The sequence below is a fragment of the Typha latifolia genome, chromosome 10, assembly GCF_019914945.1.
Source record: "Typha latifolia isolate L0001 chromosome 10, TyphaL0001v2, whole genome shotgun sequence".
In the NCBI taxonomy this organism is placed as follows: Eukaryota; Viridiplantae; Streptophyta; class Magnoliopsida; order Poales; family Typhaceae; genus Typha; species Typha latifolia.
The window spans coordinates 9,494,762-9,566,850 of record NC_133095.1 but is presented as its reverse complement, the minus strand read 5'-3'; the positions used below and the strand labels follow the sequence as shown (position 1 = coordinate 9,566,850).

The window sequence follows — 72,089 nt, the reverse complement described above, 5'->3', positions numbered from 1 at the left end:
ATATTTAGACTCTTAAATCATCTTCATCAATGGCTGCATGTAATTTCTCCTGTTTTGTTCTGTTATATTACTGTTTGATATGCCTTATGAGAGTGTGGACTGAAAATTGATTCAAGAGTTCTCATCACAGATTCCATAACCAACTGTATCATCAGATAGGATGTAGTTGTCTATATCATCAGATAGGAAATTGTTGAGGTATGCTATTCTTGATATAACAACAATATTGTGTAATCTGAGCTCATTTTGTTGATTGCTTGGGAGTCTCTTAATATGAAAAGATTCTTAATATATTTTTGTCCTATCATCCAGTATGCCTTCTGTTCAAGTAGTATGAGTCTGAGATATGGTCTTCCCCTTCTGAAATGTTTGCTTGACTGATCTTATTTTATATTTTGACTTGATCCTTCTTCAAACTTCTAAGTGATCGGTGTTGGCTTGTTTAGTTCTTTTATGGTAGTTGGACTTTTGGAGCATGGAGAGAAATGTGACATATTTCTTCACACTATGTTATTCTGGCCTTGAGTATATTTCAAATTTTAACAAACTTGATCTGGAATATATAGCATAATCAGCCCATCATGGATCTTGAGTTCATGACAATTCCTTCATGGTTTGGCCAAAGCTGAATTGATAATTTGGTGGAAGCTAACCTTGTTTTCTTTAGCTTGGTAGTCATAACATGAGGACTCATTGATCTCCATCCCAAGTGGGCCATGATAGCAATGCTACAAGAATATAAAGATGACATTCTAAGGTACTGAATTAACATTTAGCATGTGAAGTGAAATGCTATGGCACCTGAAGTTTAAATAGATCCACCTCAATTAGGTGATATTTCATATATCAGTTCATCATGCAAACTCGGGATATTGTAGAAACTCATCTCAGCCCCTTCGATGTTCATTGGCTATATTTGCTTGTCTATCTTGCAAGTCTGTATAACATTAGCGTTTAGTAGAATTCACATAGAATTGCAGAATTAACCCTAGTCCCGTTGATGTTCAATGATTATGTTTTGCTTTACTACAATAGCTTTTATTAGTAGCACTCACATAAGATTCTGCAAATCTATATTTTTTTATTAATATTTTGTTTGATTTTAATGTTGCAGGATAATTTCTTTGCAAGTTTCTTGCTAGGATGGGGAATTACAATTGGTGCTGGTCTTGCCTCTTACCCCTTAGACACTGTCCGAAGGAGGATGATGATGACATCAGGAGAGGCTGTCAAGTACCGTAATTCACTGGATGCATTCCAACAAATCTTGAAGAAGGAGGGTGCCAAGTCCCTCTATAAGGGTGCTGGTGCGAATATCCTGCGTGCGGTCGCAGGTGCTGGTGTCTTGGCTGGGTATGACAAGCTCCAAGTTATCGTCTTTGGAAAGAAGTATGGATCAGGTGGTGGTGGCGGCTAATGGTACCTATTTTGCTTCATTGAAACATAAGTAGATGATGATGAACAAGGAGTTAGGTGCTTGCATTAGTTTCTGCTTTCAAATAATGTATGAACACCGGGTTTGTTATATTTTAGGTCTTGCAGGGGCTTATGAGTGACTATGATATAATTCTCATGGAGATTGTAAAGAATAGTATTTGAAATATTTTGGTTTGATTAACTTACAATTTAAGTAATACTCTTGATATCTTTTTCTCTAAGTTAAGTTTTTGATACATGTCTCCTATTTCTAGCATGTTACCACGTTCCTCAGTATACTTACTAATAGGGAAATTTGCTGCTAGTTCATTAGTTGAGAGTGATCAATGTTGCTGGGGGAGAATTTTCCCATCATATCTTTCTATATTCTTCAAAATATTTAACTTTATTATCTTTCTATATTTCTTCCTCTATAAATGTCATTCTGTCAGTTAAATTTAACTAATTATGATTAGAAAGGTTTGTTATGACACATGAGCATGGCTGTTAAGGCATAATCATGAAGGTCAAAGTGCTGTCACTAGTTCTTTTCCTTGTCTATTTCTAATCATATTATTCAAGGTTCGGTTACGATAATAGCGGATAAATTTTGCAATATGCTGATAATACTTTTATCTTTACCAGTAATTAACAAGCTATAATCCAGATTATGGTGGAAGATTGATTCTTCTTACTTCAGTCCTATCTGCCATTCCAGTTTATTTTCTTTCTTTTCATATCTTGGAGATTTTCTTCAAATGGTATTTATTCCACTCACTCTCTTTATAAACTCTATTTTGGTGGTTTCATATGAGATCAATTCAAAGGACATATTAAGAAGGAAAGGTTTAGTGATCTGTGTTCTTTGCTATAGAAAAATGAAAGTATTAGAAAGATTATATCAAGGTATACTGGTTGGCTGTCAATTCTTAGCCTGATTCAGTTCAACAATTCTGGTTGGATTGGAGGAAAAACTCAATCAATAAGGTTGGAATATGCTTTAATTTAGCTTTAGTTTGGGTGGAAGATTTAGAAGGAAAGGAATGCACGAATTTTCTAGAAATAAAAAGTTCCAGACTACTACTGTCTAATGGATTTCTTCTAGGTTTATCTCTTAATGGAAAAGCTGAGAATATTTTTTTTCCATCTAAGTAATTTGGTCTTATTTGTAATGCTAGTTAATCTTCACATAAAATTTCACCATTTCAACGCTGTTTGTTACGACCTGAAATTGAAATTATGACTAATTATATACTTTTATTGAATTTGAGATATACAAAACCTTATCGTATACTTCCAAAATTCATAATATAAAAGAATTCAGTATAATATAATGATTCCAAATCAATTAATAAAATTATATAAGATAATAAAGAGGTTCAAAGTTAGACAACTAATGTCTTTTAAAATAGATACTAAAACAACTAATACGACTAAATAAATAATCGAATCCTAAGTCAACGTAAAAGAATCCCAATACACTACATTCATTCGTCATGCTGATCAGCGCTTGGGTGAATCCATATTGTATAAATAGCAAGTAAAAATTATAACCTATAAATTATGATTTAAAAATTCAAAGAGATCAGTGTATATGTAAGAACTGGAAAAAAAAATTTGAGAAAAAATAGGACGCATGTGCACTGCACATGGAGCCCTCCCCCCTCTCCTTCTCAATCACACAATGGGAGTGATTGCGGAATTTTCGACCACTCTGAATCTAAAACGGATTAAGGATTATGATTAAAACCTAACCTATAAATAAAAACTCTAATCCTATCTTATTCACCCACCCTAGCCCTTTTCTTACTCCTCGGTAAGCCCTCTTCCATCCCTCATAATTAATTTGAGTTTAATAAGTTAGAATAGAAATACCTTTTTTTATGGGTTTGGGGGTGCGGAGAGGGGGGCAGCTTTGGGTCGTTGCCACTCATGTGCCAGTGCTTCGTACCTTTGGCCTCGTGTCGTGGTGTGCTTCCCTGGAGCCATCGTGGCTCGACGAGTGGTAGCAAACGACTCCATGGCCGCTCGCCATGGAGTCGATCGCCATTGTGGTTTCTCCTCCATCTTGTGAGGACGACAGCGTTGTGAGAACGTCGGGGAGCTTGAGGGTGGCCATTGATCGGTCATCAGCAATGACCGCTGGCGTCTCTCTCTCTCGCCCTTCGGGACCCGAGTCTGGCCTTCTTCCTTTAAGTTTTGGATTCGGGTCAGGTTGGATTCGAATCCAAGGGACCCGACTCGGCTTCATTAACTTAATTGGATTGGGCCAAAGGCCTAATCCATTTAAGCATATGGTTGGGAGGGCTGCGGGCCAACTAAAGCCAGCCTAACCGATTGAGCTTGTTTTGGCCTAAATTAATTAATCTTGAGTTAAATTGTAGAAAATATTAATATTTTTTAATTCAAAATTTTTATTATTATTAAAGGTGGTGATATTTAGCATGTGAGCTAGAGATTAGAGATTTCAATTATTTTGTCTAGACTTAGGTTAGTGGATTCACTCATATATTTATTTTTATTATACTTCATATCTTTGTTAGACCATGCAATTTTCTATGTGTAAATTTATTTATTTCATTCTTACATGTAAATTTAATTGTTATATTTTCTGTATACATTTAACTATTACACTCAGTGCATCGCCATACTTTGTGCAAATTATAAATTTTAGTAAAAATAAAAATAAAACTAGTATTGGTATGACTTAGAGAACAATCCCGGTATAGATCGCTTGTGGTTTTCTATGGTGACTCAAGTCTATTAAAAAGTTCAGGGTTCATATCACTATAGTGACTTTCCTAGGTGACTTTAGCGAAGTTAGAAAACAGTCCCAAGATCACATAGTGACACCATCTGATGACCCTATCTGGATCAACTATGAGGAAAAAATCTTGAGCGTCATCTCGAGATAACTTCTAGTTGATGTAGATCCACATGGTATAGACCCATTGAGACAAATGACATTATAAGCATTGAAATGATGTTAATATGTTAAAACTGTGCAATGCTACAAGTTATGTCTTTCTATTATTATCATTGTTATTATTTAAGAGCATGCCTGTTGCAAATTGTTATGTATATTGTTGAACTTGGATTTTATTTAACACTATACAATTTTAGAATTTATTTAGTTTTCGAGTGAATTCTACTCACTGAGCTATAATTGTTGGCTCATGAGTTTCTTTTTTTTTTTAAATTATTATCTCAGGTAATAATCAGCCTGGTGACTGAGCGAGATGCACCCAAACCCTACCTCCACTTAGGACCTACTTATTTAACTTTCTGCTCTTTTGGATTTTATGCTTTAGATTAATTATTAATTTTATTTTCGTTTAGAGACTCAAACAATAATATTGTTTTATGTTCATCGCAATTAGTTTAAATTTAATAAATTAGATCTTCTTCGTTTATTTATTCTTGCCCATTGTACACTTAGAAAGTATTAGTAAGGCTTCATGTATCCCAAGCATATTGAGGTGCAAGACCGATCATAATTCTAATTTCGGGTGGCGATAGTATCACAAAAAATAAATCAAAAATAAATCAGAGATCTATATAGAAAAATTACTAGTAGTTTTAATTGTATCATTTTACTTCGTATAGTCTAGACTCAAGTATAACTGGTTATTTTTTTCCTCATATTTAATCAAATCATATGTCAAATATAAAAAACTCATTAGATATAAAAATTTTATAATAAAATTATAGAGGATTAAGTAAACTTGCTAATATATTCAAAATAATATTAATTAAATTTTAGGTAATAAATATAATATAAATAAATTAAACGGATGTATTTTTTTATCATATCTTTGTTATTTGGTCAGTATTATTTTAGATGCATTAGAAAGTTTATCTAACTTTTTTAAAATGTTTAAAATTTGACCGAATGATTTGATAAAATAAAATGGAAAAATTAACGAGTTTAGTTTGGTCAAATATAATCTTTGAGGGGGGATAAAGTGATATAAATAGAAGTAGGGGTGTAAGTGAATTTACTATTTAGACCTAACCGTAGGGTAAAAGTGTAATTTCCCCTATCTTTCTCGACGCTGATTCGGATTGTGTAAAACCCTGTATAAGTTCTTTCACTCACTCTCTCTCCTCCTCGTCCGACGACGACTTTCTCTAACCTTCGACGGCAGCTCAGTCGTCTCCTTCCTCAAGTAAGTCTACCTCCCTCTCTCTACAAAGTCTTTTGTGTTCTTTTTCTTGATCTCTAATAATCCTGGAGAGGCTGTTTGATGGTTTTAGCTGTAAGAAAAGGGGGAAAACGTTAGTCGATCCGTGGTTGTTAGTTTAGGGTTATTATTCGATTCAGTGTCTTCGTCGATTTTGGTTCTAGGGAAAACCTACTGTACTAGTTCTTAGACGAAATCGTGGTATTATTCGGGGTCTGGGTTGTTAGTATTTCAAGAACGGCAGGCAGGTTAGGGTTTAGGAAGCTAACGCTATGTTGAGAAGAGGCAGCAATGAATTTGATCAAAGTAATTCTGGCAATCTGGTGAGCCGGGGGTTTTGGTCAAGCGCATATTTCTTGATTTGACTCTGGGGAAGCTAATTGGGCTAGTTCTTGATGAAATTGTATTTGTAGTGGTACTCATAGTGTTAATTACGGTGGTAAGGCATATATTTTCCCCCTCATCTCTCCCATGCTCTCTTTTCCCTTCAGTCTCCCTCTATCTCCCGATGTATCCCATCACTTTTGATTCAGCGACATCAAACGATGATGAGTAGTTTTCTGGTGATATCAACCTCCGGCAAGGAGTTTCCCGCAAAGTGAAGGAGAGAGGGACGTAGAAAAAGAAATATCTTTGCTGCTGCACTGGTTTAGAGGGAGATGGAGATCGAGTGGGAGAGGATATTTCTGTTTTATTTGTCATTTTTTTCTGAATTTTTAGTTTTTTTTCTGCATTTTATACCTTTTTCTTAAAACAATCATAATTAAAAAATAGTACAATAATGAAATGGTCAATGCACATCATTTTTTGTAGATGGCTGATCCCAATCCCGCTTTCCGATACTCGAAATCTTGGTTGTAAATGTCATTCTTGGTAATATTGTATTACTTCTAAACATAACATTTTGTTTTAATCAACTTTTGTTAATATTTGAAGCACTAAAGGCAATTTAGGTTCTAGACTTCTTGTCAAGGATGTTAATTAGCACTTCTAACTTTAAAGAACTAATTAGAGAATGTAATGTAAGATGAATATAGGGGATTAATCTTTTCCTTCCTAGAAGAACCGTGGTTCGTTGGATCGGCCGAACCCACATTTACCGGTGGATGTCGGGGTGCAAGATCCAGGCATAGCGCGCTCGTAGGTGACGATATGCTTGCCTTGGAAACTACTACTCCCCCAGCAAACGACAGAGTAGTTCGCCATCAAGATGCTGCAAACCGCGTCGCCCTTCGCCTCGATTGCCACAAACTCCACGTCGGCGATTGCCTTCGGCAGCGCCGAATTCTTCCCCCAGCAGTCCACACGATCCAAATTCTCTCTCTCTCTCTTTCTTTCTCTCCTTCACTCTTTCTTTCACTCTCTTTCTTTCACTCTCTTTCTTTCTTTCACTTTTTTTTCTTTTTTTCTCTCCTTATCATAACTATTTTTTCTCTTATGGAGAGATCTAACTCCGGTGAACTCTAACGAACTCCGGCGAACTCCAACTAACTCCGGGATATAATTTTTTAATTAATTAATTTATTTTTCTCTCAATTTTTTTATTTCTTCCATTCTCTCTCTTTATCTTCTCTTTTCTTCTTCTTTTTCTTCTTCTTCTTCACTGTACTATAGTTTCTCTTTCTTTTGTTTGATTTTCTTCCACTCACTTTCTTTCTAATCTCCTCTTCTTTTTAATTTTTATTGCACCATACTTTTTTTTTCTTATTTTTTGGTAAACTTTTTTCTAAATTTTTTTAGAAGTTTTCTTGTATTTTTAAATAATATTTAGAATTTTACGTAATTAAAAAGTCCGATCCGATCTAGGCAATTGATACGGCCGATCCGGCCGATACGTATCATTTTTTCGGAAGGCCAATCCTGATCCCGATTTTTCTAACCTTGATAAGAACACTTGTTAAATAATTATAAGTTCATGATCAGTCAAAACAACACTCTTTTGAGCCAGACTTTGACACAATCTTCATCAGTTTTTTTTTTTTTATAAATATTTTGGCTACTTTTTAGTATCAAATTGGTTCTTAAGTGGAAATCAGTTGTGACAAACTATTTTGAGTCTTTTGACCTTCTTCCATAGGATAGATTTTGAAAATGTGCACTTCATACAAGGCTTGCTTTTTAATGTTCATGTTTTGTGTTTAATCCAAGATGGACCAAGTAGTATTGAAAAAGCTTCTATAGGGACTATTATGCTCAATCTAGTTTAAGATCAGACTATTTTGCCTTATGCTTGTTGTATCAGGAAATTTCTTCTTAGGAATATCATTCCATATTCAATTGAGACTTTCGATAAACCATAATTTTATTTCCGTTGAACTAATCAATTGAATTCTCAAATAGAAACTGTTGGTGATACCTATATTGAACATTTACTTTATTACTATAATTCCAATACTTAATTTGAGTTATATTTAGCCATAGACATACAGTAAGTTTGTAATCTTATTTTACTAATCTTGAAGAATGGCCACTATAACTTGCAACATATTATGATACATGCAAAAATGCTCTCAAACCAGTTTATATTACTTTTTGCTTATTCTTTGTTAGCTGTTGGAACTTGTAAGTTGATTATTATAAACTGGTAGCGTTATCTGGAGGTGACTTTATTAATTTTGAATATGTACCTCTTGAATTCTTTCAGTAGGAGATTCTTAAGCTGTTGTCAAGGAAAGAGAACTATCAGGTTGAGATGAGTAAGAAAAGGAAAGCACCTGGGACAGACAGAGGACAAAAGCATTTAGATTTTCATTTTGATGTTGAAGAGACTGTTTTTTCTAGGAAGTGTGAAGCAATAGCAGCAACTGTTACAGTTGTCTCCAAAAGGAATCCCTTAGGAGGCTTGACAAATACTAAAGGGAAGTGTGAAAAAATGGGCATCACCAAAATAAGACAATGCTCCAATATTTTGATGAAACTGATGAATCATCCATTTGGTTGGGTATTTAATCATCCTGTGGATCCAGTGAAACTGAATATTCCAGATTACTTTTCTATTATCTCCAAACCAATGGACTTGGGTACAATACGGCACAATCTTGCAAGCAAGCTATACAATAGCACCCATCAGTTTGCAGCTGATGTAAGGCTAACTTTCTCAAACGCAATGCAGTATAATCCTCCGGGAAATGAGGTTCATAATATGGCCAAGGAATTAGATGATATATTCAGTTCAGCATGGAAATCTTTGGAAGGACAATGGAGAAAAGGAAACTCTGATTTGGGACTGCAGACTGTTAGTTTGAGGCCAGTGACTGTAAAATTACCTTCTGGGTGCTCAAATCTTTCATCCAGGAGATCCCTAACATATGCTGAAAAGTTGAAGTTAAGAAAAGATTTAGCAACTATACCAATAAGAAATATGCCGCCACGGTTGCTCAATTTTCTTCAGAAGGAATTTATGCTTGAAAAATCTGAAGAGAGAATCAATTTGGAGATTGATATGCATAATGAGGAGACTTTGTTCAAGTTGCATCAGATGCTGAGGAGTTCTTTGGATGCGAAACTTTTAGATGTAAGTAGTCTCTCTCTTGATGCTTTTATGCTCTAATAGTTTGTCATTCACTTCATCTACTCCTTTTTTTTACTTTGCCTTCTGAAATCTGTAATATTCATGTAGTGTGCACAGGTAATAAGAAAATGTGGCCAAGACTCCGCCCAGGGATCATGCAAAGGTGTTTATAATACAATTGTTAATTTTGTTTAAATCTTCCATTGCAAAGCTTGTCTAGGGAGCTAATTTAGGAAATGCAATTCAGGTAGTGGTGAAACAAGACTTACATCTGCTGATGCAAAAGTTGAATCTCTTCCGAGATTTTCTGATCGTGCAGATACAACATGTGCAACTATGGGTCGCTGCTTGACTCGCAAAGGCACCTTCACTCAACAACTTCCTGGTGGAGAGTGTTATTCACAGCGTTCTGTTTCCTGTGACTTGGTATGTTGAGTATTCTTATCCTTCCACTTAAATTGATGCAATATTATAGTGTCCTCTATGTGCTCCTATTGATCTTATACTGCAGGAACATATAAAGACATTATCAAAAGTGCGGTTGGGTGATCCGAGTTGTGAATTAGATGGTATCCCTTTTACCTTCTTCTACATCATTACTAATTTCCACTTTTCACCTCTTCATGCTTGTTAATTAATTGTAATATTGGCATGCAGTTGTAGAAGTTGGTGACAGTGACAAGGTTATATCTCCTTTTCAACCTTCTGATCCAGCTATTTCTGAAAAAGGTTTTCTACTATTATCTTCTATCTATGATATGCTTTGTTTGCACATCTTTGGCTATTATCTTAGTTAATAGTTTCAACTGGACAATATTGTAGTACTTTTCAGTGCACATTCTCAACTTCTTTTCCTTTCTATAAAGCTTATAGCCTTTTGTAGATTTTTGGCTTGGTCACCTTTTTTTTCACTCTTTTCACTCTACATTTTTGCTTTGTTCATATCCAGGAAATAATAGTCTTCCTTTTGAGGAACCGCTGTCACCAACTAGAGCCCTTCGAGCTGCAATGCTCAAGAGTCGTTTTGCTGATACTATTGTCAAAGCACAGCAGAGAGCTCTTCTAGATCATGTACTTCCCTTTATTTTTATTTTTTCTGGGTAAACTTGCATAACTCACATCATTATGATTGAGCTAATTTTTAGATTAATTCAGTATGTTGGTTTAGAATTTTGGCTGACTTTATATTTACTTCACACAGGGGAAGCAAATTGACCCTGCAAAGTTGCAGCTGGAAAGGGAGAAATTAGAAAGAAGGCAGCAGGAAGGTGAGAAAAAAAGGTCTTAAGAATTTGAAGGCATTGCTGCTATTTCATGGCTAAGATATGACCATTGAGATATCAAAACAAACCAATATTATAGAAAATGTGAAAATTCATTTAGAAGCCTAATTAGCTATTACTATGTCTAATAATTCAATATACTGCTAAAGAAGAAGTAATTAAGACATTTTCCCAGAACATATTTGATGTCATATGGAATAAACCAATAATCTTGTTGGGTATATAGATTTAGCTTGGGGAGACAAATAGGGACTGGTGTTTTGATATAATAGCATTTTCATCTCTGATACCTTGAAGTTGGAGGGCAAGATGAAAGCACTGCCCTTATATTACTTCATCCGGTGTTGAGTCATATATATATATATTTTTTCTTTTACTTCTCCATTAAACAGAGAAAGCAAGGATTGAGGCCCATGTGAAGGCTGCAGAGGCTGCTGCACGAATGAAGGCAGAAGCTGACATGAAAATGCAAAGGGAGAAGGAAAGAGAAGCAGCTCGGTTGGCACTGCAAAAGGTACTGTTTCCTTTTATTTGTAATATATCTCTTACCAGGTTAGTTGCTCCAGTTAAAATTTTTATATATTCTCTTTATTATCCAGATGGAGAAGACTGTTGAAATTGATAACAGTGAGATTTTAAAAGATATAGAAAGTTTGAGTTACTGCCAGATGGGAATCACTATGCCTGATGAAATGCTGATTAATGTTATGTATGGGAATAATCTGCACTCTGGCCCTGCCAACCCGTTGGAGCGGTTAGGTTTGTTCATAAAGAATGACGATCTTGAAGAGGAGGTTGAGGAATGGATCTCGGCTGTCAACATTGGAGATGTAGAGGAGGGCGAAATTAGTTGTTGTTAGTCTGGCTCTGAGATCTAAATTTTGTCAAGATTCTATACTTTATTTTCAGATGTGATTATTTTCTGGGTGTAAATATATTTTATAGGGTTCCTTTTTGAGAGAGGTTGAGATGGTCTCTTTGTATTGCAAGCTGGCTTGATGTCTCTGCCATCTCTAAATGTATATGTTGAACTGACAGTTATATGAGCACTATATTCATAGTTATTTTAAAGAAGTTGCATTTTCATTTCATTTGCTGAGAAATGATTATAGTTAGATGAGAAGTACAAAAGCTAAGTTATTCCCTTTGACTTGCAGCCGAGGTCTTCATGAGTTGTATTTGCATGTAGTCTCTTTCCTGGATGCTTGATGCTGGAATTGTTTTCTGTTTACTATAAAAATTAGGAAAATTTCCTAAGGAAACATACTTAATGGACCTTTTTTTTTTTGGTAATTAAGAACTTCAATAAGAAAGGGCAAGACACCCCCAAAAAGTTACAACTTGCTCCTAGACGTGATCATCGGGTGGGCCGAACTGGGTTTGGGCTGGGCTTTTTGGGCCAACCGGGCTTAAATAGTTGTTCACGGTCCGACCCACCAATAGCTCGGACCGGGCCGGATTTGGATCGGGCTAGAATATTCTAGCCCGTTATTGCCCATTAGCTCATTAAATATTAGGCTTGGATTGAGTATAATGACTAACATAATAGGTTAAATATAAAAAATATTATATTTTATTGGGTTGAGTTTAATGGGCTTATATAAAGATAATGTAGTTATCTTTCATAAAAACATACTTATATATTAATATATAATTTACTAAATATCCAATGTGGGACTAAAAAAATTATAGGAATATGCATGCATTATGAGTTGGGTTATAGTTGAGAGTAGTGGATCGAGTTTTCATGATAGGCTTGGCGGGCAAAGGCTTAGCCATGCCACCTACTATTATCTCGGGCTCGGGTCGGGCCCAGCCTAAATCGGGCTTAGCCCGGTTAAGATCGGGTAGGTTTGGGCCGAGTTTGGGTGGGTCGGGCCTAATAATCATGTCTACCTACTACCCCTCATGTGAAACGAACTAACAACATCAAGGCATAAGATAGAGGAGAGCTTAGGCATACCTGAGCCAGTCCACAAAAAAGAGGAAGAGGTTAACCTAGCATGCTTTGCTAGATAGTTAACAACAAAATTTCCTCCTCTAAGGGTGTGCTTAATTTTAACTTTCGTGAAGGAAAGAAAGAGGTGCAGTATATCCTTAATAAGGTTTTTTGTAGTCTAGTTGCCTACTTGTTTGGCTAAATTGAGTAAGTTGTTTGGAGTCTGTTTTGATGATCAAATAGTGGATGTTGAGATTTTCGGCTTGCTCTAGAGCCTCGCGCACAGCCCAAGCTTTAGTAGTTAGTGCACTTTCACAGTTGGCAGGAGCACCACCCTACCAAAAGAATATCAGCATCAACATCTCAGAAAAGCCAACGCAGTTGAGCTTTACCCAAGGATGCAAAGGTGGAGACGAGGTTGAGGAGGTTGCTTTTCCAGAGATTTAGAACTTCTATTGGAGTTAAAATAGTCCATATCATAGTAATAATAGTTCACCATCAATTATAAGAGGAAAACTGTTGAGCCTTGATATTGATAGAGTTTCTAGACTTCCATAGTTGCCATAAAGAGTTTGTAATCAGAGCTAGAACAAATTTTTGTTTTTTTTTTTCGGTAAGTTTCCCCCCTTGTTCAAATAGTTTCCGTCCAACTAGTTACCATTAAAAGATATATGAATACCGAGATTAGTCATGTTCAAATCCCAAATCTGTTTAGCGTTGGTACAATCTAAAAAGATGTGATTCACAGTTTCAAGATCAAAGCCACAACTATTATAGAGGGGGTTAATAAGCATACCTAACTTGAGAAATTTTGCCTTGGTAGGCAGACGGTTCCGAGTGAGCTTCCACGAGAAGATTTTAATTCTAGGGAGATTCGCTAGTTTCCAAAAAAGCTCCCATTTGGGATTAGCTTTTATATCAGGCTTTGACTACTCCATCGGTAGAGTATAAGCATTCTTAACCAAGGCTATACCCCTGGGGTCTACCACCCACACCCAAGAATCATGAGTAGGATAGTGGGGAATCTTACATAAACAAATCTATTTGGTCATGATTTGGCCGAACTAGTACAAGAGCCTCTCAGTATGCCACTTGCCCCTATGTATAAGACTAGCCATTTACTTTTGTCCAAATCTTACATCCATATTAAGGTAAGTTGGTTAAGAGAAAGCAACATAGCAAAAACCCAAGGATCATTCATAATAGAGGTGGTTTTGCCGCCACTAATGCTTTTAATATTGCCATCCCTGAGGTTAGGATTAGGGATCGCAGAGATGATATGCTTGTACATGCTAGATAAGCCACGAGTTCTAGAGTTCTTGCCCCAAAGGCTGAAGTTACCATACTTGTTGTGCATTAATTGAACCCAAAGCAAATTTTTATCATTAAGAAGACTAGAAATTTTCAGATTCATGAATGCCAGTCGAGCCAGCCTGAGGCTCCTAATATTTAGGCCTCCACGGTCCTTAGGCAAAATGATATCATTCCAGTTCACAAGATGGTTGCCTTTGGTATCCCCTTTAGCCCAAAGAAAAACCTTGTATTTTTTATTGATATCCTCAACCAGCTTGAGGGGAACAACAGAGTTACTAAAATTATAGCTAGAGATAGCATTAATAGCAGAATTAATAATTCCTCCCAACTTGGGATAAGGAAGATTTCCTCCACCTAGCAAGCTTGGCGTTGGCCCTATTAATAATGCCATTGCAGTCCTTAATGCGGAGCCTAGAAGGTGAAATTTCAATTCCAAGGCAAGTAAAAGGAAAACTCCCATGCGAGATGTTCAAAATATTTTTAATATCTCTACTGATAGTTGGAGTAGTCCATGAGGGAACATAGAAAGCAAATTTAAATAAATTCACTTTTTGGTTAGAAATAGCCCCAAAGCAATCCAAGACCTAGTTGGTAACATTGTAGTTGTTAGCAGAAGCCTTGGTAATAATGATAAGATCATCAACATACATCAAATGACAAACTTTAGTAGTAGAGCTCACAGGAAACCCTACCAAGCTACCATCATGCATTTTGCTATTTAGCATTACCGAGAATTTGAGACACTAAAATAAACAAAAAGGTGATAGTGAGTCACCTTGGCGGATACCACAGTTGCCGTGGATCCACTCAGTCTGGGTACCATTAACCATAAAAGCATAATTAACCATAGAAATGCAACTTCTAATCCATTCAACCCACTTAGGGAAAAGTTTATTGTTTCCAAAGTAATAAAGATAGTCGACCAATTTAAACGATCATAAGTTTTTTCATGTTAAATTTGACAATCATATAAGGGTCAGTAGTAAGCTTATGTTTCAAAAAGTGGTCATCTTCTGAACAAGCAGGATGTCATCCCTAATGAATTGACTTTCAATGAAGGCAAATTTCTCAGCTGTAATGAGTTGAGTCAACAAAAGCTTTAGCCAATTGCCTAACAGCTTGGTAAGAAGATGATACGTCACATTACAAAGGGAGATAGGGTGAAATTCAGACCCCCTAGTAGGATTAGGCTTCTCAGGGATCAGAGTAATGAAAATTTGGTTCCACAAAGGAGGCAACTTGCCACTATGCTGAAAAGACCATAGGGTCGTGCACAAGTCCTCATAGAAGTGGCTCCAATAGGTTCTAAAAAATTCGACATCAAAGCCATCAAGGCCAGGAGATTTGCCAAGTGGCATGCTCCACAAAATATTTTTAATCTCAATACCCAAAAAAGGCATAGTCATATCATCATCACAGTCATTGGGGATAGGCACTATACCCTCCTAATTCCAATCAGTTACTCTAACATCATTAGAACTATTCCAAATATTACCATAAAAACTGAGAAAAGTGTACTTAATTGCTTCAAGATCATCAATCCTATCACCGGAATCAAGTAAAGAGAGTGGATAGTATTGCATCTACGCTTAATCAAGGTCGTCAAATGAAAGTAGTGAGAGTTTTTAACCCTCGACTTGATCCATCTATCCCTAGCCTTAGTATACCACTTAACCTCCTCCTGACGGAGTAGAGCAGCATGCTTCTGGTAAAGAGTTAGGCTGAGAAAGGTGAAGGGGAATCCCGCAAGGTCAATTTGCTCAAGAGCAGCAATCTGCTGGTTAATCGCCTCAATATGATTCTCGATGCAACCAAGATCATAGCGATTCCACAAGCCAACCTTATGCTTGACAGATGTCATCTTGGAGTATAAGGGAAGGCGAGTTGGTCGACACTAGATCCTACCCTCCTTAGAATGGTTATTGGACCAAGTAAATGGGGGACCCAAGAACCCTAGGTCGATCATATTAGCGTAGTTTAAAGTATTCAAAAACTCCCTATTACTAGTCTCCATGGTGAAAGGTTTGTCACCTTTCTTATCATTAGCATCAAGCAAGACGGTTAAATCACCAGTACAAATCCATGGCAAATCAATACATCAGAAAAACTATAAATCAGCCCAGATCATTCTTCTAATAAAATAAGAATTACTTGCATAGATACTTGATTCTAAACAAGATGAATTGGAAAGTTTAGAGGTTACTATACTGTGTATAGCTTGGGGTGATGCACGAAGAATCGACATCAAAACTTTAGACGAGTTCCATAGCATCATGATACCGCCAGATAGGCCATGACTAGAGATTGCAAAGAATTCCCCGCTACGACCAAGCTTGCAATCAAGTTAGCCTTGGAGCAATTCACTCTAGTTTTTAACAAAAAGAAAACAGAGATCTTCAAAGTACGAACAAGATCAAAACACTTATTGTATGTGGCCCTTTTTGTGGTCCCATGACAGTTCCAAAAAATTGTATGCATTATGAAAAACTTATTTAAAACTTCCCTCTTGAGGCCTGGAGGGAGGCTTGGCCGCATGATGAAGCTTAAGCTTCTTTAGGCTTGAACGGGCCTTGGTACAGTTGCCTTCTTTCTTTGAATAATCTCTTTCGATGCTTGCAAGGCCATTTGGAAGTTCATATGCTTTTTGAACTCCTAGGGCTCCTCAGGGATCTTGGTTCCAACCTTACTTTCCAGCTCCATTGCCAGATCCTCAGTAATAGACGACGAAGGCATAAAAGAGATAGATGCTTGACCCTTCCTCACCGTCGAAAGGTGGGCTGCCATCATCTCTGAGTTCTCTTCAGCGCTCAAGGGAGGAAAGATCTTTTTTGGGTCAAGCTCCATATCTCTAGCCCCCCAGAGTTAGAAGCTAGGTCAGTTTCCTGAACCGTCTGATCCAATGGTTCAACGTAAGACACTTGGAAACCCCCAACGGTCATAAATTTGGTTGCTTTACGAACACCTGAGATCGAGCCATGTGTAGGCACAACCTTATGATCCGCCTTTCAAAGAGAGGCCAAAGAAGTTATTTCAGTAACTTAAGCCTTGGAAACTCGCTCGTTGCCTAGGTGACGAAACTGATGAGCCAGCTGGCCCCATATTCTAGAAGGATTAGCATGTGGGGTATGGGTCGAATGGATGGCCGTCACATCCACGGGGCTCGAGGAAATAGACTTGGGAACTGGGTTGACCATAGGTTGGTCTTGGCTAGGTTTCACCCCTTTAGCCTTAGCTAAATAAGGCTGAGTCTGAGTCTGAGTCACTTCAGACTGTAGCCTGGGGCTACTAGTAGGCCCAACCAAGTGACCACCCCCACCTCGAGCAGCGCTAGTCTTGCCCCGGCCCTCCAAGCCCCCACGAACCCGGCTGACAAGAACCCAAGGCCCGTAAGCTTGTTCTTGTCCTCGGAGCACACAACCACCATGGGATGAGCCAATGAGGTCAGTGCAGGCACGAAGTGACCGACGCGCAAGTCTGGATCTCAGACAACCCCTCATTAGGGTTCAAAGTCATAGATAGGGGTGGCAATCGAGTCGGATTAGCCGAGTTTGGGTCGGGTCGGGTTTGGGTCATGTCAAAGTAGTATTAACACGAACATAACCTGTTTAATAAATGAGTCAATTTTTCTAAACACGAACACGACCTATTAGGGGTGAAAATGGATCGGATAGTGTTCAACCTACATCTGAATCCATATTTTTTTATCCGGATACGAATATTTGACAGATAGCAAAAATTAAAACCATATCCTAAGAAAACATATACGGATAATTTTCGGATACAGATCAGATAGTTTTCGAATATGGATTAGATAGTTTTCGGATAAATTTTCGAATCATAAACGGATACATATTAAATTTTAAACAAATTATGACCTTCCAACTTACACATATCTCATGTAAGTTTCCATGTCATATTCATTCTTAAAAGATAACCACTAAGAAAGACATCTTAGTAAGATGTCTTAATAAGATGATCTTACTAATGATTGGAACTATCCTTGAAAGACAACTACTAAGAAAAAAAGATTAAAGAACTATCAACATAATAACAATATGTAATAGATATAGCAATACAATATGGTGATATCAAATAATAGACCGAGCAAAAACCTTGACCCAAGAATTACAACAACAATCATGAGATTTTAACTTTGACAACCATAAAAGCAAATAAAATATTTTTGCACAAGTTCATATTGTCAACCATAAAAGCAAATATAATATCTTTACACAAGTTCACATTGTCAACCATAAAAGCAAAAATAACATCCTTGCACAAGTTCACATTGTCAACCATAAAAGTAAATAAGTTATCCTTGCACAAGTTTACATTATCAACCACAAAAGCAAATAAAATATCCTTCCACATATAAAGTATAGAGTTTAGACACAAGTTTACATGAACTTCAACAAATAAAATTAACTCAAGTTTAAAAGGTATCAACATCCCAAAGTTAGAGAGGAACAAAACATTCAACTATTCAAACAATCCTCCTCATTCAAGTGCATCTGCAAAATAAATGAAACTAGATTAACCAACTTAAAAGTAATGTAAAGAAACTAGATTAGTCAACTTAAAATATAAAGTGAAAAATACTTATAATGTGATTATTACCCCCCCCCCCCCCTTACTTTAGTGAAGTGATAGGTTACGGAACGATCTCTTCAAGATCTGGATTGATTGTAGGAAGCAGTCTGTGCAACCGAGGGAAAATATTCACCAAATATTCTCGTAGTCAAAAAATTACGAAACTAAGTTTGATCAATCCGTAACTTCCTGATCTGCGTTTTTTATATTTATTCCCTTCACAGATTCGAACTACAACTAGGACGAAAATATGCTATAGTGGGGATGATGGCGGTGGTGACGAGAGGAGTGGAAGTTAGGGTTATGGATAATAATGGAGATGCGGATGGATAGTTGATGTAGTTTAACAGATAAGGACGAAGGGGAAGAAGTGCGCATACTTGCTCAATCTGTCAACCACCACAAAAATAATGGAATAATCACGTATCAGCGGAAGACTTTCTATGAAATCCATAGAAATGTCTTTCCAAACACGGTCTGGTATCAATAGAGGCTGAAGTAATTCGGCCGATTTTAATGTGGTTGCCTTAGCCCTTTGACAGACTTCGCAAGCACGGACAAAACTCCTCACATCTGGCCTCTGTCCTAGCCACGTGTAGCTCTGTGATATTCTCCTATAAGTCCTTAAGACACCCTCATGACCATCCTCTGGAGTTTGGTGAAAGTGCTCCAATAATTTTTATCGCAATCCATCATTTGTGGGCACCTAAATGCACTCGCGATCTAGCAGCATACCGCCTTGGTTCTCCAACTCCAAATGGTGCTCCAGATCATCCAATACCTCTTGTAACAATCTCATAACATCTGGGTCAGATGTACATGCATACCTCAGCTCATCAAGAAAAGAAAAAGTAGGAGAAGAATAGGTTGCAAGCTCGGCGATATCAGGTTGGCGTGATAGTGCATCCACCGCTCTATTTTTCGTTCCTTTTTTGTATTGAATTTCATAATCATACTCCAGCAATTTTATGACCCATTTCTGCTATGCCGAAGTGTGAATACGCTGTCCCACAAAGTATGGAAGGCTCCTTTGATCGGTTCGGATAATGAATCGCTTATCGATCAAATAAGGCCTCCACTTTATCACCGCATGCAAAATTGCCAACATCTCTATCTCGTAAGTCGATAATTGCTGAGATTTTTGTGATAAAGCCTTGCTAAGATACTATTGTGCGTAGAATAAGATACTAGTCTTATTAATTTATTAATTTATTATTTTGTATAATTAAGTAAAAACTATATAGTTTCTAATTAATGAAGATAGAGTAAGAATTATAAAATTAATTATAAATAGATCTTGTCTATACTTATATCTATTTATAGTTATTTAGCATTTTATTTTATTTGATAAGTATATATTTTAGAATATTTTTACATAAAAAGAAAGAGACCTCTCCCCCTTATATTATAACTAGAATTTTAGATCTAGTTATGTACAAAATAAAAGAAGAGATTCTAAACCTAATAAATATTTATATTTTAATTGGATAAACGACTAACATAATATTACTTAAATATTTTCAGACCCCGAACCCCTTATTTGAAACCCTATGGACCCTCCTAGTGATGAGTTGACTCTCAGTTGACGGATGAGAGAGATATGTGGTTTTTATTTTCTAATCAAATGTGAGTAGTCTTATCCCCTAAACGTCTTTCTCAAATTAGGATTTATTATTTAATTATGTATATGCATGTTTTGGCCTCTAACATGATTATATGATCTTATCTAGAGATGATTTCAGTTAAACATATTTTATCATGCATTTGATTAGACTAATCTGAGATATGAGTATACCGGTGATTTATAGATATGATTAGAGATAACTATATTGTTTGAACTTTATATCAAGATGATCTCTTGTATGAGTATGCATGTGATAGACTAGCAGGGGTATGCATGTGTTAGATATATGGTTGGAGACTGCATTGCATCATTTTTCTCTTGGCTTTTTTACCACCTAAATTCCCGAGTTATATGATTTGTTATAGTATTGGATAAAATACATATGATTTATAGGATCGTTGATGGAAAGCGTGAGGATACCCGAGTGGGCGCGAGGGTTAGGACACGCTTGGTGGATGATTGATCGCTCGACATAGTCGCGATCCTGTGGCGTTACGTTCGAGGTCGTTAGTCTGTGTGTGTAGCAAACATTCGAACACTTGTCGTTCGCTAGGGCATATATGATGAGTTATTATCACGTAGTTTCTATCAGCTAGAAGAGTACCCAGTCTGGATAGATGTTAATACCCTTTGCGGATGGCAGGGTATGATTATGATTGAGATACCTTTTATGGATGGTAAGGTATGCTCTAAGCCTTCGGGCATTTTGATGAGACTAGGTATCGAGTGATGACTGTGCATAATGATCTAGTACGATGATGACATTCAGGGATGACATTGATGATTGAGATGTTGAAAAATGTATATGATTTAATTATCATCTGATATACCTAATTATCGAGTGGTCATTATGCATTATATGTGATTGCATTTGATATCATAACATTGTCATAGTCGGAATGCATCATATGTGTCATATTGAGAGAGTTATGATGATGGTATGACTTGGAGATTTGTTTATATATTATTGAGAATTATTACTTTTATCGGTTATGATATGATATCTATTTTTTATTTATATATTATTGAGGACACATTCATATACTTACTCATGACATGATGCTCTTTCTGATTCATATTATCTAGTACTTGATTTACTCTCTATTTAACATCACCGATTCGGGGTAAGGTCTATTCACTGAGTCTTTTACTCATGACTATTTCTTTTATTGTCTACCCCACTCCCCAAAGATATTATGATACGTGATAGCAATTTGAGATATCATGAAAAGATATTTTAGAGCAAAGATGAGGTGAGCTATAGACGTGAGATGGTATAGAAGATAGTTTATCTAGATATTGAGTTCTACCATTATTTGATATTTGTACTCTATTGTATAGACGATGATTTATATAATATAAGTCGAAATATAATGTACTCATGTTTTAATTATTTTAGTTCTATCTTGATGGTTTGTTGTGGCCTATGTGGGCCTGCCAGATTATGTAGTTGTCTAGTATAGTTGTTGTGGATTTAGATATTCGTATATTAATAGGTTTGTTTGATTGATAGTATGATTTATCTCTGAGATGGATTATGTTGAGCATGGGAGTGTATTTGTGCATGACGGGCCCCGCTCAACCTATCGCGTGCGTTGTGCGTGCCGAGTGGGCGCATGGGCGTGCACGGGCCCTTGCCGGATGGGAGTGTTACATAACATTTGTCCTAATAACAAATTAAAATATCTAAAGAAAATGCAAGAAATTAAAATATAAACTTTTATTAGGTTTAGAATCACTCATTTTTTTTAATTTTTAAACTAAATATCTAGATTTACATTATAGATACAATACAATTTAATTGATGCGAACTGGGTCAGATCGGATCACATCAAAGGGAGATTGGGCTCAATGGATTGAGTCTAATTATCTTATTTGGTTATTTCGTTTAGTTAGAGTCTTAGTAGGTTAAGATTTTATTTAATTAGCTAAAGTTAACTCTGTGTAGTTTCAGAAAAATATTCGCAGAATATTCTATAAATGTTTGAATAATATCAAACTAGATGGATAAGATAGCTAATCTCTAGATCTACAGTTTTGATATTCATGAACTTCTCCAAATTTAGAATTTATCTCAGCGAAAACAAAGGGTTAATATGAGAAGATAAGCGACGAAATGAAGGGTTAATCCAAAAAGATAAGGAAGACTGGTTTAGTTGGTTTGTTAGGGTTTTTAACTTAGTTGTTTGGATCCCTAAGGTGAGCGTCTATAAATATGTGGAGGAAATCCTAATTGGAAAAAAAAAATGATCTTAGATAATTGAATTCGCCTTTATCTTCTTCTTTACTTGTCTCTAGCCATTGACGCCCTCTCCCACCTCCCTTCTTCCACCGCCCAAGTCTTTGGTCAGCCTCCTCCAGCTTCTAACCTCCCTCTTCTATAACAACTTCTCTCCCTTCACACCAACAACTAAACCTAGCATCTATTTAGCCATTAAAGGACTATCAATTTAGGATCTAATTGACCTTTGACCACTGTTTGGTCGATATCTTGAGATCTAACTGTCCAAACCATGTGATCTTGGATTCTCGGAAAGCTCTCTTCAAGAACAACATATCCAAAATTCAGGAGGACCCATCAGTTAAATTATTTACAAATCCCTTCGGAAGTTGCGAGCTTCATCGAGTCACGAACTGTTGCGGATCAGATTAGGCCGGTTCGTAACATTAATACTATAAATATACTATTATTACAAAAATGTCACTTATAATATAAGAAGAATAAGTTTGTTCTTTTTACATAAAGATATTCTAGATATATAATTAGAAAATAAAAATAAAAGGTTATATATATAATTATAAATAATATAAGTAGAGACGATTTATTTATAGTTTATTTTGTAATTCTTATTCTTGTTTAACTAATCATATGTAAAATAGTTATTATTCTAAAAAAATAAATATGTAAGGTCGGTATGCCATTTTATACAAAATAGTATACAATAATAAGATGCTAAAAATAATTATATAAAATATAAACATGAATATTAGATTATTATCAATATAAATATATGCATTAATCTAATAACAATTCATAACTTATAAATATACTAATTATACTTAGCTAATAATCATATTAGTGAGTATAAATTTTAAAAACTTAACTATCTAAATAACTAATTTGCTTTAACTAGAGAAAATAAAATACATAACTAAAAAGAATTGGAAAAGAGGGAAAATCGAAACTGAAGAAGAAGAAGAAGAAGAAGAAGAAGAAGAAGAAGAAGAAGAAGAAGAAGAAGAAGAAGAAGAGTGATACGACTCGGTCCATATTGGCTCCACTCACGATATTGAGTTCATTTGGATGAGCCTATTTATCTAGTTGATTTTTATTTAAATCTAGTTGATTTTTATTTAAACAAATAAAATGATTTTTGACGAGCCTTACGAACGCCTGCTTGCGTTCACAAAAACAGAGAATGCAAATTGTGCGTTCGAACGGAATCGGGCCGTACGAACGCGATCGTTCGAACGTTTGCACACGTTCGCAACGACAAAGAATTATAATTCCGTATTCAAACGCGATCGGGCGCGTTCGAATGCACCGCAACAAAAATTATTGGGTTGTTAGGATTTTTTAACTTAGTTGATGAGTCCCTAGAGTGAGCCTCTATAAATATGTGAAGAAAACCCTAATTGGAATTTATTTGATAATTAAAAACGATATTGTGCCTTTACCTCTTTCTCTACTTGCTCTAGCCATTGGCGCCTTCTTCACCTCCTTTCCACCACCCAAGTCCTTAGTCGGCTTTCTCTAACTCCTAACCCCCCTTTTTTACAACAACTTTTTTCCCTTCACACCAAGGAATTAATCTCACACCTATCTAACCATTAAAGGATTATCAAGCTAGGGTTTATCTGACCTTCAGCCACTGTTTGGTCGATATTTCAAGATCTAGCCACTCCTTCTTTCTACCACCTAAGTCCTTAGTCGGCTTCCTCTAACTCCTAACCCCCCTCTTCTACAACAACTTTTTTCCCTTCACACCAAGGAATTAACCTCGCACCTATCTAGCCATTGGAAGATTATTAAGCTAGGGTTTATCTGACCTTCAGCCACTGTTTGGTCGATATTTCAAGATCTAACTATCCAAACCATACAATCTTAGATTTCTTGGAAAGCTCTTTTCAAGAGCGACAATAAATCTAAAATTCAGGAAGATCCAACAGTTAGATTATCTGCAGCTTCCTTCGAAAGTCAAGTTCTCAATCTAGTCTAGAACCTTTTCGGATTAGATCAAACCGGTTTGTAACAAAGAGAAAGGGGGTAGAAAAAGAGAATAGGAAGGAGAAGAAAAGAGGAGGTAATAGAGACGGTGGGGAGGGGATTGGCTGTTGGTCGTCAACTAGTGGCCAACCTCTCGCCGACGGCTCAGTTTCGGCGAATCGAAGCCAAAGAGAGGGAGAGATAAAGCAAAAGACAAAAAAAAAAAATAAGAAGAAAGAAGAGTGGAGGGGGCTCACCTCTACGGTAGCCGTGATGATGGCGGTGATAGGCCAACTTATGCTGTACTCTTCATATATATTTACCAAGTCTATGGGCTTTTGACTATTTTGAGGCTGCATTACTATATTTTATACTACTAATGTACTTCAAAACTTATAAATGCCTAACTAGGTATGTTTTGCCACGGTAGTTAAAATTGCTAATTAGGACAACTACTTATATAAAATAAAAAATAGCTAAAAAATTGCTAATTTCTATGGAGAATTTTTTTGTTTTATAAAAGTCACTTTCTAATACAATGATTTTAAATATAAATCACTGAAAAAAGAACTACACAAATTTCTCATCCAATACGTTAAACAAAAAGAAAAAAGAACTGAGGGTAATTTGGATTAAAGATCGGCCCACACCGAATCTCCATTCAGGTCTCCTCGATTTGCGGTTCAGAACCCCACCCTTTCTTCCGTTTGCCTGCGTCTCGTCCACTTTCCTACTTTTCTACTCGTATCTTGTTCCCCGAATGGGAGAGGAGAAGATGGAGTTGCCGGAGATTGCCCGAGTCGCCCGTAATTTCTCGGCCATGGTCCGGATTCAAGGCCCTGTGAGTTTCCAAATGCCACCTCTCCTCATCTCTCGTCTCTCCTGTGTTGACTCTTTCTCGTTTCGTCTATCCTTCTAGGATCCGAAGGGGCTCAAGATGCGGAGACATGCTTTCCACCTCCATCAGTTACATCCCAACTCGATCCATCTCCAAAATTTGATTTTGATGCCTTTTTCCCTCTTACTTGCGTGACTTTTTTGATGGGTGAGACGTTGGTTTCACGAATTCAGGTCGGGGATCACAACGCTTTCTGCTTCGGGGATTCTTCTGACGGCCGGGGCGATGTGTGATCCTCCTCTGATTCTTGATCACGTCTGCCGGATTCATGGCTGCTCAGGCGCTGTCGTCGTCACGAGCGCGTCAATCGTGGAGCCTTTCTTGGTTGCAGAGCATCGGAACAATCCCAATGATGTTGGCACTTTTCAATAATCCTTTTCACTTGTTTGATTCTTCATCACTGTTGTTATTGCAATGGAATCTTTTCCTTTTTCAGGAATTTTCCCCTCAACTTATTCCAAATGCTTGCGTTGATGTTCTTGTAGACGTAAGTGCAACAATTTCTAATAGTTATTAGGTAGATTATTTGTGCATTTCTTTTTTGTTCGGATAAAAGGTTTGGATTTTGTGCGGTGAATTTTACAAGTAACTCTGTTTTGCAGGGTCAGGGTGACAGGGCAGAGAATGGGAGTGATGAACCCAGTAATTCTCGCTGGCTTCCATCCCAACTGTTGGCCTTGGTAATAGTTTTATTTATCCTATCACTACTCGGGTTGGATCTTGCCCCTACTAGTTTTTTAGTTAAAGAGGACCAACGCAGTTCAGTTTTCAAATGCCAGTTTCCTTATACATTCATTATTCTCCATTGGAGTATTTATATTCTGTAAATTCAGATGCGCACATTGTTTCAAGGATCAATGCATAATAAACAGCTGAGGTTGATCTATATGCATAGAGTTCGTGGGTTGTATATTTCACTAGAAAATTTTTAATCTTTGTAACATCTTAAAAATGTTTTGATGAACTTCTCAATGGCTGATTTTCTCTTTGTTGTATTGCATTACATGGTCGTATGCATTCTAATGAACTAAATTCCATATTGAGATTGTCTATGGAGGTTGATGCAACCATTTGTGGTGATTCATGGAAATTTCTTTGCTCATTGGAGCTCGCAATGTTTCCCACTTGCCCATAGCCCTTATGTTAGATAATTTCTCCAATTTGATCTGTGCTGCAGTCATTTTGTATCAGAATCAAGTATATATAGTTTTGTGGTGGTTGATTATTACCTTGATCTCACATAATGCATGTTTTCTATAACTTTTGTCAAGTTTCTAAAGATGTTTATTATTTTAGAGATCTCCCTTTATGTTATTAGTGAAAAATTCAAAACTCATCTCCTTACATTGATCTAACTAAACCAATAAAGAAATAAGCTAGAATGTGCCTCCTGCCCTCCACATAATGAAAGCCAAATTTAGTCTTCTTACACGAACAGCCTTTGCTCCCATATTTTCCTTTTTGTACCCTCTTTCCATTACATCATCCTCTAAGTTTAGTTATAAGACATTTGTACAAGAGTTTGTTTTAGCTCGAGAATTCTTGTTTATGTTCAAGCATTCTAAGTGGTTATGTTAGACAGTTAGTCAAAACTTTTGCAAGTTTACATCATGTATACCATTACCATTAGATATCTCTACACATGTGCGCATGTCATTTTTTACTGAAAATTTAGTCTATAAGTTCTTGTCCTCACTCCTAAGTTATGTCTTGAGTGAGAGAAGGCTGCTATTTACATGTCCTTAACCAATCTTTTGCTTGAGACATATCTTCGAAACTTCTAATGTTTGACTACATCCTTGAAAAAAATATTGCTGCAATTTCACTTTATATGGTTGGTCATCAACTTTAAATAAGTAAAGATTCTGTAATATGCTGATAGTCTAGTTGATGTTGTGATACCTTCCTCTACTATTTATTTGTTCTTAAAGATAAATATCGTCCTTTGCATATCGTCGTATGGTTCCTTGATGCTTTAATATTCTTTCTATTGCATTAGGTTGATGTGCCCACAGCTTCTGCTGCTCTTTTATCTGTGATGGGGGATCATAGTGGTTTACTTGATTTGCCATGGGATGTAGGCTGGTCATCCCCCCGCTTGAACATTAGCCCGCTTTCTAAGGTGGTTGGTACTTCTATTGAAATTTTAATTTGTCGTCTTTCTCTTATTCAAGTATTGTTATTTTGTTTTCCTAAATATCAGTCACATAGACTCACTTGAATGTGCTTATCTAGGTTTTTATGTAGAAAGACAGTCATCACTATATTTGATACAGAAAAGGCAGTACTTAATTGATTAGAAAAGCAAGACATAAGACATAGTGCAGAGGAGATTGGAACAATTTCATGTTGAATATATAGTACCAAAAATCAGCTATGGAAATTGGAGAGCAGAATTAGAAGTAAGATCTTTCAGACTGATTAGTGGACCAAAATCATTGAGTTGTTTTTGATGGATATCCAAACTAGGATGATATGTTTTGAGTTTGACCTGACAGAATTCTATCAAGTAATACCATAGCAGTTTAATGGTGAAAAATAAAAGAAATCACAAACCCTAGTCCCTTGTCTAGACTTGAGAGGAAAGGAAAAAGAGAAGAAAATACTTTATTGGTTTTTAAACTCAAGGAAAGCAGTCTATAAATGGTTTCCCAATTAACTTTATCACTTAAGGAAAAACTAAGCAAAACAAGTCCTAATGCAACACGAACATATAAAATTACATTATTAATTAACTTCAGCTGCATCAGTTACTTGAATGCCAAGGAAGACCGTCCGAATGTCCGAGGCGAACGAGACGAGCTTTGAATGGCTGGCCAGGCGTTTGAATGCCCGATCCAAGTGTCGCTTATTCCTATCACTGCCCTCCTCTTGAAGACAAACCCTATCCTTGAGGTTTAGATGTAGAAACTGTAGTTCTAGCTCCTCACTTCAATTGCAATCCTTCCCATCTCTTGGCTGCACTCCATGGCAATCGAACCGCCTGACCAAGATCTGTTGGCGGTTCGGAGTTGTCTCCATTGTCTCCGTTGTCATCATCATCAAGAATGCCTCCGCTTTGTTGTGACTCATCATCCATTACATCGAGTCCCCTTTTTCTATTTGAAGAATCCTTTATATTCCCCTTGGAATCGGTACTTCTTTCTTGCCGTCGCAAACTCCATTATTGAACTTCTATAGTCAAAGGTGACCATTCCCAAACTTTGCAACCACTACACTCCTAATTTGCAACCACTACACTCCCAAGACAATATCAGTCTTGTAATCTCAAGGGATACATATCAACAAAGAAGCGATAGTCATGTAGTCTAATATCTGCGTTACGACAAATCTCCTTGCACTCCAACCTATTTAGCCAGCCATCAATACAAAAAACTAGGTAACAGGCTCTGTCTTATCTCGAAGCTTTCGAATGATCAATTTGCCCACAAAATTATGAGTGCTTCCATTATCAATCAATATTGACACTGGCCAACCTTCCAAATATTCTACAATCTGCAGAATCCTTGATGTGGTTCTACGTCTTTTAGAGTGGTTTCCGTCGTCTCCAAATCCACTATGTCTCAAAGTCTGATTTGGTTACGAGGACAAACAATTGATGTCCCTTTTGTTGGAGTCTGTGAATGAACTTCTCGTCAAAGTCAAAATGTGATCTATTCTCTTGTCACTTCCAATTTTTTTCATAAGTTAAATGTTGAAAATCATTACTTAGCGGAGCTACGAGCTATGTTGTGCCTGCTAGCTTAGCCCTGTTGCATCGGCCTAGAGTTTCTACTATCTGTGATTAGCGTTGAGATCGGCCTTGCGGTTGGCATGGTTAGAAACCCCTACTTGCTCTGCATCTACCTCCCCCTCTCTCTCACCTATCAATCCTCATACATCCATGTCAAGTTTATGGAGCTATATTTGGGGCTTATAGGATTTCACCTCCAACTATATTTCCTCTTGGTGCCCTCCAAAGGCAATCCAACAAAGCTGACTTAAGTCATCTGTAGACTCTTGAGGTTAGTTTTTCGAAGTCGTTTTATTATTCTCTGATGGTTCCTGTTTATTGTAATTTATCTAAGACTTTATCAAAATCATATTCAGAAGACCCGAATCTTGATATTAACTCCCAAATAAACTCCGACGATCTGTTAATGTGTTCATTTTTTAACCATTAAAATAATTGTAAAGCCCAATGTTTAAATGGCATTGGGGTGGCACATTAGTTGCCTTGCAGAGTTGGTTTGCGGCCTGCTAAAGGTGGGTAGGCCGCAATTGTGCTCTTGGCGGACCATCTATCGCCTGGTGGTCCACTTAGGCATTGTAGTGAGTCAGGCTAACGAGTTGGATAATTGATGCAGGTGAACAACTAACCACTTAAGAAAAACCCAATCTCTCATCTCACAATTGATCTGAGCCCTAAGCCCTTAACCCAATCTCTCCTCTTTCTCTCTCTTGAGCAGCAGTGGCAAGTGGCAGTGGCAGCTAATTGTAAGTCTTCACTCTCTTCTCTCTTCTTCTCTTCTTCCCTTTCATTATCGGTGGCGGCAAGCGATAGTTGGCCTTCTCTTTCTTTTTCTCTTCTTCTCTTTAACTCTCAGCTCTTTTGTTTCCTTGCCGTAGTAGTATAAGTTCCTTTCTTTAATTTCCTGCTATAGTAGGATGGCAAGCATGCTTCCCTGCTTCAAATTAGTTTTCTTTTTTCTATCTTAAAAATTTTGCTGATTAGTTTGCTAATTACTGTTAATCTACTCTGCAGTATGCTAGAGGAATTAATTAAAATTAATTTATATATGCTCTATTAGTATATTATATATAATTATTTTTTATATTTTATATATATTAAATATGCTAAATCTCCTTGGCTCTCACCTTCTGCCTAGGTGATAGGAGATGGGATCATCGTCCATTACCCACAACCGCCTTTCAATACATTTGCAAAGCCTTATCTTGTAGGTGGAATGTGAGTAGCCTAAACTTATTACTTATCAAACTCAAGGAAAATCACCAATAAATATTCTCCCAATTAACCAAATCACTTAGGGCAAGAAAACAAACCAAAACAAGTCCTAAAATAATGAGCATTCAAATGCTCGGCCTAAATGCCGCTCATTCCTTTCATAAGATGATTGAAAGATTGATGAAGCTTTAATATTTCTTGTTTTTCATCAATGAGATACTAGGAAATAATTGAATAACAGTTGGCTTCTTCATAGCTAGGTGGTGCTCTTGCCACCTTTGCTGTATGAAAGAGGAAATATACAGAATCAGGGAAATTACGTTCTAATGATTTAGGTTTGGCTAAAGAAAATTGTAATACCACTAGCTTTGACATAGTGAGACAAGCGAACCCATACTACATTCTAAACAGTTCAAAATTTAAAATTATGAATCAATTGTTTATTACTTATCTTGGATCCTTCTTTTAGACAAGTCTTAGAAAATTGAATATGTGAAAAGATCATACCTTATTAGGTAAGGGGGGAAAACAACCTATTAGCTTTAACTTAAAGGTAGATGTCATTTGCAATTACAATAGTTATACTTCAACAATTTCTCAATTTGGTTTTGTTGTATTTAAGATCTATGATTTTGCTAAAAGCAAGTTTTTAATTCTTGGAATGATTTAATTTTAGAGCTACTGTTGAGCTTGATACATTACCAAAAAATGTGGTAAAATTCAGTGGATATTTTGATGACTTCTTGCACTATTGTAGAATTAATGTAACATCTGTCACCAAATACATATGTCCTTCGCGTGGGTGGTACCCACGTGATTTCTATGTGAATTATTGGTCAACATTTCAACACAATAGACAGGAGAAAAACTTATATTTTCACAAATAATACAGATAAAAAGAAGTCCATAACATCATAGACTATAACAAGCTCTAAAATACATATCCAAAAATAAATGCAATTGCCTACGCAGGGGCTACAAGCCATCTAGCTCAATTTTACAATAATGAAACAAATCACGATGACTTGTAAAACAATTCTTCACTAGCTTCTCCACAAACTTGGGTTCATTTATTAATCTAAAAAAAACTTTCACCAAAAGGTGGTGAATAACTGAATATAAAGCCTAGCAAATATCCACTTCTACAGTCTAAAAGTAGTGTAAATAAAAATGTAATAATAGGTAAATATGAATATGTACATCTTGATAAAAATAAATGCATCAATACCACATATTCACCATGCTTATTTAATGTGCACATGCATTAGCAATCTATAATAGGACATGTCTCAATCTAAACTATCGTGCCATCAACTCGAGCTCACACCAAGGATATGCATTATACAGCAGGACGTGCACTATTTTAGACTATCAAGTCTTTTACTTAGACTTATGCGAAGTCATGTTTGTAGGCCACATCAACACATAGACCCAACCATATAAACACCCTAAAGGGAGGATAGACTCTAGCAGTAGAATTGCTTGCCTATCACCTAACAAATAGCATAACTGATTGTTCGTCACCCCAAACTAAGAACCTCAGTCATAAGCCCATATCATGAGTGAGTATCGCATATCAATAATATTATTCAAGCCCTAGGTCTACTTCATCCTACCCTTCTCTCTCACTTAAATACTCTAGAGGGTATGACTTTCGTCGATCGACAGTAAATCATTTATTTTTTGACAAAACGACTGCCTGATCGTCTGTTGATCAACGACTGAGACTTTGAATCATAGGCCCTAATATATAAATATAATAAATATCTCACATCCCTAACTTTGACCAGAAAGGTGTCAAGTACTGTTGAGATGAAGAAGTCATTCCCTTCATACTAGTGCACGTGTGTTAGTGGTATAATATTATACTGCACAAACAAGCGGAATAATCATCATTATCATTTAATAGGTACTATCATACATAATTATGCCAATAAATATGTATCGAAATCATGATATATATAATCTTACTGAACAATAAGGAAATATATGTACGTACATGATATGAATGTAATGGTGCTATAAGGTAAGACATTATATTCTCTATGCTACTTTTAGATTATAGAAGTTTTATTTGCCTAACGTCACTTTTCAGATAATTGTCTGTAACTGTGTCACGTGATCATTCTCGCATGGTACGAAGTCCACCTCGATAATGAAGTAATAGAAACATAAGCACCCCGTTTCTAACATTGATTAATTTAATAATTCTACTAACGTCTGCTACAAGCTTGGGTAAGTTCATCTAAGAAATCCTTGCATTTAATTAATAGGTAGAGCTAGTATAGCTCTATCTTGACGCATCATTAAAAGTAATGAAAATAATTTACCTCAAATTATCGCTTCACTAATTATTATCGATTTAAAGTAAAACACATAGGCATCAATTAATTAATCCGCTTTGTTAAATAAGATAACCTACTTAATACAATTTCCCCATAGTAATCTGTATTAATTTTTCGATAGGAGTATTTAATATAGATACACCCAGATCACCGACTCATTTGCTAAAATTAATTTAACAAATATTATAATCAACCAAGTTAAACTCTAATTGTAGCTAATTTTTCATTATGAGCAATTAGTAATAGTACTCTCAGGCCACAATTTAATTCATTAAAATTAATTTATAATAATTAATATAGCTAATAAAGCTATCCTCTAAAATGATTAATATTTAAGGATCAAGTTTGACAATTAACTAAACAAAATATTATAAACTAAAAGAGATTTAAAGAGCAAACAAAAAAGCAATGGCCTAGGCTGCAGCCAACCCAAAGACCACAAACTTGAGCCACTAAGCTTGGGCCCAAAGCCCTAAATCAACTAATCCTACCACTTGGGCTAGGCCACTGTCTAACTCACCAGACTATGGGCTGGGCTGCACCTAACTCAAACCCAACATGGGCTGGGTTGACAATAACCTAACTCACCAACAAACTTTGGCTGGGCTACCCACAACCCAATCCGTCACTTAGGTTGGGCTATACCCAACCCAAGCTCGAGCTAGGGTGGGTAACACCTAGCCCAACCCAACCCAAATACTCTCCACCCCCTTCCTTACATCGAGAGAAAAATAGAAGGGAAGGATGGTTGCCGGCGGTCACCATCAGTCAGGGCCCCCCACCGACGGAGGAAGGTACCCATGAACCACGGTGCCAACCAAGCTGGTGGGGAAGCCAACGACCACTCCCAGATAGGAAAAACCCAATCGGCGGGGAAGCCAACGACCACCCCACCAGCACCCTCTTGGCAAGCGAAAGCTAGCCGAGGCAAAGTCCCACTCCTAGAGGAGGTCGATGGTGAGAACCACTCTCGCTAAGGCTGACGACTAGGGCGAGGGATTGCCTAGCGGCTCAAGCCATGAGGGCATCGAAGGATGACATCATAAGCTTTGCCTCACGAAGAGGTATGTTTCCAATCGGTCGGGGAAGGACAATGCTGGTGGGGATGGTCAGCAAACAGCTCGGAAATTGACGAGGCGAGGCTACCACGTGTAGCTTCCATTGAGGCATGGGATGGTCCACAAACAACACCATCAGCATGGGGATGGTGAGGGGAAGATAACGGGGCTGTAGCGAGGCACGAGGCCATCAGTTAGCCAATTTGTCAACAAAACTGAGAGAAGGGGGAGAAGCTGAGGAAATGCAAATTAATTAACAAATTTCAAATCAAATTTATCTAACGAATGGGGGAGCTCCGATGCTTCGATCCATAGGGTCGGCCTCCACCAGCGACTCTCCGGTGAGGCTGGAAGAAAAAGGGGAAAACGAGTTGCTGTGGGTTCTCTAGGAAGGAAAAGGAAGAAAAAAGAAAAAAGAAAAAGAGAGAATGAAGAAAAGAGGGAGGGAGGGAGAGAGGAAAGGGGTCCACGTGCACGCCTAAACTACAACAAACGTGTGGGTCACGTGCGCGCCAATTTTTTTCTTTTTCAGGATGTTATAATTAAGTAGATTAAGTGGATAATTTATAGACGGATTTACATATATCAGTAGCATGCACCAGGTTGGAAAAGACTTTTAGGGTCCACTGGAAAATGGAGAGTTTCATCAAGTCATGAAATGCTCCTGACATTTGTTTTCATGATTACTCTATCCTTAAATCTCCTGAAATTATTGATTAGGCAGTTACGTTCTTGCTGAAATATTTATTAACAAAGTTTCAGCTGATTTCTTGATTGAAATCTGGAAGAAATGGAGAAGACCTGAAAAGTTCTAGGATGAGAATTCAGGGATGAGAATTACCAAGTGGGAAAAGGAGCTGAGTATCCGTCTACTTAATTACAATACAATTTTGCTACCTTGCTTCCATCAGATTGTAAGGATGTAGCAATCAATAATTATGAAAGAAATTTCTAGTTCTCAAGATGATATCCTTTTCATTGAAGATTAGGAGGATGTCTAGATTGTATATTCTTTCTTGAGTCATCTTTGGAACTCTTATGCAATCAACTTAGGGGAATAAATAAGTTGTCAATCACATTGAGTCTTAACAGAACTATGTTAATGAAAGATGTAACACAATTCAATAGAATGAAATTAAATGACTCAGGATGAAAGAAGAATACTTTTATTTAACAAAAATATGAACTTAGAACAGAATACTATTAATAAACAACTAGGAATTAGCCAGTAGTTTAAAGGATAGAACCATAAAAGTGTAGCCTTTGGACTAAGGATCAAGAAAGCTATTTTTCAACTGTAGGTAATTTGGACCGCAGTGCTGTTCTGAAAATAGGTTTCTAAAAGAGAGCTTCAAGTTTAATATTCACAATTTCACATACAGAGAAGTGTAGTATGTAGGGGACCATGAAAACTTGGCCTTTATCTTTACCCTGAGCATGATTCAGTATATTGTACAACTCCAGCAGCAGTCCTAATGTGACAGCACAACAGTAATCAGCAGTGAAATCCAACAGATGCTGATGGCAGCAGCAATTCATTGGAGAAAGGAGATAGGCATCAGCAGTTCTAGTGTCACACTGCTGTAGCACAACAGCAATAGAATGGGAAGACTTGCAGAAGTAGTGAGGTAGGAAGAGGGAGAAAATAGGTGAGAAAGAGAAGGTAAAAAGGAAAGAAAGAAGGCAGGAACAGTTGGTCTTCTAGATAAAGAATGAGTAGGCAGTGGGTATCTGCAGAAGCATAAAATAGGAGGAATAGGGGTTTCAGTAAAATTGTCAACTCAGTGATCCATTCACATGCCCCTTTTATAGTTAAATTAAGTCAATGATTCATTCACATGCCCCTTTTCTATAGTTAAATTTTGTTCTGGCTTGGCCTAAATTAGAATAGGATTGTGTTAGAACATAGAAGTGAATAGGACTCTTGTACATTTGCAACAGGCTATATCCTCCCAAATAAGACTGTTCTTAAGTTTCTTCTTATTTCTCCTATCAGTTTCTAAAACACTTCTTTCCTACCATTGTAGTCTTTTTGCTTTATTTCTAACCTTCTGAGATTTTTCTTACATATCAAAGTTTGTTTTAACCTTAAATGTTTGCAGGTATCCTTTTCTGTTTAACCCTTTTGATATGAATTAGATTTTCATTTACTTCTGATTTCGGATGTAATTGTCAGTTTGTTAGGATTAATTGACTTATAAATTAAAAGAGTCATAGTTTACTTATATATTAGATTATGAAAGATATGAATAAGGTCAATTTGTGATGTAATCTCCTCATCTCTACATGTAAAGATGATGGGAATTCCGAAAAAAAAGAGAAAAAGTTGGAAAATAATATATTTGTGGAGGATTTCACGTTTATCCATTTTCCCCTTCTCTTCCCTCTTCTCCTCCTCTCTCATCTTTTTGTAGTGGATCCCATGCTTTCTTTATCCTCTACAATCTAGGAGGGTTTGATCTTCCTTCCACCATATCTTGGTGGGTTATCATCTATTTTTTTTATCTATCTAGTCATGTTAGTATGAAAGGGTACTTGTAGACATAAAGAAATTCTCAGATACCCTATCTTTTCTCCTTAAGGGTGGAACTATGCAACGATGGCCGTGCCAACCTGGCATGTCCAACTGCCACGGCCGTCATTGCTTAAAATAATGTGGCTTGTCCTTACTTCCTCTACATATCCATGTTTTTTTTAACAAAATAGAAGAATGTATACTCTCGGATACTTCTAGGCTTCTAGTCTTCTAGGATACTTTCGGAGTTTAAAGACAAGTCTAATTTTGCAGTTTCTATTAGGTCAAGAGCATTCTATTTGTGACAAATATGAACCTAGATGTTGTTCTATTGTGCACGATCAATGAATTTGAAGTGAATCAGTATTATGATTTTATGCCAGAAATGTATAATCAACTAATGATTTATAGACCAATGTTCTTTGCTTTTTTGCTCCCAATATAAGTTTTGACAATTTGTTAAAAAATAATTAGCTTTTATGATGAATAGATTAAAGATGTGCTTAAGTATATATCTTCACATATAATAATAATAACCATAATCCAATATAATACAACTGTATAAGCATAGACTAATATATTTTTTGCTTGTATATTGATATATATATATATTCATGCACACACGCACGCTTCTTTTTTTAGATCTGCCATGTTTGCATATCTCTACTGAATCATAATCATATCCTGTATCCATATTCATTTTTCATAGTTCTGTAGTTCCTTATTTGTTAAGAAAGTAGAACTGCTATAGTCCTATCTCAAAAACTAATTGGTATACTTCTGCATTAAAATGTCGTCGCCCCCTTGTTATATTCGGTAGTTTCATGGTAGGGTGGAGAAATATGTATATTAGGAAGAACGTTGCTTGCTTTCTGCTGAGTTCTAATTAGCTTCTTTATAAAGAAGCATCTATTTCTCATCATAACTTTTTTTTTTCAGGTGGAAAATGATAGTTCTTTGCTGGAATCTCATAGGAATAATGTAGCTGATATCTCATTCAACTCAGCATTTATAGCCAGGTCTGCCACAAGAATTGCGATTCTTGGAATTTCGACTATTGAACGTGAGGTTTGAATCTTCTCTCTTATATTTTGGTAATTTTCCCTAAATATAGCTGCTTTTTAATACTATTAGTCTAGGCAAGTCTTCCAGAACAAGATCTTTTGCAATTGGACAAGTATTTATTGGTTTCAGTTTACTTAGTTGTGCCCTCATTATCATGATATTGTCATAATGGTTCTTCAGAGTGCGCTGCATATTGATGCATCACAGCCTCAACAGAGAGGGGATCTTCTTCTTGTGATGGGTTCACCATTTGGTATCCTATCACCACTCCATTTTTTAAACAGGTAATTGTTGCAGTCCGGTAGCCTGCATTTCTTGGATTTCCATTGTACTGATGTCTTCCTAAGTCACCAGTCCTACAATGTCTGCATCCTACTGAAGTTCATAGTGTCAACTCTTCGAATTTCTAGCTAAGGGATCTTTTTTCTCATTGAGTAGGTCTTAACTTGGTATATGAATAAACACTAATACTACAGTGCGTCAGAATTGATGAATATAAAATAACTAAACTGTAAATTATTTTGGTTGTATCACTGGAAGTGCATATTTGACAATGGATTACTGTTCAGAACAAAGTATGGTTATTTTAGATTGAAAATGTTGTATGATATCATTTGTACTGTCTTATGCCATTGATCATTTCCTTAATCCTTGCAGTATCCAAAGTACCGTATGCTTAGATAAGTAAGTAAGAATAGTTTCAGAACAGTAGTGCTGAGATTTAGTCCTTAAACTTTGTTGATAAGACAGTTAAACTGAGCTACTTCTAAAACATTACTCAGGTTCATATCTGCTTAACATGACTCAAGCTATTCGGATATTTTGAAAAGCTGGAAATACTATGTATATTTGAACCGACGATTGTCTTAGAGTTGGCACACATTGTGCCAACCACCAAAGCTGCATGGCATCCTCTGGTGCAGTTGAAGGCAGGAAAAGGAGAAAAAATAGAGCTAAGAATATCTTTGTAGAGCCCAATAATGTCATTACTGAAAACTGTAATCCCTTCCTCAGAAGTATCAAAATAGTCTAAACCTATTCATGTCCGCATGTACATTGAGTTGGTTACCTAGAGAAGAACCCGATATGTAATGATGATGCATCTAGTAGAATTTTATCATATATTTATTCTGTATGTACATGTATAGATATTTTGTTCCCTTTGAATTAAGAGGTAGAAATACCAAATACCCAAGCTACATATAGACCATAATTTTCTAATATATCTTCACTTAAATGACTCAACAGAGGAACAATGAATTGTGATAGGTGTATAACTTAAGCAGTTGGTTTAGCTGAAAATCAATTAAACACTTCAACCTTATTGTAGAAACATCCTCCTTTTCTCATTTTTCAGGTCTATTTGCAGAAATCCACCTGCAGATTGTAAATGATGAATAATCTTGGTATATTCTGTCTTTTCTTTGACTAAAATTGCATATACTCAGTTTCCTACCTTCAAAGTGGACAACCCAAAGGACATTTTTAACAGAAAGCAAATTCTTAGTCAATGTTCTTAGAATATTCCTTATGAAGGTATTGGAGCTGTATTTCTTTGCAGAACTAAATTATTAATGAGGGGTAATCTGAAAAATATTTAATGAGGAGTTTTTCACAAAAACGATGAAATGTAAGTGGTGATATGAAGCACCTCTCCTTTAAAGTGGAAAATATTCTTTAGTGAGGCAGCACACAACTTGGAGAGGAAAACTAGTGAGAGAATAGGGGAAACTATGATGTGCCCTCACGGCATTGGAGGAAACATAATTTTTTTTTTCCTAATAGTATAACTGATTTGTTCTCATATATCTGTTCAGCAGTCATCTGGTGACAAATTGATGCTATTTAAAATTTTTGATCTCAAAATAATTTTACAAAATGATTCTTTTGAGTGCAGAAAGTATGCGTGCATATATATATTTTTTAAGTGGGCAGTCCTGCGTCAAAGATTTCTCAGATTAGTTATGTAGTTCTCTTGTTCAATTAGCGTATCTGTAGGTGCTGTGGCAAATTGCTGTCATCAAAACTCATTGCTGATGGCTGATATCCGTTGCCTTCCTGGTACAAGAAATATTTCCTTTATTTCTCTGTTCTCATTGGTATCATCACTAGATTTCCATTCTGAATTGTTAATTGATTATTTAGGAATGGAAGGTGGTCCTGTTTTTGATAGACATGCTTTTCTTGTGGGCATGCTAACCTGTCCATTAAGGCAGAAAGGTAGCGATGCGGAAATTCAGGTAATTATAATTATGATAATATATCTTGACTTTTCTTTTGTCTCTAGTACATCATACACAATTTGACATTTGCAGCTTGTGATTACGTGGGATGCAATTGCAAACTTATTGCGACCAAAGGAAAATCAAAATGCACAGGAACAGATAATTGACACAAACCTAGATAATCGTCAGATGCAATTGTTATCTAGCTATAGTAGTTGTAAGAGGTCTGTCTTGCATTCATCCGAAGTTCCTCATTTTGGTTGTCTGTTACCTTCATGGAAAAAAGCTACCTCTTCGATCGCTCTTGTTACAGTAGGTGATGGGGCTTGGGCTTCAGGGGTTGTACTCAACCACTATGGTCTTGTTCTCACAAACGCCCATGTGTTTGAACCATGGAGATTTGGAAGAACTTCACTGGATCTAACAAACAAGACCAGCAAACCTGCTGTTCAACATAATTGGACTTCTCCAAAGATAGATCAAAGTTCTGGTAAAGAGGATAGCCAGTTCTTTCCATCTCAGTTGGAAGGTTCCATTTCTTCTGATGCTAGTGTGTATCAGGCGTCACTATCAAATTTAAGTTACAAAAGCTATAAGAGAATATCAGTTCGCCTCGAGTGTATGGGTAACCAAATTTGGTGTGATGCTAGTGTGCTTTATGTGTCTAAGGGACCACTTGATGTTGCTTTGCTGCAACTGGAAACTATCCCAAGTCAACTGTCCGCCATCAATCCTGAGTTTGTGTGCCCATCTTTAGGAGTACCTATCCATGTTATTGGACATGGTCTTCTTGGGCCTCAATCAGGTTAGCTCGTTTCAGTAAAGTCAAATGTTTGTGTATCCTGTATTTCCCTTTCTTATGCATCTATTTATGTGCCTAATGGTGGAACATACGGCCCTTGCTGCAGGCCAATGCTCATCCATCTCTTCTGGGGTTGTATCAAATATTGTTAGGATACCAGGGTCTGTCCATGTTGATAGAACTAGAAGAATGAAGAGTCAGAATGGAACTGTGCCAGTGATGCTGCAAACAACAGCTGCTGTCCATCCAGGAGCCAGTGGTGGTGCTGTTATCAATTCAGATGGCCTTATGGTAGGCCTTGTGACAAGGTATTTTGGCCTTTTGACTTTTAATTGGAACCACATTTACATAGTCACATAGGTCATAGATTTGATGTGGGATAAAACATGGTAGTCCTATACATAGTCAGATATGTCATAGATTTGATGTGGGTTAAAACATGGGAGTTATATACATAGTCAGATATGTCAGCGATTTGATGTAGGATAAAACATGGGAGTCCTACGCGACCGTGAACCTATCAAGTAGAGGAAATTAGCAGTCAAATAAAATTTGTATCCCCTATTTGGTTCTTACTAGGGCTCTTTAAGAGATTCAACTATCACTGTTAACTTGTCATGGTAATTTCAAGATGAACACTACCTACTACAAGATTGACAGCTTAGATCTATTCCTTTTATTCCATAAAGCCCTATGACATATGATTACAATGTACACAAGAAGTCTAAGTCTTAAGTAACATCATAACTCATTTCATAAATCATGGCTCTAATATATGTTGATCATAGTAGTTTGGATGAAGGATTAAATTTCTGTTGAAATACATTTGTGACCCTTCACAAACCTTGTTCTTTGATGAGAAAGGAGAGGTTCGAAGCGGAGTGAATGTTGAGGCATAGATGAAGTGGAAATAGACTTGATCAAACAGCCTAGCCCGCCCGTGCCCGGCCTGACTCGGCCTAGTTTGGACTGGGCTAAGCTCGGGCCAGACCCGGTTTAAGCCCGGCCCGGCTTAATGATACATCATGCTGGAGTCTTTTCTTATTGTATTATTTGTTTATTTTTCAAAAAAATAAAGTTTCTGTAGGTCGCGTTCGCGCATTTGAACGCCCTTGTGAATGCCTGCATCAGTTCGCATCGACAGAGAACGCAAAATGTGTGTTCGAATGCGGTCGGCCGCGTTCGAACGTCTACGTGTGAACACTTGCATCAGTTCACTTCGATAGAGAACGCATTTGGTGCGTTTGAAAGTGATCGGCGAGAGTCTACTATTTTTAAGATTAACAATTGTCATTTTGGCTTGTTTGGTTAGCCTCTTAAAGGTGTGGATGACAATTAAAATCACTATGATGAATGAATCTTAATTTTTATCTTCTTTTATCCTTTCTCTTATCTCTCTATCCTAAGCTCCCTCCTCCTTCTTCACCAACCAGCCACTTCTACCGTTGGCAAGGTCTCATCTATCTTCTAATCTCCTTCGTCTATTGAGTCATCCCTCCTCCTTAGGATCTCGTCCACTTCTCCTTTTTATCCTTATCTCTTAAACTATATCAACCATCCATCCTCATCTCTATTATCATCCATAACCCTATCATCAGCTCCACTCGTCACCACTACCGTTACCCCCACTCTTGTGTATTTTTGTCTTAGTTGCAGTCTTAATTTGCGAAGGGCGTAAATACCAAAAGCGTAGATCAGAAAGTTACGAATCGACCACCCTTGATTTCGTAATTTTATGACTAGAAAAATATCTAGTAAATATTTTTCCTTGGTTGCGTGGATTGCTTTCCTGTAACCGATTCATATATTGAAGAGGACGTTCCGTACCTTTCACCCGAGCTCGAACTACCCATGGGCGACATGAGCCAGCTCTTTGTTCGCCCGACCCAACACAGAAGCCCGCCCGTTTGGCCCGCAATTAGGCCCGCTCGTTCTGCTACAGTAACTTGCATGTTCTTCTACATAAAGAACCAACGAAAATTTTGGTACTGTACCATTTTACTTTTTTTTAAGCGCACCTTTAAAAAATTTTACTTTATTATTATTATTTTTTTAAATGGAGGAACATAAATATTTTTTTTAAAAATAAGCTAACAGTAAAAAATTTCTAAAAATAGCTAAAATGTGGGTTGGGCCAAGTGATTGGTAGGTCGAGCTAGCCCAGCCCAATCGGCTAGCCCGATCTCTCATGGGCCGACGGGCGGTAATGGGCTAGACTATTCTAGCCTGGCTCGAGTGAATGATGGGTCGGCCGTGAACAAATACTTAAGCCCAGTTGGCTCGAAAAGCTCGGCCCGGCCTGGCCTGGCGTGCCCGATGATCATATCTAAGTGGAAGATGAAGCATAAAATAAATACTAGGAGGGCTAGAGTTATCACAAAATGGAGGGAAGAAGAATGAAAGTTCAGTAGAGTCTATGATGCAGGACGGATTTAGGGAAAAAGATGGATTTAAGAAAAACTATCCAAGATAAGAAAAGATTTAGAATTCAGATAGAAAAGCAGCAAATAAATCAAAAATAACAAAAAGAATTAAAGAGAAAACAAACAAATTGTTAGATTTGAAATCTGACTGAGAGAAAAGTTTGTACAAACTGCTACAGTAGTAGATGGTAAGATTGCTGTAGTCAACGTTGGCCGTGCTAATGACACATATCTATAATAAAAATTTTAGAATATTTAGTGATATTTTTGGGTCTTCGGCATGTCATTTTTTAGTTTTTGGTTTAAATATATGTATTAAAACCTATATTATAGTACTTTATCTTTAGTTTATTTTTATAAATGACCTATTTTATTAAAGATAAAATAATAATTAAATATAAATGCTATTCAACGCATAATATGATTAGATACTTTCATTAAAACTAATATTAATGATTAAATACTCCATAATATAATTGAATACATAATAATATATAACACGTAATATTAATTAGTAATAATTCAATAATTAAAACCAATATCTAGTTGAACGTAGAATGATGAGAAAGATTTAAGATTTCATTTGCCAGCACAAGAATAACATGAGAACGCTGCATTAAATACTGTCGATATTTTTTAAAACTTATTCACTAATAGTATTGCTCATTGTAATGTCTTACATAATCTTCATACAAATAGAAATTTTATAATTTTTTTATGATGTAATATAAATATTGAACATACACAAGAACGACCGGTACTGTCATAGGCACAGGGGCACACCATAAACATATCCAGATTGTGAATTTGGAGTATAATAAAGGTGTTGTGACTTTGGTAGTTGTGATTGATATGATAGTAATGATGATGAACTCATCTTGTGGGCGGATCTCTCTTTTGGCTATAATTATGTTGAGCTTAAGATGGTCCCTTCCTTTTCTTTGTCTTTGATAAATTCGGCTTTGTGGTTATCTAGGTCTGACCTCGTGGTCTTGATTTTGGGTTGCATGGGTAAAGTTTTTCTTCTCTGTAAAAATAATACCTCTCTGAAAAGGTTGTGTAGTAGGGATATATGTCTCACCTCCATCATTACTATCACTAGACTAAATCTCATCATTGTCATCATCGTCGTCGTCATCGTCTTTTTCTCTGAGAAGGTTGTGTAGTTGGAGTCGGAGTTGTCAATTTTATCCAAGCTTTCTAAATAATCAATTGATCGGTTGATTTGATAAAGATTGATGGAAATAGAAAAAATTTGAGAAAAATGAAAAGGCTCCACATGGCACAATGACTGGCACACGGCTGTGCTGGACCAGCATGTGTCTATGTCGGCTTGACGTAGTACGCACCTGTGTAGTGCCACTACTAGGAAGGCCATCCATACAGCACCCAGCCTCATAAAATATTATTTCTTTCCCTAGTTTTCTATAGTGAAAGAAAATAGAAACAACAATGTAGGCTTTGAAATCTAGGTTTAGAGGCCAAAGATGATAGCATTGAAGTTATTTTGCAAAAAAAAAGAGGCTGTAGTAACAAACCAGCAGAAAGAAAGAAGAAAAAGAAGAAAAAAAGAAGAAAAAGAAGAAAGAGAAGAAATGGATAGTTTAGAATAAAGGGATAACTACTGGATTCAATTCTGGCTTGTTGGAATCACATTGAAGATTTGACATCACGCCAATCAACAATTATGCGAACAAAGAAGAAGAAAGCAACTCATTTACTTCTTTGAAACAAAAGCATAGCCATTATTACAAAAGACATCCATCCAATTTTTTAACAAGTGGTTAAGAAATCTTGGACAACCTCAACAAAGACAGCCAAAGACCAACTATCAACTCTTTAATTTGAATATGTATTGGCCTTTATGCTCCTACATTTAGTTGGCCTGCTGCATAGTAACTGGTCTTCCTCTAATTTGGAATCCTCTATCATTGCAGTAATCCAATTGAAAAGTCAGCAAGTAACGATGTATTCCTACAAATTGACACCTCGATGCTATCAAAACTGTCATGCATAGGTAGTCAATTTTGTTTTTAGTTGAAGGTATCATAAATGTTGTCTTTCTCTTCAGTTTTGTAGGAAGCTTGAAGATCACCAGACAATTATTTGTCCTCGACCTTGTCTTCAATATGCATCAAGTACTGAACAAGAACAATGTTAACTATAGGTCTCTTTTCCAACCTCACATCATCATCCTTTTAGTCAATTGAAACTTAGTTATGGAACAATTCTTCTCACCAGTTCCAACTTCTATGGTTTCAGTTGGTTTGTCCTCTGATGATGAATCAAATGTATGATTTTTGATCATAGTAGGCTCAATTGGAGCAAATTTTGCCAATGCACTCTTCACTTCTTTGTAAACTTAATCATGTTAATAATATCCATAGTAGTTAGATAAATCTTCTCTGAATTGCTCTTCTAGCAATTTTTTATCTGAACTGTTGAGTTAATGTAATTATCCTTTCTTGTTGAGCTTCCCAATGAAATACATTGTCCTTAGCAAAAGATTTCTTCATTGAAGGATCTTCAGTCCTCTTTTTGCCTTGAGCTGACATGTGCCTAAATTTAATTTGAATATAAACTTGTTGAGTGCAATATTGTTTTGACTGACAAGACTTTCACTCTGTACATCCCATATTTCTCCCTGATCTTGTGCATCATCACACCCCATGGATTGGTCGATCTCATTGTTGATAAAAAAGTCTGAATTCCTCATTCGTCCAGCATCTTGTTGCTATGCCGAATGATTTCATTCTTATGAATTGTGTTCAACTTTCATTACTCTTTTAACTTTGAAAGACAACTTTTCTGTATCTCTGAGCTATTCAATGATTTCATCTAGCTTTAGGACAACATAGCTCTGATACCAAACTTTTGTAGGACTGATTTAGGAAAAGAGATGGATTTGAGTTAAAATATCCAAGATATGAAAAGATATAGATTTCAAATAGAAAAGAATCAAATAAACTGAGAACAAGAAAAATAATCTGAGAGAAAAAATACTACTAGTTCTGAAATCTGATTAAAAGAAAAAGTTTGTATCAACTGTTGCAATATTTGATGGTACCGTTGCTAGAGTCACCGAAACCAAAAAGCATATATATTTTTTGATAATTTTATGTGGTGAAAGGGAAATTAGAGACAACATTAGGCTTTGAGATCTAGGTTTAGAGGCCAAAGATGATCCAAAAAATGGCTCTGGTAAACAAACCAGCAAAGAGAGAAGAAAGAGAAGTAAAGAGAAGTAAGGGATGACTAATGGTGCTTGTCAAAATCACATGGAAGGGTTGACATAACACCAATTGATGCTTCACCAAACAAAGAAGAAGAAGAAGAAAGCATCTTTCCTTTATTTCTTTATAGCAAAATTATAGTCATCAATGAAAGGTTGGATCCTTAGACAAACTCAATAAAGACACCACCAACTTGCAATTATTTAATTTGAAATATATGTCAGCCTTTATGCTCCTGCATGGCTGCATCAATCTGGGTCTGATCAAACTCAAACCTGACTCCAATTGAACTAGTCTTCTTCTTCCTCATGATAAATCCAGCTGTGATGGCTATTGTGAGCTCACAACTCTCATGTGAATAGTAACCATGAGTTGGTTAGTCCAATGAGTATTATTAGGGTGTGTATCTCTATATAAAGGGTTGAACTAGTGGTGTCTAGGTATGTAAGGATAGCTATTGAGAATAGATCAAAAGAAAGACCTGAAGCCAAAAGTTTGAATCTTTCTTGTCTCCTTTTGTTTATTTCTTTCTCTTTGATCTCTTCTTCCTCTTCCTAGTTGTATCTGTATCTATGTATTTCTGTTGTAGTTTTCTTTCGTATTGTTTGTTCATCATGTATATATTTTATACACTAAAATACCTTTCCTACCCTATTTCACAAGTAGGATAGCAAAGAATATTTTTTTTATCTAAACCCAAGATTCCTTTGCTCTTACGTGTTGTACCCCCACCCTACATCCTCCTTTGAGAAAAAAATCTCAACTCCGCCATTACTTACATCTATCCTTGCATTGTAGGGCAACCCCCATGTTGTCCTATATCTATATTATACATTTGAAATATGTATAAACATATAATGACGTGCATATGTAAACACACACAACTGATTCTTTTATATATTTTCCTTTTTAAGGGATGAAAGGACAACAAAATAGTCTTTACCTTTTTATCTTCTTTCTTTCCTCACAAGGGCAATAATGTTAGTTCACTCAAATAAAGTAGAGTTAACTATATTTTACCACTTTGTGCTTTAGCATACAACCACTTTTTTCTTCCTATACTATTTATGTATCACTTAATTCCTTATATTTATGATTAAAGTGACTCTTTTAGAGTTCGTATCCAAATTAACTGTCAATGACTGACAAAAATGGTTGGTCAACTGTATTTCTACCCTTTCTTAACTTTTATGAGCTAAAATACTCTTCTATCATCCAAGGAATAAGTTGGAATGCACCTCTAATCAAGAAAAGGATGTTGTTTAATGTGAATTTATGCCAAATACAAAGAGATAAAATATTTTTAATCCACTAAAGTAACTTACCCCATGTTATCATTACACCAACTTATCACAACCTATCACGCTCCTTCAGGATGAAATCCCATCTGATCTGTGGATAACTACCCCTGTCAGTTTTTCCTTGTGTCACCAAATGTCCCTAAAAATATTAAAATGCTTCTATTGTATACTTGCAACACATACTTGAATCTTTCGAATGTTTTCATAGAATAGAATAGTTGTCCAGGAAGGTTGGAGTGATAGAGAGAGATCAGCAAGTTCCATGAGCAAGAGTGGCATGTATAAATAAAAGAATGGTCTGAATTTTTGAGGTGGTTCGGACATGTTCAAAGGTGACCGCATATTGCACCAACATGGTGGCTATTTCAATTGAAAAAGAAGGTCCGTTGAGAGGAAGAAGAAGATGAAAATTGTTAGAGCTGAATGGAAGAACTGATCCATATAGTTGACCTAAATAATTGACACTAATGGCTTTTTTCTTAAAGGCGATTCTTGAAGCTTGTTATCTGAAACAAAAAAGAATATATGGTCCTTTCTCAAAAAAAAAAGAAAAGAATAATCTACTGTTATTGGATGCTCACTTGTCAGTAAGATAAGACTTTGTTGGCATCTTTCCCTTACTTGTATCCTGGTCTCTGTTCAGCAGATATCAACTGATTCATTTGTCCCCACGAATGATCTTGATTAGTTAATAATGATCAAATATTCTGATAGCTTATGTGCCCATAGTCTAATCATAGATTAGACATAGGAGTTATTCTTTCCTTTCCTGATACAAATGTAAAGACATCTGGGCCCACTCTCCCAAAATAACAGGCTACTTCAACAGACTGATGTAAGCACACGGCTGCAAACCATTTAAAGTACTTCCACAACCAACGCACTCCCCAGCGCTAGACGACCCCATGATCTCCCGCCGTGGACTTACGACTCACTACTGCACTGCAGTGGTGGGCGTTAATGAGCACATATTCTGGTTTGCAATTATCGCTACAATAATATTACAGCACTGTTACATTATTTTGGAGCTTAATTCTTTTCATTGTTTCTAGCAATGCTAGGCATGGTGGTGGGAGAACCATACCATACTTGAACTTCAGCATTCCTTGTGCAGCTTTGGAACCCATTTTCTCATTTGCAGGTGCCTTCAATGTTCCTTGAGGTCTCATCAATATTGTTAAGTTGCTGCATATCCTTTGAACATTTTTGTCTAATCGATTTTCTTCCTTTTCAGACAAAAGGGACCCTTCCATATTACAGGCTTTAGACAAACCAAATGCTATCCTTACATCTATCTGGGCACTCGCACCCTCAGCGTCTCCATCACCGAGGACTCCATTCGACAAGAATAATAGAGAAAGGAAAGGATCTCGTTTTTCAAAGTTCATCAGTGGAAAACATCTGGAACAGGATCCTCATATGGATCTAGACAATATCAGTAAAGAGAAAATTCATAGTAAGATATGATTTGAGAAAGCAAAGATGTTTCTAATTTAATAAAATCAAACGCTCCACATGCATTTTACACCAATATCCTCAACCATCTTTGGTGGATCATCTCAATCTTGAGTTATGATGTGCCATTTCAACCTGATTTTCTCTAGCAAATACAATTGTTTCTTCTAAACATCTGCTTTGATGTGGATTGTTGCTTGAGTATGCTATACTATTAAATATGGCACTACCACTGCTTAAAGTGAAAGAGTCTGTAGGTCTAATGCCAATTCTCTGAATGCTGTTAGCAAATTTTTGGATGAAAAGTCCCAAGAAGAGATGCTTGTTTTGACCTATAATATTGAGAAATTAATTAACATGATTCATGTGAATCAAGTCACCACAATGAAGGAGCTCCAAGATTTGCTGCATATGTGAAAAAAAGGCCTCCCTGACTGAATCATATCACAACCTTTTAGTCTCAAATTTCCCTTTAACATTAAGACAGATCTTTATATGATTTCTGTTCATTACTTTTCTCCTCATGCTTTTTTAAGTAGTGGTTGAATGCCACTGAGATTGTTCACTATCCTACTAGATCCGGATTAAATGTAAAGCATTTCACATCTAGTCTCTTTTAAATAGCCTTTTGCATTGGATTTACATTCTATTCAAGATTATACTCTTTAACAAAGAGTGCAGGCCTAAGAAACTTTTAATCTGAAATAAATTTTGCATCTGTCTTCCAATTGGAAGTTCTTTGCCCTCCGTACAGCTTCTTCATTTTGTAACGGAAAATTCGTGAATAAAATCGCATTTAATTGAGTTGTACAAATTAGATTTAGTCTGACCGTGTCTTGGAAGGTTGGAATGTGTGAAGATTTCAAATCAATTGATATAGAATTGAATTTAGAGAATAATGTTTTAGGACAGGAGTTGGGGGTGTCCATACGGACGAAACACATCACTTAAGAAAATTTCAAGTAGAGTTCAGATTGGATAAGTGGCATTTGGATGGTGTGTAAGGCAATAAAGGAAAATCTAGATACAGAAATGGTATTAGAGATTCCTCTGGTGGCTTGTTAGCACGAAATTAAGATGTTGTTCATAGGGAGCCCAGAGTCATAGGTTGACTAATGATTAGAAGAACTCTAGGAATTCTACTCTCATTTCAGAGTTCTCTAGTTTTTTTATAGAGTTTATATTCCATTTTTGAATAAAGAGACTTCTACAAGTGTTCAATTATTTGAGCTACAATTGAAGATGATTAAATAGCATTGGAAGGAATTGAGCTGCTTGTTGAGATCAAACATCTTTGACACACTTACATTTGAGAATTAATTCGTCACTAGAGTGCATGGCAAAGGGAAGCAACCACATGGATTGTTATGTTCATGTTCAAGAGGTTACTCAAACACTCAAGCATTAGTGTGTCAGAGTTATAAGTAAGTCTTATTTCTATTAGTTATTAAAATAAGATCAATCAACATATTTTTCCTCTCTATGTGAAAAAGGATTTTCATGTTAAAAAAATGTATCTCGGTTTATTAGTCGTGTTTACTTTTTATACTCGTATCTGGCTTTTCATTTCCTGCTAGTACTAAGATTTCTTCGAGTTTAGTTTTCATTATTAGAGTAGTATTCAGATTTCTTATTTAGTTTTATTTTACAAATATGATTCTCATTTGATTGTCTAAACCTAGTAGGATTCAAGTTTCTAAAACTAATTTGAATTTGTTTTATTGGCTTCAACTTGGACTTGAGTTATATTTTTTTACTTTCCATGTTTCTAAACTTAGTTGGTCTAGGAAACTTATCTCCCTAACAAATATTCAATTGTTATTAGAGTATTCATTTTATCCTTAAGAGATCCTTAAGATATGGATTTATCGAGGAAAGTTTTATTTGTAGTTACATCTCTCTTCTAAATGGTTCAAAGTACCCTTATTCGCAAGTTAGAATGATGACCGTTGACGAATGTGTATAAATGTTTGTGGTAAATGGATATTCTTCTCCTATTAAAAATTTAGGAGAAAGCACAATTTCAAAGCGTTAATAAGTGGGATAAGATTAACTATAACACCTAAATTTTTTTAAAAAAAGGAAGAAAAAAAAAACCAACGCACGCGCCGATACAACCCTGCCACCCCCGTCCTCCTTTTCTTCTTCTTCTTCTTCTTCTTCTTCCCTTGCTGTGCACGTCACCGACGCCTTGCCCTTTTTCTTCTTCCTCCACCCCGCTATCTATCTCTCCCTCCCTCTCCTTTCTCTTGGGTTGCCGACGCTGGAGCCGATGAAGCCTCGGAGCCGACAAAGCCAAGTGCACGAACCGTGGTAAGCCCCTAACCCTCTGTAATTTAGTAGATTAACCCCTCCCCCACATCGTCGTCGAAGTCCCCGGCGGCTGACGACTTCGCCTCTAGCCACCGGTCCGAGGGCTCCGATGGAAGGGAGGGGCTCTCTAGTCAGGCTTCGGGCCCATAGTGTTGGGAGGAGGGACCTCCATGGCCACTAGCCATGGAGTGTGCCTCGCTGCCCAATCGGTCGGCTCGGCCGCGGGGCAAGCTACTCCTACTCCCTCGTAGGCGGGGAGGATAGGCGATGACTCCACCGTGTTTTGGGTTACGCCCTCCTCTTTCCTTTCCCTTCCTTTCGACTAGCCACCCTTTCTCCCTCTCGGTGAGGGTCGCAGGCCGCTGACCTCGAGGGCGGGTTGCCCGGTGACGTGGGCCACCGGCAGCGCCGGGCCCCTTCTTCTCTTCCCCTCTGCCCTCCCGCCCTCGAAGGAGATGGGGGGAGGGGGAATGGATAAGCGTTGGTGTGGGCTGTGGTTGGACCCCCAACCCACCTCAGCCAACCTTGTGGGTTGCAGCCCACCAAGGCCTCCTTTACCCTATTGGATTAGGCTTGAGCCCAATCTAACACCCCAGCCTAGGCCTATTTGGGGTCATTTGGACTCTATAGCCTCATTTCTCTATTCCACCTGATTAATTTTAGCCTAACCACTCCCCTAAAGATAATTTATTATCATTTAAATAGTGTAAATTTTATGATGTTATAGAACTTACCCTAGGGGACCCTTAACTCATGTATATGCTTAAACCTAAATTCTCTAATAAGATAATTAATTATATTAATTCGCTAACCTTACGTATGACTTTACTTGTGTGAATTAATAATATCGACACTACGTGAGGAAGATTTTGGGATTCCAGAGGAGCCGACTAGCTAATGAAAACTAGAGTACTATGGAGACCCCCTAGTAGAGTTTATACAAGTCTAAAATAATGTAGTTACAACTATTATACCTTCCATGACATTGTAGAAATGTTAGTATTAGTACATACATCTAATGTACTATGATATATCTTAACATGTGCAATTATTGATAGTTTACTCGTTATGATATTATGAGAATGTTAATGTTAGCATATGCATTAGTGTAACGATGCTCTACATGTATCCTGTATGATAAACTCTTGCATAAATATCTGTTGTGAATATAGAATATAACGATCATGATGACTATGACATGTCTTATACACTCACAGACATTGCATCACTTTCACCTATCATTATTAGTCGGGTTCTGACTAGGTAGTGCCTCTACTCACTCAGCTTGGGGTTAAATGTTAGAGTGTATTATATATGACTATACTATTAGCAGCCTACACCTGAAGTCGGGAGCCTGTGTGGCATTCAGGTAATTATACTACATAGTCAAAACTAGATTATAATGATAGAAGAACATGATTGGGCGGCAGAGATATATCTCTAGCGGTACCCGACGACGTAGGGTTAGGGCGTCAATTGATGAGCCGAAGGCTCCTGATTTTCTCGCTGAGGGCGGTGATTATAGAGTGAGATATGGGCTCACGACTGGGACCTTAGTCTGATGGTCACAGACAACTGATCATATACAGTGTTGCCATGCATGTTTAGGTGGCATTACCGCTAGATATGTATATATCCCTCCTCGATGTATGAGATGATGGATGGTCATGTGATGGATGATTTTCTTGAGAATATCTACACTGTGTAGTGAATGGCTCGGTGAGCTATGATAAAACATGATTAATGCATTGATGAGCATGAAATGACTAAACTACTCTTTTATTTCTAAGCATAACATGTAAACACTATGATTGATATTTGTATAAATAAAAGATTGTATCAAGCTTATACCTGTGTGGAGTTATCTTGATATGATTAGGAGTTGGCATATCTAGGATAGTGGCATGTAGTCTTTATCGATTGAATTAATTTAGTAACTCATGGTAAGTCATTTAAACAAGCGTATTGTTATTACTAGTAACTATAGGCATGCATTGGATATGCACTTTTGATTTTATTGTTATAGATTGTATGGATTCTACTAGCTAGGAAAAGCAGGTGCCGGTAGCGATGAGTAGCTGCCTTTTTATTTCAGTTATGACTATGTCTATTAGTTGTATTGAGCCCCTATGAGAGTGTTATAATTGACGTTATATTTTGGACTTTAGAGTTGTATTTTGGATATGTATCTTGAAGGCTTGTTGTGGCCTGTGGAACTTGTATCTGGATCCATATTTGTTTGAGATTATTTATGGTGTGAACCTATATTGCTATATGTCTTGTAGAAATCTATTACTGGCAGGTAAAGTGATGCAGCGCGTGGGGGGATTTACCCACGCGGTATACATGTATATTTGGAGGTTTGCATGTTTCATTAACTATGATGTCATGGGTTGGAATAGCAAAGCAATCAATGCCATCTTCAACGGGGTCTCTTAGGACGAGTTCAAACACACCAGTACTTATGAGATAGTAAAAGAAGTTTGATTCATGAAGTTACACATATGATTTTGACTTCTTGGATTCTTTTTTACTCTCTATATCTCTAATTTAGTCATTGTAGGAATCTTATCTCTCTCACAAATTTTTTAGAGCCTAGTGTTAGCCTTATTCCAGTAGTAAATCTAATCAATGTTGAAGCAATTCATTAATCATATTGCATTCAAATCGTAGAGCTCTTGTACCACTATGTTGGAATTTACTATATCCTCGGCTTTGGTATTACTTGTTGTGCATAGCCTAACATGATTAGTTGGAAGTCTTCTCATATTCAATGTGTGATCCGATATTTTTAAATACCAAAAGAGAATAAAATAATCATAATAAACATAGATATCAAAATATACATAGAAAATTCTCTCAACGGAGAAAAACTATGGGACGATAACAAATCCATTAAGTAAGACTAGGGGTGGCAATAAGATCGTGTTAGTTGGGTTCTAGTCGGGTCATAGTAATGCAAATGCAAATATGGCCTTTTATTAAACGAGTTGGAATTTCTAAACACTAACATGATTTATTTATTAAATGGGTTACACGGGTCATAAATGGGTCATCAGGTAGTATACAATATTTAGTTTTTTTATAAATTATTCAAGTAATAAATGAGTTTATTCGAATTATAAATATGTCTTATTATTGTCACATGACAACTTATGGATAGAAATACATAACGAAAACTATAGAAAATAGTTGGGAGATCATTATAGAAAATGGTGGTTGTTCAAGAAACTCATATAGCATAGGCTATAGAAAATAGTTGGGAGATCATTATCACATTTTACTGCTATCATGTATTGGTTCTTTATGAGCCTTTTATAATGTAACTCACTAGTTTTTTTGCGCTCATCTTACACTGCCCATTTATCCCGTAGACCCTACTCCGACGAATAGCTCCTTATGCCTCACTGTATCTTATGCATCTCTTGCACATCTATCATAAATAATTAATACCCACAATGGGCCTCTATTCACTGTATGAAAGGCTAGCATTCTATGTCTATATATAGGCATGTGGAGCTTATGTCATTCTTCTAGTTAAATTAGGATGCATTCCAAAGCCTATTTTTAAACCTATTACAATCTCCTAATTTAACTAGAAGAGCTATCACTATCTCTTATTATTAGGGAGACCTAGGCTATAGATGGGCTATTATCCCGAGTTAGGATAGAACTCCTCATAAGGAGGCCTAATCTAACAAAATCTCTCACCTTTTGACTTATGAGGAGTCCCCTTCCCTTTAATGATCTCAATTGTTTCTTTTTCTTTTTCTTTTTTGTTGAGAAAAGTGGACTTAGTTTAGTTGTATTTATTTAGAATAAGGTGATCAAGAGAGATACAAGTATAGGAAAAGGGGATGGAAGGAAGGTCATTAAGACAGCGATTAGGGCAAAGAACTTGTCAAAGCTTATCTTGGAGCGACAAGGAAAGGATAGCTTTCCTTGGATATTTTCCTAGATGGATTATTGTTGTCATGTTGCTTTCCTACTCTAACATTAGTCCTTCAATAGAAAATCTTTATCATGCTTGACAAATCATCTTTTGTTTAACAACACTATTTCTTTCAACTTGTCATCTTAACGATTACAACACAATATTAGTCTTGAATCCAATGTATTACTCTCAATTAAGCCTTATTCACAAATTTTTATTCTGATCACCTTATAGTCTGATACGAACTGAGTCAGATCGAATTACATCAAAGAGAGATTAGGCTCAATGGATTGAGTCTAATTATCTTATTTGTTTATTTATTTATTTTGTTTAGTTAGAGTCTTAGTAGGTTAGGATTTTATTTAATTAGTCTGCACAGTTTTCAGAAAATATTCGTAGAATATTATACACATATCTAAATAATATCAAACTTTATTCGGAATCTATCTGCCGAAAAATGAAAGCTTAATCGAGAGTTAATCCAGAGAAGATAATGAAGACTGGTTTAGTTGGTTTGTTAGGTTTTAACTTAGTTGTTGATTTGTTAGGATTTGTTAGAGTTGTTTAATTTAGTTGATGAGTCCCTAGGTTGAGCCTGGAGTAAACCCTAATTAGAGTGTGATTATTAATTTCTTGCATTCTATCTTCTCTTTAGACTCTCTCCCTCCTCCCTTTTCACCATCCTTCCACCTCTACCATTGGCAGGTTTCACCTCGCTTCTAATCTCCCTCATCTGTCGAGTCACCCCTCTTCTTTCGGATCTCGACCACTTCATTCTCTTCGTCTACATCCCTTAATTATATCCACCATCCACCCTAATCTCCATACCCATCCATAACCCTAATATTCACTCCACCCGTCACCACTACCATCACCCACGTTCTTTTATATTTTTGTCCCAGTTTCAGTTAGAATCTGCGAAGGGATATATACGAAAGTTGTAGATCAGGAAGTTATAGATCTAATCCAATTGGTTTCGTAATTTTTTGACTATCGAAGAATATTTGACAAATATTTTTCCATGGTTGCGTGGACTACTTCTTTTAATAAATTCAGATCTTAAGAAATTATTCCGTAGCCTATCTTTTGGTACAAGAACCCATCATAGCCTCTAGAGGTCAACTCATCCATGCCTTCAATTGCTCTTCATGGATCATTAGTAACCCATAAGCCTATGCGTGATATTTCACTTTTGTCCTATAGTAAGATTCAACATTAATCTCAAATGTCTAAACCCAGCCGCATTACGGTGGTTTCTTTAGAAAAGCCTATATTAATGAAATTTTATGTAATGACAAGTTCACTGACACAACACTTAGAAAAACGATATAAAATATAGTAATAGTATGTGCTCCACTGGCTGACCAAGTAACTCAACCAAACCCACTGACAAAGAATGATAAAAAAACACATGCTTCAACAAAACCCGATTCAAAATAGAAGGGGGAGGAAGGCTAGAGGGTTTTTCAATGAATGGGAGGAAGGGGAGAATCACCGCATCTGACCACGATAGCCATGAAATAGAGGAGGGAGAAAGATAGAGAGAGCTCTAGGAGAAGAGGAGTGCACCAACGGAGTGAGAGGACGAGAGGAAGTTAAAGAGGGAGGAGTTGCACGGCTTGAGGATGAGGGCCCTTCGCATGTGGCCCCAACTCATTACTAGTTGCATGCAAAGGGAAAGGGGCAAAGTAAGTGTGTACTTGATCTTAGGATGATTATATTGGTAGAGTTTTATTTAAGAAAAGTTTTATTATTGAATTACTAGGGTGGGATTATTAGTGCAATTTTATGCAATTGCAAGTTTACGAACACAAAATAAATAATATATAATCAAATCACACTACTTATGAAATAAGTCACCTCTATATAAGAGATCTAGATGCTTAGAGAGAGTCATCCAATTTAAGGAAACTTCAAGTAAATTATCAATAAGTTCTAGGATCTCTTATAGTGCATATTTTCTATATATCGTAAGGAGATATATCTACATATGCCCGAGTGCTTAAGATTCAACAGAAGATGATCTAAAAATATGGAAGAAGCTAAATCAATGTAGTTGGCACGAGGAGTAAGGGCTAGTCTATTTTTTGTCAATTTAAGGGCAATCAACAAGGAGCAATCTTAATCAACTATCATCCGGAGTACGGTAAAAGTGATTGTTGAGAATTTTGTCTTTACATTTAATAGTGAAATAAATTAATTTGAGAGGTTGGTTATATGTATGATTTTTTTTATCTTTAGTGAGATTTTTCACATTAAAAAAATTAGCTCATTGTGTTTGTTCGTGCTTTTCTTTCTCTATCTTATCGACTTTCTACTCTTAGTTTTCACTTTCCAACTTGGGTTGGTTTTTACTGTTTGAGTAATATTTAATTTTCATATTTGGATTTGGTTTTGGTCTATCTACTCAGTTTCAGTTTAGTAATTTGATTTCAATTTGGACTTCCAAACCTAGTAGGATTCAAACTTTTGAGTTTATCTATGGTTCTGGTAGAACTGATCCAATGATCTCATGATCTCCAATATACTCTATTAGCAATGAAACACGGAAGACAGGATGCACTCTCGACCCCTCCGGCAGCTCCAATTGATATACAATCGAACCAATACGCTCTAACACCCGAAACAGACTAAAGTAACAATGTGCTAACTTTTGGTTACGCATCGGACGCAAGGTCATCTGTTGATACAATTGCACCCTCACAAGCACCCAATTGCGATGTCGAACTCATGCTTCCTATGGCTACGATCATAAACTTGCTTCATGCAATTTTGAGCTAGTTTAAGATGAGCACGCAACTTCCTCAATGTAGCGTCTCTATCTATCAATACTAAGTCCACCTCTGCCGGTCTACCAGATGCCACTAGATCATAAGCGCGTAACTCAGAGCCGTGCGTCTATACACTACCTCAAATTGAGTCATGCCAATGCTACTATGGTAGGCGGTGTTATAAGACCACTCCGCCCATGGTAAGAACTCCAACCATCGTCTCAGCATCTCTCTAATAAAGCACCTCAAATACTGCTCAATGCCTCGATTAACCATCTCAGTTTGGCCGTTCGTCTGTGGATGGTAGGCCGAACTGAAGTTCAATTGAGTCCCCTGCAATCTGAAAAACTTAGTCCAAAAGTTGCTCATAAATACATGATCACGATACGAGACAATCATGCGTGGCATGCCATGTAACCGAGTAACATCTCTAACAAAAATTTCAGTCACTGACTTGGCTGAAAACGGATATGACAATGTCGAAAAATGTGCATAATTGCTCAATTTGTCAACCACCACTAATATAACAAAATAACCACGTACCAGCGGAAGACCCTCTATGAAGTCCATAGAAATATCTTCCCAAACACGGTCCGGTATAGATAAAGGCTGTAGTAATCCGGTCGGTTTCAATGTGGTTGCCTTAGCCCTTTGGCAGACTTCGCAAGCACGAACAAAACTCCTCACATCCCATCTCAATCCTGGCCACGTGCAACTCTGAGATATCCTCCTATAAGTCCTTAAGACACCCTCATGACCAGCCTCTAGAGTTTGGTGGAAGTGCTCCAATAATTTCTGCCGCAATCCATCTTTTGTGGGCACCTGAATGCATCCGCAGTCCAGCAGCAAATCAACTCGATTCTCCAACTCTAGATGGCGCTCCGGATAATCCAACACCTCCTATAACAATCTCAAAATATCTGGGTCAGATGTACATACATACCTCAGCTCGTCAAGGAAGGGTAAGGTAGGAGAAGAATAGGCTGCAAGCTCGGCAGTATTGAGTTGGTGCGATAGTGCATCCGTCGCTCTATTTTCTTCTCTTCTTGTATTGGATTTCATAATAATACCCTAGTAATTTTGTGACCCATCTTTGTTGTGCTGAAGTCTGTATACGATGTCCCATAAAGTATGAAAGGCTCCTTTGATCGGTTCGAATAATGAATCGTCTATCAATCAAATAAGGCATCAATTTTATCACTGCATGCAGAATTGCCAACATCTCTCTCGTAAGTTGATAATTATTGAGATTTTTGTGATATTGCCTTACTAAGATAGGCAATAGGACGTCCTCCTTGAATTAGTATAGCTCCTATGCCAACACCCGATGCATCACATTCCACAATGAACTCTTTGATGAAGTCCGATAGTGCTAAAACGGAAGCCGTCATCATTGGTGTTTTCAGTTTTTCAAAGGCTATCATGGCTTCATCCGTCCATCTAAAAGAGTCCTTCTTCAACAAAGAAGTGAGAGGAGCAATGATCTTGCCATATCTAGCGATGAATCGGCGATAATATCTGGTCAGCCCTAAAAATTCTCTCAATCCGGTGGTAATAGTAGAAATAGGCCAAGCGGTCATGCATGCAACATTTTGAGGATCTACCGCTACACCAGCCGCTAAAATGATGTGGCCTAAATACTCCACTTTTGATACTCCCCATATGCACTTGGACTTCTTGATCTTTAATTAGTTTTGCTTCAACAAATTTAGCACATCCTCCAAATGCCATTAATGCTCCAATTCAGTCCTGCTATACACCAAAATATCGTCAAAAAAATACCAAGACATACCTTCACAATAGAGGCCAAAATATCTCATTCATGAGGCCTTGAAAGGTAGCTGGAGCATTGGTGAGACCAAAATGCATCACCCAGAACAAGTAATGCCCGTCCGGAGTCTGAAATGCAGTTTTGTGCACATCCGGCGGGTGAACTCTAATTTGATGATACCCGGCCCTCAAGTCAAGCTTACTAAATATAGTCGCCCCTACAAGCTCGTTCAGCAACTCCTTAATAATCAGAATGGGATACCGATCCTTAACGGTAATAGCATTTAGTGCTTAATAGTCGACACAAAAATGTCATGTCCCATCCTTTTTTCGCACCAATAGCATGGGGGATGAGTATGAGCTATGACTTGGTCGAGTGAGGCCTTGCTCCAACATCTCGGCTACCATCTTTGAGATTAACTTCTTTTTGCACATGTGGATACCGATATGGCCTCACGTTTGCCAGTGCAGCCCCGAGTACAATATCTATGCGATGGTCCACCACTTTTCTTAGTGGCAACTCTTGTGGCTCCTCAAACAGTCTAGAAATATTATCTAATAAATTAAAAAATTCAATGGTAGTACTTGAACTCATTTGAGTCTCATCTCCTATTGGTCCTAACTAAAGAAAATAGGCCAAATCATACGCACAAGGCAGCCCCACCATAGGCTGCATCGCAAGAATCAGCGAAGGCCGAACACCATCAAGCCGCACATCTTTGTTTCCTTTTTTAAATTTTAACCACATGCTCCAAAAATTAAATGTGATGGGTCCTAAACTCTGTAACCACTGAGTACCAAAAATAATGTCCACTCCTCGCAGCGCCAGCGGATACAAGTCTATAATGATGTCGTGTTCTTGTATATGTATACCGACCCGGCGACACAAGCTCTCCGCCATAAGCTTTGTGCCGTCTCCAATAGCAATGTCAAATCCTGTGGTCAGTTTGGCATTCAAATCCAATCTCCTCACTAACCTCTCGTCTAGAAAGTTGTGTACTCCCCGAATCGATGAGGATGTGCACACAATGCCTTATGTTAGGTTTTTAATTATTGACAATTGTGTACAAAATATTCTAAATGTATTTTTACATGCATATGAGCTTTATACAAGTCTAGAATATCTCTGGTTTGAAGAATTACAAAATTATTGGAGAAAAGCTGTTGAGTTTACACTGCGTTCACAAACGCGTTCGAATGCAGTGCGTTCACAAACGCGTTCGAATGCGGTGCGTTCACAAACGCGTTCGAACACGGGTACTTGCGTTCACATAGACCGAGAGCTGCGTTCACAAACGCGTTCGAACGCGGGTACTGCATTCACACAGACCAAGAGCTGCATTCACAAACACGTTCGAACGCAACCTGAAGAATTTAAGTTGTCGCATTCGAACACACTCGAGCCCGTTCGAACGCACCTGAGTTCAAGTCATGCCGTTCGAATGCACCCGGGCCGCGCTCGAATGCACTAACGAAGTTTGAAAAAATTGGACTTTTGTGAGTACGGATAAGACTTGGATTTGGCTCTATCTTGGAGATCATATATAAGGATTGTGATGCCCTATCTTGAGGGTGGTTGAAGAAGCATTATCGAAGGCGACTTCTTGAGGCTACATCGGTTCTTCAACTAACAAGGTTCCACTCATCTATAAAACTTAATCTTTCATCTTAAGGGCTATCGAGACGAAAGATCAATCTCGAGGGTTACTGAGGTTAGACTTCAATCACGAGAAGCAGTGAATCGTGGGTTCTAGCGAGCAAGACTAAGAGGAACAAAGTCGTTTGGATCGACGGGTTGTTTTGTGAGTCAGTCTTGTAACTACTACTATTCTAGTGATTGGTTTTGATCCAAGTTTGAATTCGTGGTTTTTTCTCGTTTGGGTTTTTCCACGTTAAAATCTTGGCGTTCATCTCTGCTTTCGTTCCTAATATTTCTACAAACTTTTACTTAAACGAACGGGTGATATCATTGCCTAGTATTTAGATACATACTTATGTCTAGGGATTTTTCAATTGGTATCAGAGCAGGTTCTCTCACCCTTTGAGAGAGATCAGATAGGCATGGATTTTCATAGAGATGGACCATCATCTATTAGACCTCCTATCCTAGATGGATCAAATTATGGATATTGGAAAACTAGGATGAGAGCTTATTTGAAGTCTATAGATGAACAAGTATGGTTTGCCGTTGTGAACAGTTGGAGTCCACTAATATACATGGTGGATAATAAACTTGTTGATAAATCGATAGAGTCATGGCATAGGTCAGACTATGAAAAAGTTGGATGGAATAGCAAGGCAATAAATGCAAATTTAGTTGTGTTTCCTCGGAAGAATTTAGAAGAATTTCTACTTGTGAGATAGCAAAAAAAGCTTGGACGATCTTTAGAAACTACTCATGAAGGAATTATGGTTGTAAAACTTTCTTAACTTCAGAGGTTGACTACTAGTTTTAAAACTCTACGTATGGAGGAGAATGAGACATTTGATGAGTTATATGCAAAGCTGAGTAATATAGTCAACTCCAGTTTCAACCTAGGAGAGAAAATTACTGAAAACAGAATTATCCGTAAGATCCTTAGGTCTCTTCGAGAGAGGTTTCAAGCGAAAGTTACATCTATTGAGGAAAGTAAGGACATCGATTCTATGAAAAGTGAACAATTGGTAGGAAATCTACAAACATTTGAGTCCAGTCTTCGAAAATCGAGGAAGTCCAAAGGGATTGCTCTATCCACAGTTGAATAAAATATAGAAGAGTCTGATGATGAAGGTGATTTAGATGTTGAAATGTTGGTCATGTTCGTCAAAAAGTTTAATAAATTATTTCGGAAGCCAAACAAGTTGAATGCTGAAATTGTGGATGAATGCTTCTAAATTGAAGGTGAATCTACAAACTCGTGAATCGTCAATGGCACCAAAGGTAAACTTTAGTCACACTCCTCGACAAAAGGTGAGTAGAAAAGGGTATTTTCCGACATGCTATCATTGCGGCATTCTAGAGCATATTCGACCTCATTGCAAATTTTTGCAAAAATCTAGAACTGCTTTCATTTATGGGATGAAAACAAAGGCCATATGGGTCAAAAAAAGTGATTTGAAATGTTATGTTGTGCATACAGCCTTGAAAGCTTTAAATTCTAATTTGTGGTATTTAGACAGTGGCTGTTCAAGACATATGTTGGGTGACAAGTCGTTATTTTCTAATCTTGAAAAACATGAAGAGGGAGTTGTGACATTCAGAGATGGTAATTCATCCAAGGTAATAGGTAAAGGAAAGGTAAGTTCTTCGGAGGTTCCTATTCTTGAAAATGTTCTTTATGTTAAGGGCTTGAAAGCAAATCTTCTGAGTATCAGTCAATTTTGTGATGAAGATTATGAGGTAAAATTCTCCAAAAATAATTGTACTATTCTAGATCATGGTGGTAATCTTATATGTTATGGATCTAAAATATCTGATAATTGCTATGTTGTTAGAACGTCACATAAACTGAATTATAACAGTACCTCTTTCGACATTGCAGATCTTTGGCATCAATGTCTTGGATATTTGAATCACAAGGAATTATTTACTCTGTCCAAACAAGAAGTGGTAAGAGGAATACCTAAGATGAAAGAAATGTCAAAAAGAGTGTGCGGTTCGTGTCAAATTGGAAAACAAATTCGGATCTCACACAAGAAGGTAAATGCAGCTACCACCGACCGTGTGCTTCAATTAGTTCACATGGACTTGATGGGTTGAACAAAAATGAAAAGTCTTGGAGGTAAACGCTATATATTCTTAATGGTCGATGATTACTACTAGTATACTTGGGTTGCCTTTCTACGTGAGAAGTCTGAAACCTTTGAAGTTTTTAAATCACTATGCTTAAAATTGTAGAATGAAAAATCTACAACCCTAGTTAGGATTCGTTCGATCACTTGTAGAGAATTTGAAAATGAAAAATTTTCTATATTTTGCGATTCTCTTGGTATTTAACATGAGTTTTCAGCTCCTATAACTCCACAACAGAACGAGATTGTTGAAAGAAAGAACCGAGTTGTGTAGGAAATGGCTATGGTTATGCTTCACGCTAAAAAGGTTACTCAAAGATTTTGGGTAGAGGCGGTCAATACAGTGGTACATGTGATAAATCGTGTTTATCTAAGACCAGGTACAAAAATGACTTCTTATGAAATTTGGAAAGGTAAGAAACCTAGTGTTAAATATTTTCGAATTTTTGGTAGTAAATGTTATATCTTGCGTGATCGAGAATATTTGACTAAATTTGACACTAGAAGTAGTGAAGGCATCTTCTTAGGGTAGTCGAATAATAGCAGAGCCTAGAGAGTATTTAATCTTGACACTTCTACTGTTATGAAATCTGCTAATGTTATGATAGATGAATCCACGACTGATTTAACTAAAGCTACTCTTATTTTTGTTTCTGTAGATACATATGACGAAGAAATAGGAAAGGAGATTGATCTGGAAATTGAGAATCAGGACGAGGACAAAGTTGAAATGAACAAAGATGACTGCAACGTACCGGAACCATCTGCTAGAGTGAAATCAAATCATCCACTGTCACAAGTGATCGGAGACATGAACGAACCAATTAAGACAAGATGACAAATCCAAAGTGAGGTATCATTTACTTGTTATACATCTTCTTTTGAATCTAAAAATGTGAAGGAAGCATTGTTAGACGATTCTTGGGTTAATGCTATGCATGAGGAATTAGAGCAATTTTCTAGAAATGATGTTTGGTATTTAGTTCCTAGACCTAAGAATGTGAACGTCATTAGAACAAAATGGATTTACAAGAATAAATGTGATGAACATGGCAATATAGTTCGAAATAAAGCTAGACTAGTAGCACAGGGATATACTCAGGTTGAGGGTATAGATTTTGATAAGACATTTGCTCCTATTGCTAGATTATAGTCTATTCGTATACTGCTTGCTATTGCTTGTCATTTAAATTTTAAATTGTTTCAAATAGATGTTAAAAATGCTTTCTTGAATGGTACTCTGAATGAAGATGTTTATGTGGAACAATCGAAAGGGGTTCGAAGATCAAAAATTTCCTTCTCATGTGTTTAAACTGAAAAAGGCCCTCTACGGGCTAAAACAAGCTCCAAGAGCTTGGTATGAGAAGTTGACCACTTTTTTAGTGGATGCGGGGTTCACTCGAGGAGGAGTGGACAAGACATTGTTCATTAGACGGTCGAACAAGAGTTTAGTTGTGGCACAAATATATGTGGATGGCATTGTCTTCGGGGCAACGAGTCAATCGTTAGCTAAGGAGTTTGCAGATCTCATGCATAGTTATTTTAATATGAGCATGATGGGTGAGTTAAAGTTCTTTTTGGGACTTCAAATTACTCAATTGGAAAGAGAGATATTTATTGCTCAAACTAAGTATGCTAAAGATCTTGTGACTAAATTCGGTTTAGAAAATCTAAAACATGCTAGAACTCCTATGAGTACAACTACCAAAGTAGGTAAGGATATTTTAAGAAAAAGTGTTGATCAGACATTGTATATGAGCATGATTGGTAGTCTTTTGTACTTAACTGTTAGTAGACCAGACATTACATTTAGTGTTAGTGTGTGTGCTAGGTTTCAGTCTGAACCTAAGGAGACACATTTGTTTGTTGTGAAACGTATCATAAAATATGTCGGTGACATAGTTGACTTGGATATCTGGTTTACGTATGACTCGGGAGCTATCATATCCGGATACACGGATTCTGATTGGGCAGGTTCATGTGATGATAGAAAAAGTACCTCAGGTGGATGTTTTTATATTGGAAACAATTTGGTTGCTTGGCACAGTAAAAAACAAAACTCGATATCTTTATCTACTGCGGAAGCCGAGTTCATTGCAGCGGGAAGTTGTTGTTCTCAGTTACTATGGATGAAACAGATGGTCAAAGATTACGGCATCGAACAAGATACTATAGTGCTTTATTGTGACAACATGAGTGCTATTAATATATCAAAAAATCCTATTCAACACTCGCGTACAAAACATATTGATATCTGATATCATTTTATACGCGAGTTAGTTGAAGACAAAACAATAGCACTAGAACATGTTGAGATGGAGAAACAGTTGGGTGATCTATTTACAAAACATTTGGATTTACAGAGATTTGAGTATCTTCGTACTTCTTTAGGGATTTGTGCTTTGGATTGATTTTTTTTTTGTTTTGGTTTGCGTGGTTTGGTTTGCGTGTTTCTCTTTTATTATTTCTTTTCGTTTCTTTTTAGGTTTTCTTTACTCTGAACTTTTCTTTGGTTTTAGTTTCAGATTTGTCAAGAGTTTTTGTCATAAAAAAATTTTGATGCACTCCTAGATTCAATAATATACTCTTGACATATAAATATGATTTTTCTCTTGATTATGAGTTATTATAGTCAATTTTGTCATCTTGTAGTATATTGTATCATTTCTGATTTGTTCACTCTCTCGACTTCTATGATAATTAAACTAAATTTAATGTACTCATAACGTGTGTATATTCTTGAGTGAGCATGACATCATAAATTGTTTTTAAATAGCTCACTATTGACGTTGATTTGCACAGTTTGACCTCATGCTTAGTCATCACAAATGTGTTCATAAAAGATCAATAAAAATGGCTACAATGAGTTAGTGTGAAAGCCATCTTGTTTAGAGTCCAGTTTGACTCAGTACATTGCTTGCAAATTAAATAATTTTTTTTTTATGTTTGTGAATATCTTCTTGCACATTGTTTGATATGTACTACAAGAAAAGGGCAACCTACTCATGTGTGAAAGTCATCATTGCACCTATATGGTTTATGTATAAAAATATACAAGAAAAATTCTTGTTCGGTTATGGAGAATAAGTCGAAAAGTGCAAATTTGAATACTAAGTCGGTTTGACTACTGTGTTGTATCATTGTTTAAATAGGAAAGTTTATTTAAGAAGAATATTTTATGTTTTCTATGCTCATCTTGTATATGCATATTGTTATGATCAATCAAGATTAATTTAATTTTGGGTGATGCATTAGAATTGATTATAATATGCTTTTGATGATTTGATTGATCTGTGTATGACTTATTTCATTCGATTGTCATATTCTATGTCTTGAATCTATTTTAAATTTCTAGAAGTGCATCTCCAAAAAGATTTTTTGGTTTTTTCTTAGATTTTTTACTTAAAAAAATGGGGGAGGGAGGCGTTCGAACACAAATTTTTGAGTTCGAACGCGGTGACTGGCACGTTCGAATGCGCAGACTGGTGCGTTCGAACGCACTCGAGGATTCTTTATATATTGCGTCTGAACCCAATGATTTTCATCTTCCATCTTCTAAACCCTAGAAACCCTTCATTTTCTTCCTCTCAAATCTTCAAGATCTTGGTCTTGTTCATCAAATTTCTCACTACAAACCATTTTAAAGGGTAGTTCTCCTCCGGATCTAGCGTCTTTCGGCCGAATTTCTTAGTTTTTTGTCACTTTTGCGAGGTATGATCATCCATCAATTTTCCTATTTTTTATTCAATTAAGTCTCTTGATCTTGATTGATTTCGTGCGTTTTTGAGTTTTGATCACGTTAAAATTGCTATCTTGATGTTTCTTGTATGATTGAACGTGTTATATTAGCGTTTTCAAGTGGATGATGGATTTCATTTAGGGCCTTCATGATTTCTTGCATTTTTTGGATTTCTTGCTATCTTTTTGTTTGCTTTGGGCATGTTTTGAATCTTGCATCTTGTTTCTTTCTCAAGAATGCCTAGAAAAGCTGCAGTTTCCAAGAAACCTAGGCCACCTTCCTCACCTACTTCGACTCCCAAGTTTTCTACATCTACGGCTGCAGGGCGATACAAACACAATTTTGGCACTCGACCTGTTATTTGTGAATGGCCCGTGGTCATTTCTGATTTTTCTGCCTTGGGGATTGAACAGATCTTTACTGAGCGAGGATGGTTATCCGTGTGTCGGATGAGTGGGACTGCGTATGTGGAAGTGGTTAGGGAATTTTTCAGTAATGCCACGGTTTTAGAACGCTGTATACGTTCTACTATCCGTGGGGTTTTGATCTACTTGGACTCCGATGTTATTCGTGCAGAACTCCAACTTCCTGATGGTGAGTTTCAGTATCCGTCGTCTGCTCCACTCCCTGATGTCAACGAATTTGCTGGTACTGTGTTAATCAAAGGGGAACGTTGGAAGGGCAATATGATGCCTCATGCAAAACTGACATTAGTGGCTCGCATGCTTCACCTGCTTTGTCTGTACAACGTCACCCCCAAGACTCGCCATTCCAGTATTAGTCCTGATCGTGCCTTCCTCCTTCATGCGATGTTGTCGGGAGTTTCTGTTGATTTGGCTGCGGTGATCTACGATTCCATTCTAACAGCTGCACAAAAAGAAGCGCCCCGTGAAGAGTTGCCGTTTGGCATATTTATTACCAATTTGTGCACTCAGAGTGGCGTGCGCATGGATGCCTCGGAACATTCTCTTACTTCGCAAAAACCATTGGATCGGATTACTCCTAAGCAGAGTCAAGCTCATGATCAGTCGTCTCCTCTCAAGCCGTCCTCTTTCGCTACTGGACGTTCCTCACACCTCGATATTTCTGATGACAATTCGAACGATGACTCATCTCACACTGAGGGGGAGTTACCACAGTTCTCTGACCGTTTCGATCAGCTTAGCACTCAGTGCAGGGACCTCCATTTGGTCTTGAATGATTTACGAGCTGAGCAAGCACGTCAGGGGACCGTTCTTGACTCTGTCTTGTCGATTCTTCATCGTCAGTTCCCTCCGAGTTCCTAGTCTTTGGCATTTGTGTCAAAAAGGGGGAGAGTGAGTGTGAGTTTAGATGTGTGTTTGGAGTTTAGGAGTTTACTGGTGTATGGGGAGTAACGGCATAGGGGGAGTTTACTAGGTTTTGTTTACTTCTTAAATACATTTGCATGAATACCTGTGAACTTTGTTTGCTTGAGTATTTGTGAACTGCTTACTTGATAATTTGTGTTTGGAATGTTATTCATTTCAAGTTATTTTCACTTGATCTTTGTTTGGTATATTTTTATCTACAGGGATTGATGTGCTAAAAGTACTAGACTTGTTGAATGCTCATTTTGAATTCTTTGTAATATCTTGTAAACTAGATGTTTTGTCACAAATTATCAAAAGGGGAGATTGTTAGGTTTTTAATTATTGGCAATTGTGTACAAAATATTCTAAATGTATTTTTACATATATATGAGCTTTATACAAGTCTAGAATATCTCTAGTTTGAAGAATTGCAAAATTATTAGAGAAAAGCTGTTGAGTTCACACCGCGTTCACAAACGCGTTCGAATGCGCACAGTTCACAAACGTGTTCGAACGTGGGTACTTACGTTCACACAGACCGAGAGCTGCGTTCACAAACGCGTTCCAACGCAGGTACTGCATTCACACAGACCGAGAGTTGCGTTCACAAACGCGTTCGAACGCAACCTGAAGAATTTAAGTTGTCGTGTTCGAACGCACTCGGGCCCGTTCGAACGCACCTGAGATCAAGTCATGCTGTTCGAACGCACCTGGGCCGCATTTGAACACACCAACGAAGTTTGAAAAAATTGGACTTTCGTGAGTACGGATAAGACTTGGATTTGGCTCTATCTTGGAGATATATATAAGGATTGTGATGCCCTATCTCTATGGTGGTTGAAGAAGCATTATTGAAGGAGACTTCTTGAGGCTACATCAGTTCTTCAACTAACAAGGTTCCACTCATCTACAAAACTTAATCTTTCGTCTTAAGGGCTATCAAGACGAAAAATCAATCTCGAGGGTTACTGAGATTGGACTTCAATCACGAGAAGCAGTGAATCGTGGGTTCTAGCGAGCAAGACTGAGAGGAACAAAGTCGTTTAGATCGACGAGTTGTTTTGTGAGTCAATCTTGTAACTGCTACTATTCTAGTGATTGGTTTTGATTCGAGTTTGGATCCGTGGTTTTTTCCCATTTGGGTTTTTCCACGTTAAAATCTTGGCATTTATCTTTGCTTTCGTTCCTAATATTTCTACAGACTTTTACTTAAGCGAACGAGTGATATCATTGCCTAGTATTTAGATACATACTTGTGTCTAGGGGTTTTTCACCTTCTAACGCGAAAGTACCCGAATATGCATGCATCAATATTTTAGCTTGGATATCTTCCTCCACGCCCTCCTCAACGGCCTCCTCATGGACCTCCTCTGGACACTCTCCATCATCAACAACCTCATCATCCTCCTAAAGACCGTCGATAAGCATTACACTCCCGATCGGTTTAGAACACCGATGACCGGTGGTGAAACGCTCATCACATAGAAAGCAAAGGCCCTTCGCTCTTCGCTTCTCCACTTGGGAAGATGTGACAGTTCGGAACGGGGGTCTTGTGCCTCCTCTAACATTGAAAGAAGGTCTTAAAGGTGGTCGTGGTGTAGTACTCGCAGCCACTATTTTTGAACTCGTAGAATTATCAGCTAACGTTCTAGATGCAAACCACCCATCTCGGTTGCCCCAATTAATTTTCGCTGCCATCTTTAGAGCCTTATGCTTTTGTTCCATCCTCACGACCTTCTCAAAAGCCTCCTCAAGAGTAGTAGGACAAAGAGCACGAACATATGCTTATATCTCATCCCGCAGCCCTGAAATAAATGTGCTCATCAATGTCAGTTCAAGCCAAGGTGGCTCATAACGACTACTATCTCTTTCAAACTCAGCTTGGTACTCCAATACGGTCGTCCTCTGAACCATCTTGCTTAATGTGGCAGCAAAAACTTCATATGTCGCTGTCCAAAATTTGTGTGTAATCCTCATACAAAAATCAGCCCATCCGGTAAATCCATCACCACGAATAATCAATCTAACTAATGCAATGTCGTTCCTTGGAGGTAAAAGCTTGCCATCTGGACCTTTGCATCTTCCATTATACCTTGACAATCAAAATATTGCTCAACCTTGAAACACCCAATCCGTTGGATCATCGCCTTAGAATTTTGGAAAGTCCAAACGTGTCGTTCTTCCCCGAATAGCATTGTTAGGTTCGCGAAAGATCCTTGGTTTAGGTCTAAACCTTTGTGCATGTTGATCACCTTCTCTAAATCCTCGAGCACGTCCATCACCATATCCAAAGAGATCAACCTCATTCTCAAAGTGCTAATCCTCCTCATCGACGAAGCGCACTGGTGCCGCACTTCTCTCGGGTTCTACCACCATCGGTCTTGGGTTTTGTAATGGAGGTGGGGGATGATGTGTAGGCATAGATAAGAGGGGATCATTGACACTCACATGACGCACCTAGACCTGTGGGGTATCGGTTCGATGAGGTCCCATCGCTGGTCCTTCTTGAAGCTCTGATCGTCGTCGAGGAGATGACGAACCCAATCGGTTCGTGACATATTCTTTGAAATCATTGTGATCATTTTAAATTTCATCAACTCTATGCAGCAATGTTTGGAACATGCCCCTAAGTTCATCCGCCAAGCCCATATTCACACCCATGGGCGTTGATTAACTCGGTCCTGCCGTGGTCGTTCTAAAGGAATCGGCCTCATGATTAGGGTCATCGTGGATTGAGTCTTCCCTTGTCGGTGTGCTCTCCATAGGTCTCCTTCTTGATATCATTTTTTTTATTTCAACTATTAATGAAGGTCTGAGGCTGATACCAAATTGATGGGTTCTCATACCAAAGATAGGCTACGCAACGATTCTTTCAAGATCTGAATGTATTATAGGAATCAGTCTGTATAACCGTGGGAAAATATTTATCAAATATTCTCTAGTAGTTAGACAATTACGAAACCAAGTGGATTAGATTCATAACTTTCTGATCTACAATTATTATATTTATGCCCTTTGCAGACTCGAACTACAACTAGGACAAAAATATGAAAGAACGTGAGTGATGGTGGTGGTGACGGGTGGAGTGGATGTTAGGGTTATGGATATGTATGGAGGTGAAGGGGGATGGTGGATGTGGCTAAGGGATGTAGACGAATAGAACGAAGTGGTTGAGATCCCAAAGAAGAGGGGTGACTCGACATACGAGGGAGATTAGAAGTTAGGAGAAATCTTGCCAACGGTAGAGGTGGAAGGATGGTGAAGAGGAAGGGGGGAGAGAGTCTAGAGAGAAGATAGGGGCAAGAAGTTAATAATCCAATAACATAATGAATTTGGCTGCCATCCACATATTTATAGAGGCTAGCCAACAAGTCCTAAAATAATAAGTAACCCTAATTCTAGAGGATTCCCACCGATCGCGTTCGAACGCACAAAAGATGTTCTCTGTATGTGCGAACGTGATGTAGGCGTTCGAACGCGGGCGTTTGAACTCGCCTAACTGCGTTTGAACGCACAATATGCGTTCTCTGTATTTACGAATCTAATGCAGGCATTCACAAGGGCGTTCGAATGTGACCCCACCTGCGTTCAAATGCAACCTGTAGGAATTTTATTTTGATGAAAATAAATAACTAATGTAATAAGAAAAGATTCTATCTAAGTGTATCAACCTCGCAAGCACGTACGGACACCCTTAGCTCTTGTCGTACTCCAAGCCACGTACAACTTTGTAGTAGTCTCTTGAGAGTCCGTAGGAGTCCCTCGTGTCCCACCTCTAGAATGGAATGAAAGTGTTCCATCACTCTTCGTCATAGGCCTTTGTCCGCGGGTATTCGTATACGCCCTTGGTCTAAAAGCAATTCACCTCAGCTCACCATTCTAGGATGACTAGTGGGGTTGTCCTCCTCCTATAAGATTCTCAAGATATCTAGATCAGTAGCTCCTGCTATTCATATGTCATCTAAGAAAGGGAAGACAGGCACGGATAGGGCCGCCATGATACGATCACACCTCTGGCTATGGAGCTCTGATACCAGCTTGATACGATCTCGCCTTTTTGGTGAAGGGTCGATCTCTTCCAATTCTCAGATTTGGACTAGATCTGGCACGGAACTTTGAAATAAGAT

General features: G+C 37.2%; 3 protein-coding genes across 10 annotated transcripts in view; all 3 read left to right on the top strand.

The window, feature by feature from the left end:
• LOC140796211 (ADP,ATP carrier protein 1, mitochondrial-like) overlaps positions 1-1,658 on the top strand; it is a 6,809-nt gene extending 5,151 nt beyond the window's left edge. The window contains exon 4 of the mRNA XM_073149131.1: positions 1,115-1,658. Coding sequence (XP_073005232.1) covers positions 1,115-1,417 — 303 coding nt within the window. The 3' untranslated portion in view covers positions 1,418-1,658. The remainder of the gene's footprint in view (positions 1-1,114) is intronic.
• Positions 1,659-5,467: 3,809 nt separating this feature from the next.
• On the top strand, positions 5,468-11,485 carry LOC140796181 (transcription factor GTE11-like). 4 transcript variants are annotated; one of them, XM_073149094.1, is made up of 10 exons: positions 5,468-5,585; positions 8,245-9,114; positions 9,220-9,274; positions 9,359-9,537; positions 9,623-9,680; positions 9,769-9,840; positions 10,061-10,182; positions 10,313-10,379; positions 10,787-10,908; positions 10,994-11,485. In XM_073149094.1, exons 2-10 carry the CDS (start codon positions 8,293-8,295, stop codon positions 11,252-11,254), a joined length of 1,758 nt encoding a protein of 585 aa, XP_073005195.1. In that variant the 5' UTR covers positions 5,468-5,585; positions 8,245-8,292; the 3' UTR covers positions 11,255-11,485. The 4 variants fall into 4 exon arrangements, with proteins under 4 accessions (XP_073005195.1, XP_073005198.1, XP_073005196.1 ...); XM_073149097.1 differs by having other exon boundaries at positions 5,470-5,585; positions 9,229-9,274; positions 9,431-9,537; XM_073149095.1 differs by having other exon boundaries at positions 5,470-5,585; positions 9,229-9,274.
• Positions 11,486-24,733: 13,248 nt separating this feature from the next.
• LOC140796223 (glyoxysomal processing protease, glyoxysomal) lies at positions 24,734-48,505 on the top strand. Of its 5 annotated transcripts, none has more exons than XR_012110423.1 (15): positions 24,734-24,909; positions 24,988-25,034; positions 25,140-25,320; positions 25,403-25,453; positions 25,569-25,646; positions 26,966-27,088; positions 36,769-36,897; positions 37,075-37,178; positions 38,882-38,955; positions 39,040-39,134; positions 39,210-39,924; positions 40,028-40,229; positions 47,708-47,854; positions 47,931-48,019; positions 48,113-48,505. XR_012110423.1 is itself a non-coding variant. In XM_073149148.1 (14 exons), exons 1-14 carry the CDS (start codon positions 24,829-24,831, stop codon positions 48,343-48,345), a joined length of 2,202 nt encoding a protein of 733 aa, XP_073005249.1. In that variant the 5' UTR covers positions 24,735-24,828; the 3' UTR covers positions 48,346-48,505. The 5 variants fall into 5 exon arrangements, 3 of the variants coding, with proteins under 3 accessions (XP_073005252.1, XP_073005251.1, XP_073005249.1); XR_012110422.1 differs by having other exon boundaries at positions 47,695-47,854; XM_073149148.1 differs by lacking the exon at positions 47,708-47,854 and having other exon boundaries at positions 24,735-24,909.
• Positions 48,506-72,089: the final 23,584 nt, after the last annotated feature.

Excerpts from the sequence above, each read along its gene's own strand:
- LOC140796181 (XM_073149094.1), top strand. The coding sequence starts at position 8,293 with ATGAGTAAGAAAAGGAAAGCACCTGGGACAGACAGAGGACAAAAGCAT. Across the intron at positions 9,275-9,358 it reads CGCCCAGGGATCATGCAAAG|GTAGTGGTGAAACAAGACTT; the intron begins GTGTTTATAATA and ends AATGCAATTCAG. Across the intron at positions 10,909-10,993 it reads CTCGGTTGGCACTGCAAAAG|ATGGAGAAGACTGTTGAAAT; the intron begins GTACTGTTTCCT and ends TTTATTATCCAG.
- LOC140796223 (XM_073149148.1), top strand. The coding sequence starts at position 24,829 with ATGGGAGAGGAGAAGATGGAGTTGCCGGAGATTGCCCGAGTCGCCCGT. Across the intron at positions 25,035-25,139 it reads CATGCTTTCCACCTCCATCA|GTCGGGGATCACAACGCTTT; the intron begins GTTACATCCCAA and ends TCACGAATTCAG. Across the intron at positions 40,230-47,930 it reads ATGGTAGGCCTTGTGACAAG|CAATGCTAGGCATGGTGGTG; the intron begins GTATTTTGGCCT and ends CATTGTTTCTAG.